Source organism: Cibotium barometz, chromosome 25 (assembly GCF_041138505.1).
Source record: "Cibotium barometz isolate CiBa-2024 chromosome 25, ASM4113850v1, whole genome shotgun sequence".
NCBI classification, from domain to species: domain Eukaryota; kingdom Viridiplantae; phylum Streptophyta; class Polypodiopsida; order Cyatheales; family Cibotiaceae; genus Cibotium; species Cibotium barometz.
The window spans coordinates 52,570,336-52,642,424 of NC_141070.1; the positions used below are offsets into that span (position 1 = coordinate 52,570,336).

Genomic DNA, 72,089 nt, shown 5'->3' on the forward strand with positions numbered 1-72,089 from the left:
GGCACCCCACGAGGCCTGCTGACTAAAAAAGACTCTATCAATTCTGGAGGAAGAGGAAAGATATTGCAGACTGAAATAAGTGTGCCCCAGTTTGTCTCTCCAATCACCTAGATACCAACTATCCTTGAGATCCAACCCCCTTCTAAGCTCTTCCCATTTCCCTTTTTCCTTCCCTATAAGTACAGTGATACCACTAGATCTATAAACCATCTTTTCAACCATGTTGAAATCCCCAAGAACAATACAAGGAACTTGTGCATTTAAATTGGCAATCCAATTCCACATATTGCTCCTAACTACGCAACGTAGGCCTGAGCCAGGGGAGGAGACCGACTACTTCTACCCATACAGGACAAGCATTCTGTAAGATTTTATTAACTAACGGATAAAGGGAAAGACATGCACCAGACGTTGCCCAAAGAACAGAGGCCCTTTAGCAAATAATTCAGAGACTGATTGGCCCTTAATAAAAAGAACATTGAAGAAGCCTTTTCCCAAGTAAAAAATCTTAGAAACAGCACAATCATGCAGAATACTCTCACGAAGCCATCTTCCTAATTCACCGTTTGACGGAGGCTTACTCGGACAAAAGATGAATATGCTGCACATCGAAAACAGACCTATCTAGCTTCTAACGAAATCTTGGTTGAGCTAAAAACATACCTTATTTTTCACGTGTGCACAGAGTCTCTCATTCAGCCAGTCTAGCACACATTTCCTCTTGGAACACTCCGCCTCAATGTCATCCCCTCGATGCTTCATCTCCTCCTCAGCCTCCGGATCCCAGTCCCCCCATCCATTCGCTCCTTCTTCCTCACCTTGATGCCAGCCACTACTTGGCTCCACCATGCAAGGCCCGAGTAGTCGACCACCCGTCGACGTACAAGGGTCATGCAATCACTCGTGTGGATTTAGTGTGCCACTAACCCACTAAGGCCCAGTTCACATAAGGCGGCGGAAGGAATTTAAAAAGTGTAGAAGCCAACAAAAAGTTGCCATATGGACATTAGTGTTCACATAGAGCGGCGGAAGAGAAGGTTGAGAGGTGCCACATCGTGGAAGAAAAAAGGGAGTTTTGTTCCAACCCCCCCCCCCCCCCCTTGGAACAAACTTCTTCCACCCTCCAACTTGGCAAAAAGTGCCATGTTGGCACCAATCAACTCTTGGCTCTACTTTCCATGTTTTTGTTTTATTCTTTCTTCTGCCGCCCGAAAGGTTCACACTGGGCGACGGAAGAAAATTAGTGCAGTCTTCCTTCCGCCCTCTGTGTGAACACTCGGGTGGCGGAAGTGTGCATTTTTTAACTTTTCCACCTGGAATTGCTCATTTTTGAGTGTGTTTTCCGCCGCTTCACTGTGAACTGGGCCTAAGCTCTTGCATGCACCACACGTCACACCTGACTCGCTCCTTTAAGCTTATGCTCTTCTGGCTCAAAGGACATGTATTTTTTAACACTAGGGATCACGAAGAACTCAATTTATAAAATTAGTAGTTTTCCAGGGAAGAACTCAATTTATAAAATTAGTAGTTTTCCAGGGAAAAACCAGACAGATATATATATATACAAAAGTGGCGGGTGATCTCTCCTCCTATGGCAGAGAGCGCACAGCCAACCGTCTCTGAGCAAGACGGCACTCCCTCGCTCTCCGCTCACACGCATGGCCCTGCGCCCGTCTCCTCTGAGTCCTCCCTCCCCAAGGTAAATTCAGATTATCGCAACAACAGTGAAATGAAAAAAAACCTCCATACAACACAACAAAAGAAAATATGCGTCGTTAATTTCGGCTCATGTTCAGGGCATGCAACAAGTGGAGCTGGAGCTCAGACTTCTGGAGGCTCTAGAGATGTATCACCCAGCCAAACTGCAAGGTCCGCCTTCTCTTCTCTCACTTTTCTCTGGTATTTTTTTTTTCAAACAAAAGGATACGCTAAGTGTAGATGCATCCAAAGCCAGCAACAGATGCATCTGTAAGAGTTTTCATGTGCAATTGCCCCGCGTTTTCTCTTCACAGAAGGTCTCTTCTAGCTCGCTTCCCACTACACACATAGGAGATCTTCATGAGTCAGTCCTATGCCCATGCAATGAACCCCTTCGCTCAGTACTTCGCCCCAAAGTCACCTTCTTGGTTTAGCAGAAAGACCTCTTTGCAGGAGCTCATCGCCACTTTGCAGCTCCCAGAATGTGGGAGAGGCAGCGGGTTCTGCTAGCATGACAGGATCGTCTGGTCCTGTTGATATCGGCCTTTCAGCTTCTGCTATGGGTAAGCTTTCTGTCATTCTTAAAGCAGCCAAAGTGAATCAAAATGCAGTATGGATGACTGCCCAAACTGTTATAGGTTTTTTGTTCATGGACTCAGATGTGACACACCTCACCCATAGTGGTGCCACGTGGCAGGCACACAGGTAAGCCATTCCTGGAGGGCAGCCAGGCAGCAGTCGGCAGGCAGACCATGGGAAGGTCGGCAGGACAGGTGTGCATCAGGTCAGGCAGGCGTCCAGCAGCCCACACGTGTGTGCCACGTCTTTTTTGTGTGGGCTGTAAACTGATGTCTTCTTTCATTCTGTACATAATACAGAACATCTTGTGTGTGCTGTTTGTTTGATTCCACTGCTCTCTTCTTTGTCTCTACTATCAAATCCTAGAAAGGCATGAGTGTTCTAAAGTTGTATTAGAGCCTTGTGATGACTGTTTGGATTGGATAGAGCTCCTAGTTGCCAGGAGTGCACAAGTTGGGTTTGGGAAATTGTTTTATTTGGGCATCTCTTATTTGTCACTGGTTCTCGCTCGATTTAGAGGCACTTATGGAAGTGCTTTCCCGTATGGAGGAGCAAATTGTTACTAGTGTGAACGCAACTATGGAGGCCATGTCTACTCGTCTCGACAGGATAGAGGTGGCATCTTGAGTGCCTATTGTTCCGGATTTGGCATCTACAGAGGCTCGTGCTTCTTAGCAAGGCCATGATGATTCGAAGGACGAAGTGGCGAAACTTCTCGGAGGATTCACTCCTTTGGATGCAGGTAGAGATGTTATGTACCTAACGCTAATAATTGGGATTGGTGGCCTAATCTAGCAGGGTTAAGGGAGCATTGGGATTAGCGAAAGGAGGGTGATAATATGGGTGGCTAAGGTGGATTATTAGTAAAACCATAGTTACTAGCTATTTATGACTAGTTGGTTATTTATAGTAGTAGTAATCACTACCGTGGCATGTGCTCCACGAACTTGAGAATCAGATGCATGTAACTTTCCTGCATAAGGCAATGTCTCTCCATGAGACAACTCAGAAGGCGAAGCTCTTCTAGTGGCAGACTTGTCAACCCTACCATGGGATACATGTCTTGAATGCATGTGACCATCATGCCCTTCATGAGCACTAGCATACATATACCTGTCAGGCTTTGTGCCTTGTGGAGAAGATGCATGACGAGAGGTGATTGTCACCTCTTCCTTTTGCATAAATGACCTCAACCTTTGAGATGCGGGATCTCCATGCTTCAAGCGAGGTGGATTTCTGAATTTCAGCTCTCCGTCTTTCCCCTCTTTGATGTCACCTTTGCGGAGGAGGTAGGAAAGTGCCAACTCCCTTGGCTTCTTGCCTACTTCTCGTGCCATGGACTCAAAAGTCACATCTACCATTGCATCGGCTTTCCTTGCTTCAATGGCACTTTGCACATGGGGATCTTCATGCAAAAATTTCAGCTCTTGCTCTTGTGCTTGCAAAAGCTTTTTCATATGCTCCATTTCAGTCCTCATTGCATCAGGTTCTTCTTCTTGCATGACTGTCTTTCCTCGAGACAGTTGTCCCTTTGAATCACTATCATTTACCCTTTCAAGGGGCTTGTGCCTTCCTCGTAGAGCATTGGAACCACGCAAGGCACTTGATGGGCCCCTCGAATTAGGCACTTCCAAAGGGTTGCCTTGGCTGTCCATTGTGTTAAGTGTGCTGGAAGTGGGGTGTCCAATACACAGGTTCGTTTCCCCACTAAGAAGAGGGAAACAACCGTGCTCTGATACCAATGAAACCGATTCCGTCAAGTGGGAAAAGACTCCGTTGGACACCCACACGCGTAATAGCACAACTTAATATCACAATTTGAAATGGACAACTTAATAACAACTGAAAATTGAAATGAAATGAAATGTTGATAGATGGACACCAGCACTGGGGCCTCAATATATGATATATTATTGGGAGTACTTAACAAATACAATGCTCCATGGGTTCAAAAAACCAGATGATGTCCATGTACAAATGAATACAGTACCAAACAAGAGACTCGAAGTAGATGTTCGAAGGAGAGTGACCACTTGAGTGGTCCAGTCTCTATGGTCTTGTGCCTCCACTGGACTCCGCGGAGAGCGCCCAACTGGTGTTCCAGGACCACGCACAAACAGGCGCTCCCGTACTAACGCTTGGCTCTCCCGATCTCGGCACCTTTGGACCGTGGTTCTCCAAAAGCTTGGACTACTCGGCACCGAACGGGTGTTAGCCGTAGAGAGAATCCTTTATCAGATTCACAATTTACTTAAATCTGAATTCACTTACTTGTAGCTCGCAAATGGAAGACAGATACCCGAGATGTCTGTGTGCAGCTACTAGTGGTGGACACCAAGACACAGCAGCCTGTCGAGGAGGATGAGGAGTAGCTGCCTGTGGAGAAGGTGTAGCCATCTGAAGAAGGGAGATGTCGCCTATGGAAGGGAGGCGCAACCGCCTGCAAAGGAGCACAGCCGCCTGCTGTGAAGGAGGAGGAGGAGGCGTAGCCGCCAATCTGAAGAGGAGCCGCCTGGCTGCAGAGCACAGCCTGCTCGAGTGGACACACAGCCTGTTGGAGACGGACAGCCGCCTGTATGGAGAAGGGATACTTGGCTGCAGCCGCCTCTAGGGTGGCTCAGCAGCGCCTTTGGAGAAGTAACGCTTGGCTGCAGGACAGACGGAGCAGCCGTCTGCAGGGTAGCTTACTAGAGAACAGGCCAGCCACGTCTCTTTTTTGTAGAGATTGGAGAAGAGTAAACAAACACAGCTGGCCGGCTCCCCACGTTTGCATGGGGGCGGCCAGCTTCAAAGTGTGGTGTGGGTAGGTGACCATGCATCTGTTAGACATCATCCCCTACTTGCTGGCTTCCTATTTGGTGTCCTATTTTAGCCTCTAGGACTGACCATGTTAGTCAGAGGGGCTGGTCACCTCTCACTCATATTTTACCCATATTTATTCCCCATTTTATGGTCTTGGGATTTTCCCCTCTTGCTCGGGACATGTATTCCTTTTGATGATGATATTGAGAGCAGGTTCTCACCTGTGTTTCCTCTGCATCTTTCTCTGTCTCTCTCCCTCCTGTGTTTCCACTTTCCCTTCTTCCGCTGCGCATTCTATCATGGTATCAGAGCGCCGGGGATTTTCAGCAGTGGATGCTCCCTCCTATACCTCTTCATATCTGCGTTTTTTCCGCCCCTGGACAGACCTGCGTTTTTGCGTTTTCAGCAAGGGCAGCAGCACGTAGGTTGCTGCGTTTTTCTGCAGGTGGCTGTCTACAACAGTTTTCAGTAGTTCTCGGCATTCATACCCTCCCTTGTAGTGCTGGTCGCCTGTTTTGTACAGGCTAGCAGGAGCATGTTTGCTGTTTTTTTCTTCTACGTGTTTCTGATGCTGATTTGCTGATCTGAGGCTTGGGTGTACCTATTTCTTCAGTGTTTCCATATTCAGCCCCTTATACCTCTGTTTTTTCAGATTTGCAGCCATGGTTGCTGCGTTTTTTCTGAACCGATCTTGCTGGTAGCTCTACCGACACTTGGATACATTTCACATGCGTTCACTTGTTTGGTTTTATTTTCATAAATTGTTTGATGTAATGATCTTGATCCATGTTAATCAAATATCTTTTGACATTCAAAAACCATCCTCAAGAAGATGCAAAATGGGTACCGAGAAGTTTTTCCGAGCTTATCCTGAGATCCTTAGTTCTTTTCAAACCCAGCAAACCTGCAATTGACGGCAATTGCAAACTCAAGCAAGAGGGATGTAATGAGAATATATTTTAAGTCCTCTTTAAGAATATTATTTTTTCCTCTTGAGTAATTTGGGGACGCCTAGGTTACTCTTGCGTCATGCCGGCTAGGTTAATATCGTGGGTGACACCACTATAAATATTAATACGTGCGGTATATGACGTATGCTTGGGGCCGTCTATGATTATTTTAGTTGGGTTTGTACGGCAAGGTGATTCCTGGGGTACTTACGCCTGGTAGTCATGAGTTGGTTATGGTTTGTGCCTGTTCTATAATTGTGGGATTAATTTAATTATTAATTGGGCTATATTTTCAGGTGATAAAGATTACGAGGATTGATAAATAATGTCGAGGAGAATGTTTCTTATGTGCATCATATTTATTTTTACAAGTGTAGCTTGTAACCTTAGTAGTTGATTTTTCCATTTTGATACATTGGGAAAAATACATTTATAATGTTGAATTTATTAAAGCCTAAAGGCTTTACCCTAGCCCCAATTTTAGGGACACTCTATTTTTGTTGTGGAAGAGTGTCGTGCTCTCTAAAAGCACACTTTGTATATTTTTGGGGGCTATGGCTCATTTTTGCTTGGAAGCTAATAAAAATACTCTTGTGTGGGGGAAGGCTACGCACAAGGGGGGGGAAAGATTGCACCCAGCATGGTGTTGATGGTAATGTTTTTCTTTCTCTTGCTTATGTTTTGTTATGTGCTTTAATTTTCAATTTAATTCAAGTAGTTGTTTTATTGAATTAAATTGAAAATTAAAGTATATAACAAAACATAAACAAAACATAAGCAAGAGAAAGAAAAATATCACCATCAACACCATGCTGGGTGCAATCTTCCCCTCCCTTGTGCGTGGCCTGTCCCCACACAAGAGTATTTTTATTAGCTTCCAAGTAAAAATGAGCCATAGCCCCCAAAAATATACAAAGTGTGCTTTTAGAGAGCACGACACTCTTCCACAACAAAAATAGAGTGTCCCTAAAATTGGGGCTAGGGTAAAGCCTTTAGGCTTTAATAAATTCAACATTATAAATGTATTTTTTTCAATGTATCAAAATGGAAAAATCAACTACTAAGGTTACAAGCTACGCTTGTAAAAATAAATATGATGCACATAAGAAATATTCTCCTCGACATTATTTATCAATCCTCGCAATCTTCATCACCTGAAAATATAAGCCCAATTAATAATTAAATTAATCCCACAATTATTAAACATGCACAAACCATAACCAACTCATGACTACCAGGTGTAAGTACCCCAGGAATCACCCTGCCGTACAAACCCAACTGAAATAATCATAGACGGCCCCAAGCATACGTCATATACCGCACGTATTAATATTTATAGTGGTGTCACTCACGATATTAACCTAGCCGGCATGACGCAAGAGTAACCTAGGCGTCCCCAAATTACTCAAGAGGGGAAAATAATATTCTTAAAGAGGACTTAAAATATATTCTCATTACATCCCTTTTACTTGAGTTTGCAATTGTCCTCAATTGCAGGTTTGCTGGGTTTGAAAAGAACGAAGGATCTCAGGATAAGCTCGGAAAAATTTCTCGGTATCCATTTTGCATCTTCTTGAGGATGGTTTTTGAATGTCAAAAGATATTTGATTAACATGGATCAAGATCATTACATCAAACAATTTGTGAAAATAAAACCAAACAAGTGAACGCATGTGAAATGTGTCTAAGTGTCCCATTCCACAGAGGTACCTTCCATATACAAAAGCTCGCTGGTGAAAGATAGAAGACATAGATACGTCTGGTGTAGCCATGTGAAACCAATCTAATGTCCCATACCATAGATTAATTCCACACGACACTACCTTAAGAATAGAAGTTTGAGATAATTCCCTCTGAAACTTTCATTCTGACATAACTTTTCTCTATCCTCAAAATTAGACTATAAGTCTTATTCCAAAAATGAATTAGGTCGAAATGGAAATTCTTATCAACTTAAGATTATACATTACTGTCAATAACTTGATGAATTCTGGGGATTTGTTCTTGATCTTAATCTTGTAATTGTCTAACTAAATTCAAAAATTATAATCTTTGAATAGGTTTATAATTCTTGAATTTGTGAATCTTACTTGTAAACATTGAAATCTAAAGGGGATCTTGATCTTAAGCTTAGTCTTAAACTTGAAATTAGAACTTGAAGAAAGATAGACATCTTGCGTCCTAGTTGATAGCAAGAACTTGATATACTAGTAATGAATCTTGGCTTAGATTAAAAATACTTGAAAGGACGAAAATTGAGAGATTAGTCTTTAATTAATTATAATTGCAATTCTTGAATAAATCTTATTCTTAAGGGGTTTAAATCTTGTAGTTGAATATATCTTTGACTTAGAGTAATTCTTGGTCTAGAAAGAATCTTGTACTTGGATAGATCTTAAACTAGAACACTTGAAAATTTAAACAAAACTTTACTTGAATTGGTATAAACTTCGTAATTGTGATTGGTATACAACTTAAGCTTGGTTTCTAGTCACTTGAGAGCTATTTCTTTACTTTTCTCATCATCACTAAATTCGACTTGAATCAAAGACTGGAGAAACTTGCTTGGTTCTTGAATCTTCAAATTGGTCTTAATCTTCTATGAAATGTCTAGCAATCATTTTTACTTGAATTTGGGCAGCTAGATCTTGAAGATAACTTTTGCAATTCTTGTCTCGATCTTTCTAGTTAGGTCACGGTATCTAAAATTCTTTTCAAGAGCTAAAGTTTTCTAACTAGGTCTAGAAGGAAAGAATATTCAGAAAATAGATACGAAAGCAAACAAGAAATTGTATACAATAAGTATTTTTTTTTATACATACCTCCACCTTTGGTTAATGTGTCGAGTGCGTTAACCTCTTCGGTGTCAAGCGTGTCCTTTGGTGCAATTTGGTTCTTCTTTTTAGTTGGGCAAGATTTAGCATAATGTCCCATCATCTTACACCTGAAACACTTGACAACAGACAGCTTGGATACGATGTTATTGGTCGGGCTATGCATGTCAGATGCTTCCATAGTTTTAACTTTCTTCTTAATATATTTGTTCATTCTAGACAGATGTCGTTCAATCTTTCTTTGAAATTTGTCCCGATGCTCTCGTTCTTGATTCAAAAGAATATAGAGAGAATCAAGCTGTTCTTGAATAGTACGACGGTGCTGCGGATATTTACTCATTTCTTGATAATTAAAAGGAATAGGAAAAATTAAAACAAGAGAAAAGATAAGGTTTCTTATCTTATATGGAATGTCGAGCTAGATGTGAGTCCTGCCAAGTTAGCTCAATACACAAATGCATAATTTTTCAAGAAATAATCCATGTACTCTTAAAAATTAGAAAACTAGCCGTAGGTTAAAGCAACATTTTAATGATATCTTCACTAACAAGCTGTTTATATTATTCGTACTTCATGAGGATTTAGAAAACAACATTATTCATAAGAATTTGACTAAAGTCTCAAAATTTCTCTTGAGGTAAATTCTAAAAATCTGTAGAAGAAATCCAAACTAACTATATGTACATGGGATCCTTTTCCATAAAATATGATGGGAATAGTAAAAAAAAAATATTTTCTTTTGTAAAACATTTTATTGATCTCATTTAAGCTTATTTAAAAGCTTTTAAGAAAACAACATTATTCATAAGAATTTGACTAAAGTCTCAAAATTTCTCTTGAGGTAAATTCTAAAAATCTGTAGAAGAAATCCAAACTAACTATATGTACATGGGATCCTTTTCCATAAAATATGATGGGAATAGTCAAAAAAAATATTTTCTTTTGTAAAACATTTTATTGATCTCATTTAAGCTTATTTAAAAGCTTTTAAAGCTTAGTCAAAAGCTTTATATATATATATATATATATATATATATATATATCCCACGAGTATTCTGACAGCGCAGCGCGTAAGAGTAAAAAGGGAGATTAAAAAAAAAAAATTTAGCGCCTCCTGGATTTAGCGCAACCGGCCAAGATTTGAGGGAGAACTTTTTTTTTTTGGTGGATTGAAAGCAAAAGCTCACAAAGCTTTTAGCTAATATAAGCTTTGTAATAACAAAGCTTTTAAGCAGTAAATCAAGGTCTGAAAATTCCTCCTCCCTCTGAATTCGCAGCGCTCGGCGTCGTCGGCCGGATGGAGAGAGGTTGGAAGGAGAGAAAAGCGCGCTGCCGCCCGGGAAGCCTTTGCCCATGAAGGAGGGAGAGAGAGAAAAAGATTAATTGGAAATTTTATATATATATATATATATGGCTTTTACTTATTTCTCACACAGACTGCGCTTTTACTAATTGAGAGAAATTAAGAAAAATTCATCACTTCCCACCCTTGATTATAGAATTCAGACAGTCTTATTGGTTTAGCAATCATGCTATGACCCTCCATGCTCCTCTGCTTGCTCTTTCAATCCGTACGGACAGATTAAGAAGAGGATTAGTGAAGAGGAAGGTGGTTTTATGGTTTTGGAAAACCCACTAATGGTTTTCCACCTAGTTTTACCCTTTGGACAATAGATTGATGGAGATTGATTACCCAATGGTTAAAAACAAGCTTTATTTCATCCATACATAAACAAAAATTCCTAAACGTGTTCTTCTTTAATTTAAATTCAAGAAAACTACCAAAATCACCTCTGTTTTTGTCTTTCACCTCTTTTGACCGCCTTCAAGAAAATTAAATTACACCAAAGCTTTGATACCACTGACACAGGATCCTTTAATCTTCTTGAAGGGAATAATAAAAAACTCATAAATTATATCAAATATTAAAACAACTACTTGAATTAAATTGAAAATTAAAGCATATAACAAAACATAAACAAAACATAAGGCAAGAGAAAGAAAAACATGACCATCAACTCAATGCTAGGTGCAATCTTCCCCCCCCCCTTGTGCGTGGCCTTCCCCCACACAAGAGTTGACTACCAGGCGTAAGTATCCCAGGAATCACCCTGCCGTACAAACCCAACTGAAATAATCATAGACGGCCCCAAGCATACGTCATATACCGCACGTATTAATATTTATAGTGGTGTCACCCACGATATTAACCTAGCCGGCATGATGCAAGAGTAACCTAGGCGTCCCCAAATTACTCAAGAGGGGAAAATAATATTCTTAAAGAAACCTTAAAATATATTCTCATTACACTACCTTCAACTGGGCTTCATCTATTGGACCTGAAGGTACCTTCTCTTCAGCGTTTTTCCTCATAGGAGGTGTGGACACTGGCTAGCCTGAATTTTCAGGTTTGTAGCCCTTGTTTGGCTGCATTCTCTTCTCCAGTGTGGACACAGATCACTTGCAGAGGGGGTTTCTTGATTGGATTGTGGCTTTGGAGGCAGTTTGGTACTTGAGGAGGATTCTGAATTTCTGATTTCAGTTAGCGTTTTGTTGATTTTAAAGCATCTTGTTATGAGAATATATTTTCAGTTCTCTTTAAGAATATTATTTTTTTCCTCTTGAGTAATTTGGGGACGCCTAGGTTACTCTTGCGTCATGCCGGCTAGGTTAATATCGTGGGTGACACCACTATAAATATTAATACGTGCGGTATATGACGTATGCTTGGGGCCGTCTATGATTATTTCAGTTAGGTTTGTATTGGCAGGGGGATCCCTGGAAGTACTTACACCTGGTAGTCATGAGTTGGTTATGGTTTGTGCTTGTTTAATATTTGTGGGATTAATTTAATTATTAATTGGGCTTATATTTTCAGGTCAAGAAGATTACGAGGATTGATGATTAATGTTGAGGAGAATGTTTCTTATGTGCATCACATTTATTTTTACAAGCATAGCTTATAACCTTAGTGTTGAATTTATTAAAGCCCAAAGGCTTTACCCTAGTCCCAATTTTTAGGACACTCTATTTTTATTGTGGAAGAGTGTCGTGCTCTCTAAAAGCACACTTTGTATATTTTTGGGGCTATGGTCTATTTTTGGTGGAAAGAAAGCTAATAAAGAAATACTCTTGTGTGGGGAAAGGCCACGCACAAGGGGAGGGAAGGTTGCACCCAGTATGGTGTTGATGGTGATGTTTTTCTTTCTCTTATCTTATGTTTTGTTTAATGCTTTAATGTTCAATTTAATTCAAGTAATTGTTTTAATATTTGATATATTTTATGAGTTTTTGATTATTCCCTTCAAGAAAATTAAAGGGTTCCGTTCCAGTGGTATCAGAATTTTGGTGTAATTTAATTTTCTTGAAGGCGGTCAAAAGAGATGAAAGAGACAAAAACAGAGGTGATTTTGGTAAATTTTTTGAATTTAAATGAAAGAAGAACACGTTTAGGGATTTTTATTTATGTATAGATGAAATTAAGCTTGTTTTTAACCATTGGGTAATCAATCTCCATCAATCTATTACCCAAAGGGTAAAACTAGGTGGAAAACCATTAGTGGGTTTCTCAAAACCATAAAACCACCTTCCTCTTCACTAATCCTCTTCTTAATCTGTCCGTACGGATTGAAAGAGCAAGCAGAGGAGCATGGAGAGCCATAATCAGAATTGCTAAACCTTCCCTTTTGTCAGTTTCTATAATCAAGGGTGGGAGGTGATGGATTTTTACTAATTTCTCTCAATTAGTAAAAGCGCATCTCTCTGTGAGAAAAATGAGTAAAAAGTCATATATATATATATATATATATATATATATATATATATATATATATATATATATATATATATAAAATTCCCAATCTCTCTCCCTCCTTCAAATCCGGGCGGCAGCGCGCTTTGCGCTTTTATCTCCATCCGGCTGTGCGAAACCAAGAGGCGTAGAAATTTTTTTTAATTTTTCTTTCTCGATCCGGCCGGCGGCGAACGGTGCGAATTCAGGTTGGGGGGAAGAACTTTCAGCTTTGCGATTATGGAGGCTTAAAAGCTTTGATTATTACAAAGCTTATATTAGCTATAAGCTTAAAATGTTTATTTTTATTTTTATTAGATGCTGTGCGAAATTCAGTAGGCGCTAAATTCTCCCTTTAAAATTCTTTTTTTACTCTAGCGCACTGCGTTGTTGGACTATTCGTGGGAGAAAAAGAAATTATAAAACTAAAGCTTTGACAAAGCTTTATAGAGATAAAGCTTTATAAAAATAAAAATAAAAATAATAAAAAAATTAATTTTAAAAAAAGCTTCATATTATTACTATTATTATTTCTCATTTCCCTTCTCTCTTTATGCGGTGAGCGTACCCTAGTAGAAGGAAAACTATTTTACTATATATATATATATATATATATATATAATCAAAAGTTTTACAAAAGAAAATATTTTTTTTTACTATTCTCATCATATTTTATGGAAAAGAATCTCATGTGCATATAGTTAGTTTGGATTTCTTCTACAGATTTTCAGAATTTGCCTCAAGAGAAATTTTGAGACTTTAGTCAAATTCTTATGAATAATGTTGTTTTCTAAATCCTCATGAAGTACGAATAATATAAACAGCTTGTTAGTGAAGATATCATTAAAATGTTGCTTTAACCTACTGCTAGTTTTCTAATTTTAAAGAGTACATGGATTATTTCTTGAAAAATTATGCATTTGTGTATTGAGCTAACTTGGCAAGACTTACATCTAGCTCGACGTTCCATATGAGATAAGAAACCCGATCTTTTCTCTTGTTTTAAATTTTTTCTATTCTTTTAATTGTCAAGAAATGGGTGAATATCCGCACTATCGTACTATTCAGGAACAGCTTGACACCGAAGAGGTTAACGCACTCGACACATTAACCAAAGGTGGAGGTATGTGTAAAAAAATTATTTATTGTATACAATTTATTGTTTGCTTTTGTATCTGTTTTCTCAATATTATTTCCTTCTAGACCTAGTTAGAAAACTTTAGCTCTTGAAAAGAATTTTAGATACAGTGACCTAACTACAAAGATCGAGACAAGATTATCAAAAGTTATCTTCAAGATCTAGTTGCCCAAATTCAAGTAAAAATGATTGCTAGACATTTCATAGAAGATTAAGACGAATTTGAAGATTCAAGAACCAAGTAAGTTTCTCCAGTCTTTGATTCAAGTTATCAATTGCTTCACCATCGAATTTAGTGATGATGAGAAAAGTAAATAAATAGTTCTCAAGTGATTAGAAACCAAGCTTAAGTTGTATACCTATCACAATTACGAAGTTTATACCAATTCAAGTAAAGTTTTGTTTAAATTTTCAAGTGTTCTAGTTTAAGATCTATCCAAGCACAAGATTCTTTCTAGACCAAGAATTGCTTTAAGTCAAAGATATATTCAACCACAAGATTTAAACCCCTTAAGAACAAGATTTATTCAAGAATTGCAATTATGATTTAATTAAAGACTAATCTCTCAATTTTCGTCCATTCAAGTATTTTAATCTAAGAAAAGATTCATTACTAGTATATTAAGTTCTTGCTATCAACTAGGATGCAAAATGTCTATCATTATTCAAGTTCTGATTTCAAGTTTAAGATTAAGCTTAAGATCAAGATCTCCTTTAGATTTCATTGTTTACAAGTAAGATTTACAAATTCAAGAATTATAAACCTATTCAAAGACTATAATTTTTGAATTTAGTTAAACAATTACAAGATTAAGATTAAGATCAAAAACAAATCTCGAGAATTCATTAAGATCAAGAACAAATCCCCAAAATTCATTAAGATATTGACAGTAATATAAGTGATTATTTTTCAATCTTAAGTTGATAAGAATTTCCATTTCGACCTAATCCATTTTTGGAATAAGACTTATAGTCTAATTTTGAGGATAGAGAAAAGTTATGTCAGAATGAAAGTTTCAGAGGGAATTAGCTACTCCGTCTCAAACTTCTGTTCTTACGGTAGTGTCGTGTGGAATTAATCTATGGTATGGGACATTAGATTGGTTTTACATGGCTACACCAGACGTATCTATGTCTTCTATCTTTCACCAGCGAGTGTTTGTATGTGGAAGGTACCTCTGTGGTATGGGACATAGATCCCTTTTACATGCGTTCACTTGTTTGGTTTTATTTTCAGAAATTGTTTAATCTGATGATCTTGTCCTCCACTTGTGCCATGAAGCCATCCACTCATTGATTGCACAACTGAGGACAGTTGATTCCCAATAGGGGGGACTGTTATGATTCATGTTAATCAAATACCTTTTGACATTCAAAAACTATCCTCAAGAAGATGCAAAATGGATGCCGAGAAATTTTTCCGAGCTTATTCTGAGATCCTTCGTTCTTTTCAAACCCAGCAAACCTGCAATTGAGGACAATTGCAAACTCAAGCAAGAGGGATGTTATGAGAATATATTTTCAGTTCTCTTTAAGAATATTATTTTTTCCCTCTTGAGTAATTTGGGGACGCCTAGGTTACTCTTGCGTCATGCCGGCTAGATTAATATCGTGGGTGACACCACTATAAATATTAATACGTGCGGTATATGATGTATGCTTAGGGCCGTCTATGATTATTTCAGTTAGGTTTGTATTGGCAGGGTGATCCCTGGAAGTACTTACACCTGGTAGTCATGAGTTGGTTATGGTTTGTGCCTGTTTAATATTTGTGGGATTAATTTAATTATTAATTGGGCTTATATTTTCAGGTCAAGAAGATTACGAGGATTGATGATTAATGTTGAGGAGAATGTTTCTTATGTGCATCACATTTATTTTTACAAGCATAGCTTATAACCTTAGTGTTGAATTTATTAAAGCCCAAAGGCTTTACCCTAGCCTCAATTTTTAGGACACTCTATTTTTATTGTGGAAGAGTGTCGTGCTCTCTAAAAGCACACTTTGTATATTTTTGGGGCTATGGTCTATTTTTGGTGGAAAGAAAGCTAATAAAGAAATACTCTTTTGTGGGGAAAGGCCACGCACAAGGGAGGGGAAGATTGCACCCAGCATGGTGTTTGATGGTGATGTTTTTCTTTCTCTTATCTTATATTTTGTTTAATGCTTTAATGTTCAATTTAATTCAAGTAATTGTTTTAATATTTGATATATTTTATGAGTTTTTGATTATTCCCTTCAAGAAAATTAAAGGGTCCCGTTCCACATCTATACCTGTGTTTTGTTCTTGGCCTACACAGTTTCCCGGTTTCTACATGCTTCTTGCCTTCTGTTGGCGGTGGAGTGCTATTTTTGCTGGATAGTAGTGTTTTGGCTGCGTTTTGCTTCCCACAAGAGTTTTCTACACTCAGAGGGGGCCCTTCTCTAGCTACTTCACTTGAGGATCAGTTTCGGGAGCTGTGTTGTATTTGTGGAGACATTCTTCTTTGACAGGAGTTTACAGTTATTTGGAGGAGAGCAGTGATCTTTTCAGAGAGAGTTTATTTTGTTCGAGCTTGTGTTCTTTGCAGTATTTGCAGAACAAGGAGGGTGTTTTGCCCTTTTTTTTTGCAGTGTGATCCTTTCACATGGATCTTTTATCTGTTGCTGATTCTTGGGATCTGGTTCTACTTCTGGAACAGTCTTCTGCTATCTATGATGCTTTTGAGGACTTTGTTGCCACTGCAGTTTATATTCCTGCTTCCCTTCCTCATTGTGAGGAGTCTACCTTTGCCTCTCTTTGTAATGCTTCTGAGGATGCCCCTCCCCCTACCAGTTCTGATGGCTTGTTGTTTTGGAGGATGGTTTTTTGGACCCAGTGGGATGCTTTGGATTTGTGGTTGCTAACCATGCCTGGGGCACAGTGGTACTTCTAGAGTTTTTTGGATTTGGATTAGAATCAGGTTGGGCTTGTACCAGTCCGACGATATCATTTTTCAGAGGGGGATGTGGAGTCCTTTCACCTTGCGATGCCCACCTCAGTGGCGTGTACTTATGTACAGCATTGGGCAACTCATGTTATGGAGTTTGAGCAGATGGACCCCATATTTTCCACAGAGTCTTTACATCTTGCGATGCCGACCTTTTCAGAGGATGCTTTTATACAGCATTTGGCTACTCTTGGTACAGAGTTGGAGCAGATTGACTCTATTTCTTTTGAGGGTTCCAGTGAGGAGAAATTTGCTTCTCCCAGGATTGATTATATACAGGATCTGATCTTGGTTAGTTATGAGGTTTTTCATACCTTCTTTAGGCTGGATACACGACATTCGACTGCGGGGAGTGTTCTTACACTTGGGTTTGGAACCATTATTTGGAGCAGCACGTCGTAGCCTATATGGTTGTTTTCTTCCAGAGGAACGGTGTACCTGGCAGCTTGTTCTGTTGCTTTTGTAGCTGAGTTGCTGAGGAGATTGCTTGTGGAGCTTTCTTGGTACCTGTTTCTGGAGTCTTTCATCTTTGATCGAGGACGGCGTGTTTGGCTTCTTGGAGTTTGCTCAGCATCCGGTGCTGAGAGGGGGTGTTAGACATCATCCCCTACTTGCTGGCTTCCTATTTGGTGTCCTATTTTAGTCTCTAGGGCTGACCATGTTAGTCAGAGGGGCTGGTCACCCCTCACTCATATTTTACCCATATTTATTCCCCATTTTATGGTCTTGGGATTTTCCCCAGTCGTGGAGGTATTTATCCCTAGTCGGTTGCCTTCATGTAGAGGTATATATAGCCGGCATGCCTCCCTCATATTTTTACTGCTTGCATTGCTTGCCTAGCTTGTCTAGCTGCAGTCCCTCACTTACGAGGTTCTCCTCTCTTGCTCGGGACATGTATTCCTTTTGATGATGATATTGAGAGGAGGTTCTCACCTGTGTTTCCTCTGCATCTTTCTCTCTCTCTCTCTATCTCCCTCCTGTGTTTCCACTTTCCCTTCTTCCGCTGCACATTCTATCAGCACCCACCCTACACACACACTTAAGGGGCTAAGTGTGGCTCCCCACCTTGGCCCATATGTGGGTGCCTACTTTTAAGTGAATGAACTTACCTTATAAAATGAAAGGTTAAAAATAAAACTATTAAACCAACAAGTACAGTACACTTACCACTTGTTCACACGCAACAAAACTCGTCAGAAGACAGAGCAAACGTCACGACTCACTGGCAGGCGTCCCTGCTCAGTAAGTGGCACGTCAAACAGGCAAACACAAAAATACAAGTCATGCGAAAACAGTTTCAAACATGCAAAACATGAGTGCATGTGCAAATAGTATCATGGACATATCTCCCGTTCATGGAACAAGTACAAAACATCTGTCGGGCACAAAAATGGCACGACATAAAACATAAATCCTGGTCTTCCTATGGAGTGACAGTCCCATAGGTAAAACACAGTTCGAGGCACGAGCCTCCCTATGGAGTGACAGTCCCATAGGTAAGACACGACAGAAATACTGGCTCTTCCATGGCGTGACAATCCCATGGATAGAATACAGTCTAGGTCATACACGGGTGGCACCAGTCTGGCTCCCGTCCATACGACACCATCGTGCTAACACACGGGTGGCACCACTCTGGCTTCCGTCCATGTTAAGCAAAATTACTGGCCTCTTCACATGAGACACCGGCCTGGCCTCAAGTGAACGAGACATAAAACTGGAGATGGACTAAATGGTTGGCCAATTGGTGACAACTGCCACCTGCCTGGCTTTTCGAGAGGTTCCCATGGAAAGAATATCCTCATCTACATGAATTTCTTTGTCCCGAATACTACGAGACATCAGAGCATAAGTTACCTGTACAGTTTCCTCTGACCGACGAACACAAGAACCACCAACATCAGTACTGGAAAGTTCCTGTCAACTGCTGCCATTGAGTGGCAAGCTATCCTCCATCTGGTCTCGGAAAGCCTGCACCTGCAGCATATCCACACTTAAGTGGCCATTATTAGACTGCTACTCATCACAAACCTGAGGACCTGGGAGAGAGTGTGCTGAAAGCTTGTAAACTCCATTCTCTACTCCGCCTTCCCAAACCACTTGGCCTGTTGCTTTGTCCCGGAGAGCAACAAAATGCTCATCAAACTCCACCCGTACGCCAGTCTTGCAAACCTGATGCACTGACAACAGATGAAAACCAAGTGACGGAACATACAACACCTGGGAAGAATGCTTCCTCCCTCAGCCATCGGGAACTATCTCCAACCTGCCCTCATTGTGAACTGGGATAGTGGATGTATTCCGAGTAAGAATGTGACCAGAATACTTGCAAAGATCGTGTAAATCTGAACGGGAAGGAGTCATGTGCGTGGAAGCACCACTCTCTAGAATCCACTCCCGAGTATCCGTAGCGGCGAGTCCTCCAACCTCCTCCCTGTCTGAAGAAAATGAAACATCGGTGTCCATCACCTCCAAGTGCACAAAAGCCGGAGTCTTCATGATTGTTGCTGAGGAATCTTCACCCTTCTCGGTCTTGCGCTTGGGACACTACCTCCAATAGTGGCCTTTCTCGCCACAATCATTACAGGTCCTCTCTGCCTTTAGTTTCTCGCGGTTAGCATCGGACTTCTTCTCAGAAGACTTCTCCGATGAAGCCTTCCCTTTGCCCGAGTTACGGCCTTTCGATCGTTGGCCAGTTAAGGCCTCTGAATCTCCGCCCCGTGGAGGGTTCGCGAATCGTTCCTGCTGGTCCAAGACCATGGGCACAAGCTCCTCCCACGTGATGGTGTTGAGCTTGCCACTGGTAATCAAAGACGAGTAAAATGCTGCGTACTGAGAGGGCAAGTGCGACAGCAACGTTATGGCCATGTCCTCTGACGAGATCTCCTTCCCAGCCTGAAGAACTTCCTGCTGAAGAGCGTACAGCTTGTTAATATGCTCCCGCTCGTCGACGACTTTGCAGGGCTCATAATCCGCATCTGTACTTCCAAGGAAATCCTCTTCATGGGCGATACTGAAACCGATCCCGTCAAGTGGGAATAGACTCCGTTGGACACACCCACGCGTAATAGCACAACTTAAATATCACAAAATAAATGGACAACTCAATAACAACTGAAACTGAAATGAAATGAAATGATGATCAATGGACACCAGCACCCGGAACGGGCCGACCCCCCCCTCAATATATGATATATTATTGGGAGTATTTAAGTGATACAATGCTCCATGGGTTCAATGAACCAGATGATGTCCATGTACAATTGAAATGAATATAGTTACCAAAAAAGAGACTTGAAGTAGACGTTCGAAGGAGAGCGATCCACTTGAAGTCTAGTCTCTACGGTCCCGTGCCTTCAGTGGAATCCGCAGAGAGCGCCCCACTGGTGTTCCAGGACCACTCACAAACAGGCGCTCCTGTACTAACGTTTGGCTCTCCCAATCTCAGCACCCATGGACTGTGCTTCTCCAGAAGCTTAGACTACCCGGCACCGAACGGGTGTTAGTAGCAGAGAGTATCCCTTGTAAGATTTACACCAAAGACCTTTGCTTGAATCTCAATCCACTCACCTTGCTTGAATCTCAATCCACTCACCTTGTAAAACAATGAATATGGCTTTCAGTAGTACTAGGCACCCACGATGAAAAGAGAGAAATCTTTATTACTGCTGTTGCTGCCAGCTTGAGAGATGGGGGAATGAATTGTCAGCAGCAGCTGCCCGACAGTACGGGGAGCTGGAGTCGCCTGTGCGCAAGCTAGATAGAAGTCCTGTGTGTGCAGCTGCCTGCAAGGTGAGAGATGGGAACTTGTACGCAGTCACACAGCCGCCTGTGGGCAAGCGACAGAGGAGACCTGCGCAGCCACCTGCGTGTAGCTGCCTGTGCGCAGTCGTCTCTAGCAGGATGAAGAGATGGCTAGGCGCAGTCGCCTATGTGCAGCCGCTTGCAAAGCAAGGAGAGAGATGGGAGAAGAACCTGTGCGCAGTCACCTGCAAGGCAAGAGGATGGTGGCCTGTGCGCAGCCGCCTGCAGAGCAAAATGAAGAGAGACCTGTGCGCAAGAGCAAGCAGAGTCGCCTGTGGGCAGCGTCGAATCTTAGAAGGTGGTCATGCACAGCCGCTTATATACAAGAGGAGTATCACGCCTGATTTGCATGGAGGGGCACACGACGAACAGCTGGCCGGCCCACCTGAATCGCATGGAGGCGTCTAGTTCCAAAGTCCCAAGGGTAGTTGGCCATGCACCCACCCCCACACACATGATTAAGTGAGGGGTTCCCTCCCCACCATGGCCCATACGTGGGTGCCCATAATGGGTGCCATTATGGGCACCCACCCTACCAAGGGCACTATGAGATATTGGGGAAAGGGCACTATGAGATATTGGGGAGGGTGCCCACTCATTAATGAGTGTGAACCTGCAACCTTATAAAAACAAAGGTTAAAAAGAATGCTATAAAATAAACAAATGCAATACACTTACCACCTGTTCACACGCAACAAAACTCGTCAGAAGACAGAGCAAACTTCACGACTCACTGGCAGGCGTCCCCGCTCAATAAGTGGCACGTCAAACAGGCAAACACAAGAATACAAGTCACGCGAAGATGGTTCCAGGCATGCAAACATGAATGCATGTGCAAACAGTATCATGGACATATCTCCCGTTCATGGAACAAGTACTAAACATTTCTGTCGGGCACAATGATGGCACGACAGAAAACATAAATCCTGGTTTTCCTATGGAGTGACACTCCCATAGGTAAGACACAGATCCAGGCACCAGCCTCCCTATGGAGTGACAGTCCCATAGGCAAGACACGGCACAAATACTGGCTCTTCCATGGTGTGACAATCCCATGGATAGAACACAGTCCAGGTCATACACGGGTGGTACCAGTCTGGCTCCCGTCCATGTTATGCAAAATACTGGCCCCTTCACATGAGACACCGGCCTGGCCTCAAGTGAACGAGACACAAATCTGGAGATGGACCAAATGGTCAGCCAATTGGTGACAGATACCCTGTTGTAAAGAGAAGCCAAATGCTTCCATATACCTCTGGCCAGCGTCATATGCTTTACATGATTGATTACCTGCGGTGTGCAGTTGAGGAAGATAAATGAACGGACTCTGGTGTTGACACGATCCCACAACTGTGCCTGTGCCTCCCGGTCCTTTCGGATCGACGGTAACTCCCCTTCCTCTACTTCCGGCCGTGGAACCCCAACAACGATGAAATCAGTAAGGTCGTAAGACTCCAGAACAGATTCCATCATAACCTTCCATATGTTGTAGTTGTTCCCGTCCAACTGACGGTCCACTGGAAACGTGGGGAGTGTAGGGATCTTCACATGCCTCTCCCCCATCTCTAATAGATCTGCCATTGCGGGGATGTACTTTGAAAAAGGGTGGGTGGGTGGGAACAAAGAAGAACTTACACCTGCTCTGCAATTGGCTGTCCAGCAAATCAGCCCACCGTCCTCTTGCTTCTCCTCTTTCCAAACAGTCCCGTACAGTCCACCAATCAGCAACACAACAGTCCCCCTCTTGCTCACACAAATCCCAAGAACAATCAAGAGCCTAGGGCTCTGATAGCATGTCAGAATACGCAGCGGAGATGATGACCAAATCTGGGAACACAAGAGCAAACGCAATGCAGAAAAACAGCACAAGAGAGAGAGAGATAGAGGCGTGTAACTTTGCTCTATATACACAAAGAAGATCCCGAATATGATACAAGATGACAAGGGGACTATGGGGCCATTTTATATGGCCCCAACACTGCAGTCGGCTTGCTCATAGGCAGCCGATAGGCCTAGATCTCCATGACCAGCCCATAGACATCTAGTCGGCCTGGAATAACCTAGTGAACTGACTGACTACTGGTCGGCCAGGTCCTGGACAAGGTCCACCAGATTTGCTTCAGCCAATAGCTCCTCTGCTCACTCATGCACGCTGACAGCACCCCTTTCATTCCCTTGCCAAAAACAACAATATCTGCTCCAAAATCAAGTTCTAATCTGACTTTATCTTGTTGCTTCTTCAAGATTAGCCTTGGGATTAGCCAGTGCATGTCTTGCACATGACATCCCTCTCTGCTAAACTTGATGACAGGATTCCAACTTCTGTTCTTGGATGACTGTCATCATCCCATTGTCTATTCACGGAGTCCCCCTGTCATCCTTCCCTTCTTGGCAACCTTTTTAGTGAAAACCCCATGTGGCCTCCAAATCCACTCCAACTCTGATGAAGATCTGAACATCTATTCCATCCTGTCCCCTTTCCATTCCTACCCTGTCCCTGAACACTGTCGTGTCTTCTTTCCTGATGGGTATTGAGTCTGGCACTCACTCCACCCCTTGGAGGATCGTCCTCCCTTGGAACCGTTGCCCATAGTTGTTTCTCGTACTGGTATGAACCCATTCGTACCGTACAGTTCGTACGGTACAATATTGTATGGTATCATACGGCACGAGTTTTTTTTCCCCCTCCCAAATTTTAAAAAATAAAAAATAAAAAATCCGGGGACCCTTCAGTGGGTAATTTGGGATCCAATAAGGTGTACAGATCTCTCTCTCTCTCTCTCTCATCTCTTAAAGTGTGAAGTGATAAAGTGGATTGCTAAAGACTCGCGAAATTTAGGATAAAGAAGGCGGTGTGAGACTGTGTGTGATAGGATTCTACATCTATGCATAATTCCGGTGCATGCTACATTGGATCTGTTCCAATGCCTACCAAGACCCTAATCATGTCCACAATGTGTGTTTATTTGCTATCCATCTGTTAGAAGTCATCTCCTGTCTTTCTGTAGACACCAGGGCCTTTGTTGTGGGTGTGCCCGCCCTTGTAGGTGTTGTTTTCATTTTTCCTCACTCCTCGTATTTTTCCCCCATTTTTTTCATTTTTTCTGTGGCTTGGGAGGCACTTCTATGGTGGCAGGAGATCTTGGTAGGTGGCCAACTGTACTTGCAGTACCCGACCTTAGCTCTGGTGCTGGCCGACTGTGGTACAGGTCGTGGACACCCTGACATTGCTGGCCGACTGGTCATAACTAGGGAATGGCAGTCCTGTGAGTTGGGTGCTGTCACCAGCCTGGACATTTCTCAGTATGAAAGGGGTCTGGTGGACTCCAAGATGTCTAAATATTTGGAAAGTACAAGCTTTGGGAATGGGGGATTATCCTAGAACACAAAGGACCACACTTCTAAAATTTAGGAGAGTTGCTATTTTTGGCTTGACTCCGATGGAAATTCTGTTCGCGTCATTACATCTGGAATTGAGCAGATACCAAGAGTTGGCAAAGTGCCTATGACAGAATGTCTACCAGTTGGGATATTTTTAGAGATAAAGTTTATGGAAGGACCCATCTCTTAGATTGGGACATGTGGCAAGAAAGTGGACCAAAGTGAGACAAGTGGCTTGACACTTGTTAGAAAGTGGATCAAAGTGAGACAAGTGGCCTCACACTTGTCACTTCATATTGTGTGGCTCTCCACTTGTCATTGTAGCCTTCTCTTGCCATTTTAGCTCATGGGAGGCCCAAATCTATAAATTGGAGCCCTCTCTCTTCATTAATGGAGGCTCTCTTTCTGCACACTAGCCTCTACCACCGTTACAGGCTGCCCTAATGATGGCTACTCTCTTTCTCTCTCTCTTGAAGGCTGCCCATGAAGAATACGGGCTGTTGGGGACTGTTTTGGAGGCTTCCATCGCGAAGAAATACTGAAGGCAAGGGTATTTAATCATTTATTATGATTTCTAGCCATTGTACTTGTTGTACTTGTTGTACCTGCCACCGTATCGGCTGTACCAGCCACTGTACCTATTGTACCAACATTTGTACTTGATGTACTAGCCACCGTACCGGCTGTACCAGCCATTGTACTTGCTGTACTAGCCACTGTATCGACTGTACCAGCCATTGTACCTGTTGTACCGGCTGAATGGAGAGTTGTACTTGTTGTACCAGCTCTATTGCATGAAGACCCGTGGTTTTTGGGGAAGAATTAGTATCCACACGGAGGTATATGGATTATGTTGTTGGCTCGGCATTTCTACAGTCTATGTTCCAGCTCAGTTGCCTTGTGTTGGGCTGTGTTATGGCATTTGTATATGGATAATCCGGCATCTCCCGTGGGGAGAGTAAGGCCCTCAAAGCTTATACATGATATTATTCTCCTTGGGTAATAAAATACTCCAAGGGGGGGGGGGGGGTCGGCCCATTCCGGCCTCTATGCGGTGTCACACGTGCAAGTTCCATTTTCAGCATTTGTGGATGTTTTGTCTAGCTTTTATGTTTCATGCAAAGTGATGATGATGGATATATGTTAAGGCTATGGGGCCATATTTAAATGTTTTAATATGCATTGATGGTATCAACAAGTGTGTCAAAGGCCCTAGTCCCCCGGGCACCGCCGCGAGTTTCATTGGTATCAGAGCATAGGCTTCCTTGGAAGCGGAGGCTTCCTAAGGAAGAGAAAAGATCTCAAGTGGGGACCACACTTACCATCATTGCTGTTAAGCATGGCCAGCCGCTTCATAGCTTATGAAGCAAGAGCATGAGCAGTAGACAACTTGTTGATCTAAGGATTTATAAATTCACAAAATTTTATCTTGGAAGTGTGGAGTTGGCTTTATGTGCACACGCTTAGCACTCTTTCCATATGGATATTGTGGATTATATTATCAAGCTTACAGGCAAGCTATACGGAGATATATCTCGGGATATCTTAAGGATATGGTGACGAGATATTTCTTTTGGCTTCATGACTAACCTGGCAAAGAAAAGCTAAGTATACTTTGAGTTTGCAAAGTTAGTGCTTTTGCTATGAAGTGTTTTTGATGTTCACTAACCCTTGTATAGCTATGCAAGGAGAAAGGTGTTGCTGTTTACCTTGAGATGGTTTCAGGGAAACATTGTTTATGGCCCCCTTTAATGGGGTGAATTCTTTTCATGGCTCCCTTTATTGGGATGGATTATATCTATGGAGATTTCTGTCTTGGACGAGATTTATATAGATATTGGGCTTCACAAGCAATTTCTATGGACGAATCTGTCCGAGTTTATAGAGAAGAAATCTTTGGATATCTCATGGATATGATGCTTTTATGGATAAAGTCCACCTCTACTCAAAGGTGTGTGGTTAGCACGGAGTATGTGGCAAGAGTTATGGTATACAAGGATTATGGTATACAGGTCTATGGATTCCTGGACTTCTTTTCTAGGGGTTTGGATCGATCCTCAGGATTATGGATTATGTTTATGACTCCCTTTTACTGGGATGGATTATTCTTTTTGGCTCCCTTTATTTGGGATGCATTGGACTTATGAAACTCATGGTTCACATACCCTGTGTAGTGTTCTCTTGTCCTATGTGCTCTCTTGAAGATTGTTTCTACCATGTGTGGGTGGAACAATAGAGAGCAAATGGAAGGGAACATGCGCACTTTAGAGGGTAGTGTCGAGCACAACATGCCGTGTGTAGTGTTCTCTTGTCCTACGTGCTCTCTTGAAGATTGTTTCTACCATATCTGGGCGGAACAATAGAGAGCAGATGGAAGGGAACATGGGCACTTAGAGGGTAGTGTGAGTTGGTGGCCGAAATGCCTACAAACTATTGGTGGCCGAAATGCCTATAAACTATGTGTAGTAGAAATGCTTATGGAACACCAGGTTATCTATGCCTGCGAGTGATTGTTTTATCTTGTTACTTGAGTCCACCCCTCATCCAAGGTGTGTGGTCAGAGTACCAACACGGAGTGCAAGTGGTAAAGTGGACATGATACCTGGTTGGCACAGGACTTATGTCTATGCCAAGGGTCATGTGGACCGATGCCTTATTGGCAGGAGACTTATTTTGTCTTGCCCATTTACTTGAGACATGGATTATGATATCTGGACTTATGGGATTGTTTTGTCTTGCCCATTTATTTGAGACATGGATTTATTTATCTTTTTTTTTTCTTTCGAGAAAAGATCCTTTCATTAGTTATGTAAAAAACGCCCGTAGGGCTACAAAAGAGATCTCTCCTGCTCCTAACAGAGAGAAGAGCAGTGAATACATCATGGCAGCCCGGGAGACTCTCCCTAGGTGCTGCAAAATACAAGCATCAGTCTAGAGAACTGAGCGGCTAAATCATACAATGGGGGGGGGGAAGAGCCAAACAGGTGGCCTGTAGTGCCAACGGGGGGATCCCGTGTGTAGGGTGTAGAACGGGCCGCAGCGCCAAGTGGTATGAAAGGCCTGGCGCCGTAAGATCGCCTCATCCGAGTCTCCCCGGATGCGGTCGTACTGTCCTCGCAGGGTGTGGATCAACTCCTGCCAAATCCCCCGAACAGTCTCTGCTGGTGGCTCTAATCTCCCCTCAAAGGCCGTAAAGCACCGGGCCCTCCAGGTGAACCAGATGGTGAGGCTGCTGAGGAGCTCCCATCGTAAATCCCTCTCCTGTGTCCAGCTGGCGGACGAGAAATCCGGTGCCGGAACCAGGCGAGGCTGGCCCCTAATAAATCTGATGGCCTGACTGCCCTGCTCCATCTCATAGCCCATAGCAGGCCCTGACGAAGTCGACCAAGCAGCGGCACCCCACGTAAACATACCCTCTGGAGAGAGGGGGGCCAGAATACGCAGCATCCGCAGCCAAATCTGCTGTGCCTGAGGGCAGTCCCAAAGGCAATGTCTCTGTGTCTCCGTAGGGTGGCCGCATCGGACGCAGGCCGCTGGAAGACCGCTGTAAACAAGCCAAGTGCCAACTGCTGAGCCCCTGTGGGCGACCAGCCACTGAAAAGCCGAGATCCTGCGGGCCTGTCGACTAGCCCAGAGCCGAGCCCAGAAATCCTCCAGGAACTCCTGTGATAGTCCCTGCAATCGCCAATGCCCCGCTGCCGCTGGAGAAACCGTCCTCCTCGCTGTCAAAATATGCCGTCCCAGCCGAACAGTATACTGGAAAAATGTGATCTCTGTGGCCTCAAGGGATGCATAAGGATCATGCCACTCGTACTCTCCGGGGTCCCACTGTAGCCGGGCCAAGGGGCGCGCTGCATATGCCCATATGCGCCAATCTGGGAGCACGTCAGCAGGGTCGGGGTCAATATGCCACTTCCGAGAAGCGGCAGCCACTACCCGAATCCTCTGAAAGGTGCACTCTGCAACCAAAGGCGACTCCACCTCCACTCTCTGGAGTCTGCCCTCATCCTGAATCTCATAATAGAGGCATCTGCCATCCTCAGTGCTAGCTCTGACAGCAATCAGGATCTCCAACTGTGTAAAGGCTCCCATCCACCGTGGGGCCACTGGCTCGAGAGGTGTGAACCACTCCTCTGTAAGTGCCTCCTGAATATCATCCCTCATAATCAACCCCCCTCTGAAGTGACTCAGCCTCTCCAACTGGGTCTCCTCTGGTAGACTGCAGAAAGCCTGCCAGTCTCCAAAACTACGAGCTGGGCCTGCCGCTAAAGGTCCCCAGGCTAGACGAGGCCGAGAACCCAGCATATGACCCTGCTTTGTACGAACCGCTGGGCTCCAGATGAGCGGCTGCCTGGCCCGCTCCTCAACACAAGAAGGAGGCCGCTGAGAGAGCCCCGGTCTCAGCAGCTCCCAAGCTCTCAGGATACTCAGAGCAAATCTGTCCTCCCATCCTCTACTGAGGCCTGTCCTCCTCATCTCTATGAAGATCCAGCGAATCTCTGGTGCCCAAGTACCCCCTGCAGGAGGCGCCCGGGCCTGCAGTCGCTGCAAGAGGAGCTCTTTCCAAGGCTCAGCGCCTGGAAGCAACCCCTGAACAATAAGCTTCCCCAATAAGGCTCTACTCTGATCAACTGGATCTATAATGCCCAAACCGCCCTGAGCCAGCGGAAGTGTAATAACTGCCCATGCAACCTTTGCCCGAGCTGGCTGACCGTCCCGCCGAGACCACAGAAAGTTCCTGATCAGCCTCTGTACCTGGCTGATGCAAGAGCTCGAGAAAATCCAGCAAGACGTAATGTACCACATAGTCGCTAACAGCACCTGATTTGCCACCACCACCCTCCCAGCCAAGGATAGTCGAGCTGTACTCCAATACAATAGCTTCTTCCGAATGCTCAGAAGAAGCGGGGCAATCTGCTGCTCAGGTGACAAATCGAGGCCAATCTGGCATCCCAAATACCGCACTGCTGTGCCGGGAGGAATCCATCTAAAACCGGGGTCCGGACTCCATGCCGGAGTGGGAGCACTACTGATCCAAAAGGCCATTGTCTTGCGCCAATTGATCAATGCTCCCGAAGCTGCACTAAAAACCTGGAGCGACTGCTCTGCCCGAATAAGATTGGCCTCTTGGCCATGCAAAAATAAGCCCGTGTCGTCTGCAAACTCAGCATCAAGCAAATCCTCCCCCCGGACTGGGAGCTGAAGTCCTCTCAAACCAACCTCCTCTGTCGTCAAATACATACTCATAGCCTCCGCAAAGAAGAGAAAAAGGAAAGGGGCGAGAGGACACCTCTGACGGACTGATCTGGTCAGCTCAAAACTCGGCCCCCGACCTCTTGCAATCAGGACCTGGCTGCGAGCTGTGGAATACAAAGCTGCCACCCCTTTGATCCATCCTGGCTCAAAGCCCAGGCGTAGCATAGTGCCCTCTAAGAATCCCCAATCAACTCTATCGTATGCCTTCTCAAAATCGAGAAGCATCACGACCAAGTCCTCGCCAAGAAACCTAGCTCGGGCCGTCGCCTCCCAGAAAGTAAAGATGTTGTCAAGGATACTGCGCTCCTTGACAAATCCTGTCTGAGTAGCATGAATCAACTCCCCCAGGAAGGGCTGGATCCTCAAACTCAAGGCCTTTGCCAAGACCTTGTAGACAGTATTGAGGATCGTAATAGGCCTCCAATGCCGAATATCATCTGATACTCCCTCTCCCTTGGGGATAAGATAGATCAAGCCCTCTGAAAAGCTTTGCGGCATCACCCCAGTGTCCAAAACATGCTGAAAGCCCCTGCGGAGGCCTGGCCCCAAAAGGTCCCAATAGCGCATAAAAAAGGCCGGCGTCAGTCCGTCCTCCCCTGGGCAACTATGTCGCGGCAGGACCCTCAAGGCCTCGGCAAGCTCAATCTCTGACAGAGGCGCACCTAGAACTGTGCGCATATGGTCTGTGACCCTCCTCTGCACATGGGCCCACACAGTCTGTCTGCATACATCTCGATCCTCAGTGGCTGGCTCCGTTGAAAGCAAGTCACTATAAAAAGCAGTGGCAATGGCTCTGATCTCCCCGAGCTCAGTAGCTATCGATCCATCCGGTCTACCAAGCTGGCGAACCCCTGCTCGCGCATGACGGGGTCCAGTGATCTCAAAAAACTCCCCAGTCACTCTATCACCAAGCTGCGTCCACTGAGAGGCCTGACGACGATAGTAAAACTCATGTCTCTGCTCCTCTGCCTCTCTAACCTCCTGGCGTGCCTGGCTCAGCTGGGACGCCACCCACTCACATGCAGGCTGCTGCTCCTGAAGGCGCTGTAGCGAAGCAAGGCTGCGTCTCAGCCGTTGCTCCCGCTCGCGAATCTCTCCCAGTCGTGTTAAAGCTGCAGCGTGTAGAAAAGAGCTAAGATCAATGAGTCCCTGGGCACACTGGCCCGCTGCATCCTGGTCAGAGCACTGACTATCATGCCAGATCCTCTCAATGTCCTCAGCTAGACTGGGGTCTGCAAGTACCCTCTCTGGGATCCTCAACTGCAAGCTGGGCTCCCGTGTCCCCTCCTCCAAAGTCAATCTAACTGGCGCATGATCTGAAAATGAAGTGCCAACAAGAATGCCGACGGAGCCCCCTCGCTCCCCCAACCAATCGCCCACATAAAAACGATCAATCCGAGATAGATTAGTCCCTCCCTGCCGGCGATCCGACCGAGAGAAACTAAGACTGTCCTGAGACCAGGAGAAAGCCCCATGCTGCCATGCATCAGTGATCCTCAGTGACATGCAAAACCGGTCCTAAGCTGCAAGCTCCGTGTCGTGCACTGTAACATGACTGCCTCCCACCCTATCTGCCGGGTCCTCAAGCATGTTGAAGTCTCCCCCAACACACCAATGTGCGGCCTCTGGCAATGCATCTGTAACCTGAGTCCAAAACTCTGCTCTGGCACTAGCATGATTGGGCGCATAGATGTTGAGCACACCCAATAGCTCATCATGCATCCTCAGAATGACATACTGTGCTCTACCAGGCACAATGATCCCTCGATCCACAATGGCCTGCCGCCATACATCTGCAATAACCATGCATACTCCTCCTTGTCCACCCAAAGGACCAAACCCTGCAGACCAAAAAGTGTCCCATCTACCAGGCATCACCGAACCATATCTCCGGATCCTGCTCTCACCCAAGTGGTGCCCCTCCATCATCAAAATGTCAATGCTGCCACCAACCAGGCATCTCTGAAGCTCCTGCCTCAAGCAACCTCGATAGCGTATAAAGTGTGCTCCGCCAAGGCCCTGTACATTCCATGAGATGATCCTCATGGATGCCCTGCTGAGGTGGATGCTGTCTCAGCCGTACGGCGGGCCTTCGCAAGCGGTTTGGGTGGAGAATAGTCCCCATCCGAACGGCTGCGAATCTGCCCACCCGGTGTACTGCAAGAATCCCGGATCAGGCGCCAGTGGCTGTGGCCCATGGCGACTGCCTCCTGCTCTGACAGAGAAACCTCGTGTATACTCACATATCCAGGGTCGCGCGCCAAGTCTGCCACTATGCGCACGACCAGATGCCGAATCCCTGAGGTATCCACACTCCCGGGATCCAAGAAAAAATGAGCCAACTCCCAAAGTCGGCCTATCACATCAGTCACCTCCAGATGGCTCATGTGGTGAGAAAACTCAACTGCTTGAGTCTTCAAAGTGCTGAGAGCGAGCTCTAGAGTCCACTCCCGATCACAAGGTCCACATAGAGGGAACGAGAAGGCCACCGCTGAGTCTAGTGCCTCCTCCCCGCGGGCCAGAGGTATCACTACATGAACTCGAATGGGTGCTGGCTCATGGGGGCCCTCTGCTCCAAAAAGCCGTGTAAAGGTATAATCAAAGGCCTCCGAGCGTTGTCTAATGCCAAGGCGACTCAGCCGACTGCGGATAGATGAAATCCGTGAGGCCCTAATCGGCATAGGTCTCCTCTGTGATGCTCGAGTGAGGTCAGTGCTCAGCGCTCGCCGGACTGCAGGTGAGCGCCAGGGAACTGCCAGGGTCTCCCGGGAAGGTGAGGCAGGCGGAGGGGGAGGAGGGGGAGGCGAGGGAGGTGGAGAGGGAGCCGCTGCCGAAACCGGAGCGGAGGCGGGAGGAGGCAAAGGTGGAGACGAGGCGGGGGGAGGGGACGGGGGTGGGGGGGGTGAAGAAGGGGGAGCTGGCATCTCCTGGTCCTCAGTCGCTGCAGGGGTCTCCTCCTGAAGGGGAGCAAAGCTGTTCCTCACGGGAACCCAGTGAGGCTGAGACTGTGGCTGCTGCTGCAGCGGTCTCTGTGTGTGCTGCTGTGGCTGTCTCCCTCGGCGGCGCCCCTGTCCAGGCTGCCACTCCGAGGTCTCTGTGGCCTGAGCAGGTGTCCCTGAGGCAGCCTGCCGAGCCGAATCTGTGGGCGGGCCATCAGTAGCCTGCTGCTGTGGTGAGGGTCGAGGTCTCCTGCGAGGGCAGGCCTTGGCCAGATGACCGACCTGCCTGCAAATGAAGCACTGGTTCGGGAGCCCCGAGAACTCCACTCTCTGATCTATCCACCCCCCCCCTATCCTAGGTAGCTGAATGACCTTAGGAAGGGAGGAGATGTCAGGCACCAACACTCTGACCGAAGGTAGCCCCGCTGCTCTGGCCACCACTGAAGCTGCTGAGGGGCCCGTCTCTAGTACCGAGCCCACCAATGCTCCGAGCCTGGGGAGGAGCGGAAGATACTCCCGGCGGAGACCAGGGAAACAAACTGTAATATGGAAGAGGCGCTCTCCCTGCTCCGCCGCTGCTGGGTCAAATCCATGCTGCCAAGGTCTGAAGAAAGCCCGAGCACCCCTGATGTCCAGAGGACTCATGGCAAGGACCTTGGCAACGCTCTGGGCGGCCTCGAACTCGATCTGATAATGGCCCCGGCCCAGGAGCTGTACATCCAGGATCTTGCCCACATCTGCCATTAGAATCACTATCTCTCCATACAGAGGCCAAGAGGTTCATTGTTCATCTCACCATGCATGTGGATTCATGTTGGGATTGTGAGAGGGTAATTCAATGAACACTCCACCATATACGTGGATTCGTATTGTGATTGTGGAGTGAGTGTTTCATTGTTTCCACACCATGCTTGTTGATAAGAGTTGGGATTGTATGGGAGAACATGAGAACTGTTGGGATTGGGAGAAAGGATTGCTAGAACCATGGAGAACCAGCTTTTCTGTCACCATGGTTTGTCCTCTTGAATGGCACCAGTTTGTGTGCGTAGCACATATTTCTGTGCAAGGCACTAGTTTCTTGTGCATGGCACTTATTTAAGTGTCTTAGCACTTGGTTGGTGATTTTCATTGGCATATGATTATCTCATTGATATTGGTGATTGAGACACAATTGGCTCTTGTGCCTGTGTTTAGCATATCTTCCACGGAATTCTCGCCCATTTATTTTGGGACATGATTTTAATATTTGCTATTATAGAGACTTATTTAGTCTCACCCATTTCTTTGGGACATGGATTCTTCAGTTATATTGGATTTTTGAGACTCTCGTCTCGCCCACTCGATGGGACATGATTATATCTTGAATATATGGCTTGAAGCTTAAAGTTGCGGACAACTTCTAAGAAGCTGGAGAGGATGTCACCAGCCTGGACATTTCCCAGTTTGAAAGAGGTCTGGTGGACTCTAGGATGTCTAAATATTTGGAAAGTACAAGCTTTGGGAATGGGTGATTATTCTAGAATACAAAGGACCACACTTCTAAAATTTAGGAGAGTTGCTATTTTTGGCCTGACTCCGATGGAAATTCTGCTCGCGTCCTTACATCTGGAATTGAGCAGATACCAAGAGTTGGCAAAGTGCCTATGACAGAATGTCTACCAGTTGGGATATTTTTAGAGAGAAAGTTTATGGAAGGACCCATCTCTTAGATTGGGACATGTGGCAAGAAAGTTTATGGAAGGACCCATCTCTTAGATTGGGACATGTGGCAAGAAAGTGGACCAAAGTGAGACAAGTGGCCTGACACTTGTTAGAAAGTGGATCAAAGTGAGACAAGTGGCCTCACACTTGTTACTTCAGCTATTGTGTGGCTCTCCACTTGTCATTGTAGTCTTCTCTTGCCATTTTAGCTCATGGGAGGCCCAAATCTATAAATTGGAGCCCTCTCTCTTCATTAATGGAGGCTCTCTTTCTGCACACTAGCCTCTACCACCGTTACAGGCTGCCCTAATGATGGCTACTCTCTTTCTCTCTCTCTTGAAGGTTGCCCATGAAGAATACCGGATGTTGGGGACTGTTTTGGAGGCTTCCATCGCGAATAAATTGTAACATGCAGAAGCTTTGGGAGTCTTCTTTCAGCCCTAAACACTCTTGAAAACCATCTGATGCAAAACGCAGATATAGAGAGAGTAGAGAGAGAGATGTGCTGGAAATTCAGTATATTGCTATAGTACAAAAAGGTACTTGTCTGCAGCCCTAGGCTGCCTTCTTGAAAAGGTGGAATACACCAAAACTGTCCTACATAGATGACCCACTCCATAAGGGAGTGAATGCCTAGAACAATGAGCAAGTGGGCCTATTTATAGCCCTTGGAATCCATGGGGAATTGGCCGCGATTGCTGGTCGGCCAGTAATAAATGCATAAAATGCTATTTAACTCAGCCCCCCCGATTGGATATACTCCTGGATCATGATGCGCCTGCTGCTGCCCTTGTCCTCTGGTTCAGCCGAGCTGTTCTGTGAGCAGCCGACAGCATCCTCTTTATGTTTTCCATGCCTTGCTCCAACCTACACTGCTGAAAGTGCTCTGTGCTCCATCATCCTGACTCTACCTGGTTCATACTCTTTATCTGGCTGCCTCTTCTGGATCTAGCCCTGAGAATGTCCATGGCATCTATGATGCACATGACATCCCCCTCTGCTAACCTTGATGACGGGATTCCAACCTGCTCTTGGATGACTATCATCATCCCAATCTTTTCCCAAAGTCCCTCTGTCATCATCCATCCCTGGCAACCCTTTTTCTCTGAAAACTCGGCCTGTTCTCCAAACCACTCTGTCTCTGATCAAGATCTATGCATTGGGTTTCCTCTAGTCCACAATCCATTCCTCTAACCAAGCAAACTGATTCTAGAATTTTCCAGATCAGTTTGGTCAATTTTTGACCATTCTTAGTTCAGTTTAGCTTACTTTCTGGATCTAGTTGAAGCAGGAGAGATGAAAATATCGCATTATTTGTGAGTTTAAAACTCAACCACACATGTGAAATAAGTGCCTCCTTCATGAGGGGAATTCCCCACACTGAGGTGTCAAAAATGCATCATTTCTTCTAAATATCTCTTCTTTTTTAACTAATAACCTTCTCCTTAGTCAACTCTTCATCTTATGTGAGAATTTACTCATTTTTGGGGGATTTTCTTTTATTCTTCCATTTATCTCCTCCCTACATTTGGATTAATCTAATTGGTCCATAGGAACATTAATTCAAAAATTTCAAAAAATCATTCTTGAGAGATGACCCTCACATCACCCTTGGAGGATCAACCTCCCTTGGGACCGTTGCCAGAGAACCTATCTGGCTCACGGAACTGCAATCCCCTTTGGCACTGTGGAACACCACCAACAAACCTCGTGGGAATTCTTCCCGCTTCTGTGTTTCTTGCCTTGGGCTTCGAATCCGTCTACTTTCCTGTACCTTGGACCTGTACACCATCATATGGGACTGAATCAGTGTTTAGCTTTGCTGAGCTTGATGCTCTGATACCAATGTAACATGCAGAAGCTCTGGGAGTCTTCTTTCAGCCCTAAACACTCTTGAAAACCATTTGATGCAAAACGCAGATATAGAGAGAGAGAGTAGAGAGAGAGAGATGTGCTGGAAATTCAGTATATTGCTGTAGTACAAAAAGGTACTTGTCTGCAGCCCTAGGCTGCCTTCTTGAAAAGGTGGAATACACCAAAACAGTCCTACATAGATGACCCACTCCATAAGGGAGTGAATGCCTAGAACAATGAGCAAGTGGGCCTATTTATAGCCCTTGGAATCCATGGGGAACTGGCCGACTGCTGGTCGGCCAGTAATAAATGCATAAAATGCTATTTAACTCAGCCCCCCCGACTGGATATACTCCTGGATCATGATGCGCCTGCTGCTGCCCTTGTCCTCTGGTTCAGCCGAGCTGTTCTGTGAGCAGTCGACAGCATCCTCTTCATGTTTTCCATGCCTTGCTCCAACCTACACTGCTGAAAGTGCTCTGTGCTCCATCATCCTGACTCTACCTGGTTCATACTCTTTATCTGGCTGCCTCTTCTGGATCTAGCCCTAAGAATGTCCATGGCATCTATGATGCACATGACAGAAATACTGAAGGCAAGGGTATTTAATCATTTATTATGATTTCTAGCCATTGTACTTGTTGTACCAGTCTTTGTACCTGCTGTACCAGTCCTTGTACTTGTTGTACCTACTGTACCACCCATTGTACCGACTGTACCAGCTTCTGTATTTGCTGTACCAGCCATTGTACGTGTTGCACCAGCATTTGTACTTGCTGTACCTGTTGTACCAGCCATCGTACCAGCTGTACCAGCCATTGTACCTACTGTACCGGCTGAATGGAGAGTTGTACTTGTTGTACCAATTCTATTGCATGAAGACCCGTGGTTTTTGGGGAAGAATCAGTACCCACATGGAGGTATATGGATTATGTTGTTGGCTCGGCATTTCTACAGCTTGTGTTCCGGCTCGGTTACTTCCTTGTTTTCCTCACTCTCCGTATTTTTTTCCCTATTTTTCTGGAGCTGTGTATGGGCTGTCGATTGCCCTAGATGCTGGCCGACTTTGTCTTCTTTGCCCGACATGTGTCCTGTAGTCTTGGCCGACTGCATGCTCCTGGCCGACCAAGTATTTGCTAGTCCAGGTGGCAGTGGTGAGCAGCCAGGCTGCTATCGGCCTGTTTATGGGCTGGCCGACCAGCAGCTAGGGGCCATTTAGAATGGCCCCTTGTCCCCACACTCCAGTATGTATATTTCCGGGATTTTATTGGTGTATATAGCAGAGTTACACTGCTTCTCCCTTTCTATCATCTGTGTATTGCTCTCTACAGCAGTTGTCTTCATTTCTGTTGTGTATTTTGACACCCGGCACACCAAGAAAGGCTTTCAGGCAATGGTTCCAGGGGAGGATGATCCTTCAAGGGGTGTAGTGAGAGTGCCAGACTCAATACTTAGGAAAGAAGACCAGAGATAGTGTTCAGGGACAAGGCAGGAATGGAAAGGGGAACAGATGTACAGATCTTCATTAGAGCTGGAGTGGATTTGGAGACCGTGTGGGGTTTTCAGTGAAAAGGTATCCAAGAAGGGAAGGATGACAGGGGGACTCCGTGAATAGACAATGGGATGATGACAGTCATCCAAGAACAGAAGTTGGAATACTATCATCAAGTTTAGTAGAGGGAGATGTCATGTGCAAGACATGCATTGGCTAATCCCAGGGCTAATCTTGAAGAGGCAACAAGATAAAGACAGATTAGAACCTGATTTTGGAGCAGATGTTGCTGTTTTTGGCAAGGGAATGATTGGTGGTGGACAAGGGGTGCTGTCGGCCTGTGCCTGAGTGACCAGAGGAGCCGTCGGCTGAAGCAAATCTGATGGACCTTGTCCAGGACCTGGCCGACCAGTTAGTCGGCCAGTTCACTAGGTTATTCCAAGGTCTATAAAAGGCAAAAGTGCTCATTGTTTTGATCATTCAACCCTTTATGAGTTGGGTCATAGATTTTAGGACTAGAATAGGTTTCTTGAAGGCAGCCTATGGCTGTAAAGATTGTACTACCTTTTTGTACATTAGAATATATTGAATACTCAGCTATCTCTCTCTCTCTCTTCTCTCTCTTCTGCATGCGTTTTGCATCTGCATGTTCCAAGATGGTGTTTAGGGCTAGAAGAAGACTCCGAGAGCTTCCGCATGTGACATGTAGAGACAGGGGATGATTATTGGAAATGGCCCCAAAACTACAAGCACTCCATAAGCACATTAAGCAACAAGACAACTCAAGACGACACAAGATGTAGTCCACAAAGAACTAGGCACATAGCCCTTTTATTCAAGTGCTAATACAAGAGTTAAACAATGGTTACATTGAGCTAAGTGTGGCCTCCCAATTTATAGGGAGAGGAGGAAGAAGGCGCCTACTTCCATGACATCGCCCATGATGTATAGTGCCCCTTGAGAGCATCTAAGGCCACCTCCAAGACCTCTTCAAATAGGGTGCCCACATGACCCATGCCGTGTGACACCCATGCCACCTAGACACCTATTTTTGACTAGCTTATCTAGTCCCTTTTACTCCTTGTAAAAGCACCCACCACAAAGGTTAAAGATAATCCTAAAGCTAAACCATTTATTCCAATACTCCCTCTTGGTTTAGCTTCACTACGCAGGGTAAGCTCTCACCAAGTTCAAGTTCTTTGAAAACACACAAAAATATAAAAATGCCCACTGGCTAAAAATATTTACAATGTTTATTTAGCCCTTTGCTAAAAAGCATAGTCTGAATCAATAATGACCGTGTTGGCCTCTTCCTTGCCCTTGTCCTTAATCTCCTTTCTGAAAGCAGTCTTTGATCATATGACCTTTCTTACAATAGAAGCAAGGTTTGGGTCCCTTCTTCTTCTTTTTCTTCTCTTCCTTGGACATCATGGCAGATTCTGTAACTGGTACATCCACACTTGAGGACTCAATGCCATCAGTTGAAACTCCAAGTCGAGCTTCTTCCATGACCAAATGAGATGCTGCACTAACAAGGGTTAAATTTGGTTGGTTGGCAATAACACCAACCACATTATCAAACTTTGGGTGCATTAAAGAAAGCAACACAAAGATAGCCTCTTCCTCGGTAATGATTACCCCTATCCCTGAAAGTTGATTCATAAGACTTCTTATATTGCTTAGATGGGATGCAACATTATCCTTGTCTCCCATGTCAAGTCTATACAGTCTCTTTTTTAACCACAATCTTGAAGCAGCATTAGTTTGACCGAAGATACCTTTAAGCCTAGTCCATGCTTCATTAGCTGAAGCAGCACTTGCTACCTGTGGTATTTGAGTGTCATCTAATCCTTTGACAAGAAAAGCTAGAGCTTTCATGTCAAGTGCTTCCCAGAGCTTTTGTGCCTCTGCATCCCTGATTGGTTTCTTGTAATCACCCTTTGTTATGGTCCAATAGTCCTTCTCTATCATGGCCATTTGCATTTTTATGGACCATGTGTGATACTTTGTACCATCAAATTTATCACTCTTTTCAAAGAAGTCCTTCCCCATCACTAAGATTTTGAAGAGCAAGATTAAGCAAAATCAAACAACTTTGGCTATTTAGAAACAACTGAAAGATTAATACAAGTCAAATGATAAAACCAATGTTTTAGAATCCGTCACCACAGCCATAGAGCTCCATATTAGAAGCTAAGAAATCTCCAAGTCCTTGGGCTAGGGCAGTCTCGTAATACCAGGGCTTTCCTTCTGTTGCTTCCTTGTCTGATTCTCCCTTCCCAGTTGATTGCTCCCTTTTTGAATTTTGATTTTTAGGTTGTCTAACCCAAAGTGTATCAAATTGCCTTGTCCTTTTTCTGGCAGTTTGTTTTACTCTAGAAGTCTACTCCCTTTTTCTGGATGTGACCTCCTCTGTGCTTTGAGCTGCAAAGTACTCCTTCTCGACCTGTGCTTGAGTATTTTGAAACTCAACGGACGAGTCTGAAGAAACTTCTACCGCCCCTTGTACTCTTGATTCCTTGGTATCTGAAGAAATTTCTATTACGTTCATTTCATCATATCCAGTAAGAACCTTTTATCAAGTGATTTTCTCCTCTCACAATCATTAAGTGTACACAAAACTTCCCCCAAATAGGACCCTCACAAAAATGTGCTTTGGTTTACCCACCCACCAAAAATTAGCTCTTTTGAATGTTGCATAAATGATTTGATTTGATTTAGGAAACCTCCAAATGGAATTTTTCCCTTTTTGTCCTTTCCCTTTTTTAGAGAATATTCCAACTCACCTTCCACCTTTTACCACGGAAAAAACAAACGGCGCTTGATTACAGTCCCCACACTCGGTGACTTGCAGATGGCTCCTTCGACGTTGCTTGCTTCAGTTATGCCCACTGCTTTCCTTTGTAGTCGGTTTGATACAGCCAGTTTGATGTAGCACAGTCACCGTGCTCACCCACCGCTTTAGTTATGCCCACCGCTTTCAGTCTCCGAGCTTGTGCATCTCCAGCACACCGGGTTTGCAGATTCGTAGCTGCTCGGATGGGGATTACTCTCCATCCAAGCCGCTTGTGACGGCCCGCCGTATGGCTGAGACAGCCTCCACCTCAGCAGGTCATCCATGAGGATCATCGCGTGGAATGTATAGGGCCTTGGCGGCGCACACTATGTACGTTATCGTGGTTGCTTGAGGCAGGAGCTTCAGAGATGCCTGGTTGGGGGCAGTATTGATATTCTGATGATGCAAGAGCACCATTTGAGTGAGAGCAGGATTCGGAGATATGGTTCGGTGATGCCTGGTAGATGGGACACATTTTGGTCTGCAGGTTTTGGCCCCTTGGGTGGGCAGGGAGGAGTATGTATGGTCATTTTGCGGATGTATGGCGGCAGGCCATTGTGGATCGCGGGGTCATTGTGCCTGGTAGAGCGCAGTATGTTATTCTGAGGATGCACGATGAGCACTTTGGTGTGCTCAATGTTTATGCGCCCAATCATGCTAGTGCCAGAGCAGAGTTCTGGACCCTTGTTATAGATGCATTGCCCGAGGCCGCACATTGGTGTGTCGGGGGAGACTTCAACATGCTTGAGGACCCGGCCGATAGGGTGGGAGGCAGTCATGTTACAGTACACGGCACGGAGCTTGCAGCTTGGGAGCGATTTTGTATGACACTGCGGATCACTGATGCATGGCAGCATGAGGCTTTCTCTTGTTCTCAGGACAGTCCTAGTTTCTCTCGGTCAAATTGCCGGCAGGGAGGGACTAATCTATCACGGATTGATCTCTTCTATGTGGGTGACAGGTTCGGGGAGCGTGGTGGCTCCGTTGGCATTCTTGTTGGCACCTCTTTTTCAGACCATGCGCCAGTTATTTTGACAGTTGGACACGGGAGACCAGCTTGCAGTTGAGGATCCCAGAGAGGATACTTACAGACCCCAGTCTTTTTGAGGACATTCAGAGGATATGGCATGATAGCCAAAGCTCTGACCTGGATGCAGCAGGCCAGTGTGCCTAGGGACTCATCGAGCTCAGCTCTTTTTTGCACGCTACAGCCTTGACACGGCTGGGAGAGACACGAGAGCGGGAGCGTCGCTTGAGACGTAGCCTTGCTTCGCTCCAGCGTCTTCAGGAGCAGCTACCTACATGTGAGTGGGTGGCGTCCCAGCTGAGCCAGGCACGCTAGGAGGTTAGAGAGGTAGAGGAGCAGAGACACGAGTTCTACCATCATCGCCAGGCCTCTCAGTGGACGCAGCTTGGTGATAGAGTGACTGGGGAGTTTTTTGAGATCACCGGACCCCGCCATGCTCGAGCAGGAGTACGTTAGCTCAGGAGGCCGGACGGATCGTTAGCCACTGAGCCCGGGGAGATTAGAGCTATTGCCACTGAGTTCTATAGAGACCTGCTTTCAGCGGAGCCAGCCACGGAGGCACGTGATGCTTGCAGACAGACTGTGTGGGCCCATGTGCAGAGGAGGGTCACAGATCGTATGCGCACAGTTTTGGGTGAGCTCCTTTCAGAGGATGAGCTTGTTGAGGCTTTGAGGGCCCTTCCATAGTTGCCCTGGGGAGGATGGATTGACGCGTGCCTTTTTTATGTGCTATTGGGACCTTTTGGGGCCAAGCCTCCGCAGGGGTTTTTAGCATGTTTTGGACATTGGGGTGATGCCACAGAGTTTCTCAGAGGACTTGATCTTTCTTATCCCCAAGGGGGAGGGAGTGTCAGATGACATTCGGCATTGGAGGCCTATTACGATCCTCAATACTGTCTACAAGGTCCTAGCAAAGGCCTTGAGTTTGAAGGAGCTATGGAAAGCTCAACTGTAGAGTTAGGGTTTCATGTGGGAGACAATACACAGAGAAGAAGGGAGAGAGAGAGAGAGAGTTGTGGGGATAAGTCAACTCATCAAGTGTGAGTGTGTGATTTCCCTATCACACATGTATATTTGCTCAAGTACACATAGTGCACTTAGTACATTAAAAGTACTAAGTGTACTATGCACTATAAACTTATGGGCTTGTACACACTACAAGGGTGGGCATAATGCCTTTACCCCAACAACCTCCCACTTAAAGGCAAAGTGCCCTTAAATGAAGGAATAGAAAAATCAACATGTACATGATAATATACAAGGCCATATCAAGGCTGAAACTGGCCTCATCCAATGCCCATCAAGTGTCTGCAATTAGCAAATTGCTCTGGAGGCAAACTCTTTGTCAACAGATCAGCCGGGTTGTCATCCGTATGAATCTTAACAAGCTGAATTTGCTTGTTCTCTATCACCTCTCTGATGAAGTGATACTTCACATCCACATGCTTCGTCTTTGCATGAAAGACAGGGTTCTTTGCCAACTGGATGGCACTCTGACTGTCACAATGCAACAATGGAATATCCCTTGTATAACCCAAATCAACCACTAACCGAGATAGCCATAATGCCTCCTTGCAAGCCTCTGTGGTTGCAATTCTGTGGCTGCAATATACTCGGCCTCTGTAGTAGATAAGGCAGTGCACTTCTGCATCCTGGATATCCATGACACAGCACCTCCTATGAATGTAAACACATAACCGGTAGTAGACTTCCGGTTATCTGGATGACCGGCATAATCCGAATCCGTGTAACCATGCACTAATGCATCCTGTTTGCCAAAACAAATGCACATATCCTGTGTGCCCTTCAGGTATCTCATGACACCTTTCACTGCTTCCCAATGCTTCTTGCCAGGTTTGGCCATGTATCTAGAAACCACTCCCACTGCAAATGCAATGTCCGGCCTGGTAGCAACCATGGCATACATGAGACTGCCACAAGCTGAAGCATACGGAATCTTGGCCATATCCGCCCTGTCACTATCCGACTGTGGGCTGTCCATAGCACTGAGTTTCACATATGGAGGCAAAGGAGTACTAGTCTTCTTCTCCCCATCCATATTGAACCTCTGCAAAACTTTGCCAATATATTCCTTCTGAGACAAATACAACACATGCTGATTTCTGTCCCGAAGTATCCGCATACCCAAAATGTGATTTGCATCACCCAAATCCTTCATACCAAAGGTCTGATGCAGCCTCTTCTTCAAGGCATCCATCTCTTTACGAGATTTCCCGGCAATCAACATATCATCAACATACAAGATGAGGATCAATAGACTGCCATCCAAAGCTTTCTTGGTGTATAAGCAGTGATCTATGTCACTCCTCTTGAAATCCTGGGATTTCATGAATGTATCAAATTTATGATACCATTCCCTTGGTGCCTGTTTGAGCCCATAAAGACTCTTTTTCAGCTTGCATACAAGCTTCTCCTTTCCATTTACCGCATAACTCTCTGGCTGTTGCATATATATCTCCTCATGGAGATCACCGTGAAGAAAAGCAGTCTTCACATTCATCTAAATCAAATCCAGATCATGAGCAACCAAAGCTAATACAGCTCTAAGTGTGGTCATTTTGACCACTGGAGAGAAGATCTCATCAAAGTCCACACCATATTCCTGCTTGAAGCCCTTAGCCACTAACCTGGCTTTGTATCTTGGCTTTGCATCAGGTGCAACTTTGAGCCTGTAAACCCACTTGCATGGCAAAACCTTCTTGCCTGTAGGCAAATGCACCAACTTCCATGTTCCATTTTTGTGCAGAGAATCCATCTCTGACTTCATAGCACGCTCCCAAAGAGCCTTGACTGCCCTCTGTAAAGCCTCCTTATAACATGAGGGCTCCCCACAGTCAGTAAGCATCAAGTAGTCAACCCCTGGAACAAACCTGTCAAGGATTCTGGAGGGTCTTGTGGACCTCCGTACCCAATGACCATCATTTGCAGGTTGCTGTCCAGCTTGCATATCACCTATTGGTGGCTCCTGTTCCATGCCATAAGGTTGAAAAATCATGTTCGGTATCTCCTCTAACTGTGGGATATCCATAGGGATATCTTCTGCCATCTCTGGCTGTCCATTTGGACCATTTTCAGCACCATTTAAGGGTTGGTTTTTTGCTGTAATGGCTGATTTATAGCCCTTGGTTGTTGTCCATGATGTCCATCATCATCAAAGATGACTCTGCCAGGCTCGAGGAAAAAAACATTGGTCTCTATGATCCAAGTGCAAGTCTTTTCCTTGATCTGACTATGGGAACTTACGGGGCATGTTTCATAAAAAATGACATCATTGTTGCGTATAATCTTTCTATTCACTGGATCCCAAAGTCTATACCCCATTTCACCTCTGTCACCATATCCTAGGAATATGCATTTGTGAGACTTAGGATCAAGTTTGGTGCGCATTTCCCTGTGTATGTGCACGTACGCAACGTAACCAAACACTCTCAAGTGCTTGTAGGACGGAGGCTTCCCTGTCCATACTTCCTCTGGCACTTTCCCACCAAGCCTCGTGTTAGGTGACCTGTTTATAAGATGAACGGCTGTCATAACAGCTTCAGCCCAAAAACCATGAGGTAACGCAGCATGTGACAACATAGAACGGACCTTCTCCTGAATGGTCCTGTTCATCCTCTGTGCTGTCCCGTTTTGTGGAGGATCATAAGGAGTAGAGAGCTCCCTCTTGATGCCTTTAGCATCACAAAAGTCCTGAAACTGTTTGGATATATATTCTCCACCATTGTCGGAACGCAAAGCCTTCAGTGTTTTGCCAGTTTGATTCTCAACATGAGCAACAAACTTCTCAAACACTGAGAATGTATCACTCTTCAAACGAAGAGGATAAACCCACACCTTGCGTGTGGCATCATCAATAAAAGACACAAAATATTTTGCCCCTCCCAAAGAAAGCTGAGGCATCTCACATACATCTGTATGCACAAGCTCTAACTGAGCATCTTTCTGTCCAAGAGCTTTCTTGTGGGGGCACTGGAGTTGCCTGCCATATATACAATGCTCACAAAACTGAAAACTTGAGAACTTTAGAGAAGGCAAGTAACCAAAACGAGAATTGCTCCATTCCTTTGACACTCATGTGTCCCAATCGGCTATGCCACATAGAGATTTTCGGCAGCTCGGTTGCATTTACATTAGCATGGTGACAAACACCTGCATGCATGAAGTAAAGAGTGTCCACCTTAGAGCCTCTGGCAACAACCAATGAGCCCTTACTAATCTTCCACTTTCCACGACCAAATGTGGTAACATAATCAGCATCATCAAGCTGTCCAGTAGAAAGCAGGTTCTTCTTGATCTCAGGCACATGCCTGACATCATGGAGCATAAGCTGTGAGCCATCTGAAAACACAAGCCTCACATCACCTCTGCCAAGAATCTTGCATGCATGGTTGTCACCCAAATAAACTACTCCTTCATTGCCAGCAGTATACCTGACAAACAAGAACCTGTGACATGAAAGGAGGCACCTGAATCAATGATCCATGAGTGCATACCATGACCATCTCCTGCAAGAAGTGAATGGGCATCAAGTGAAGACGTGAATAGGACTTCATCCTCACTGTCACCTGCATGTGACACATTGACTTCTTCAATCTTGACTCCACTTTTGCCCTTTGACTTTGCATCTTTGGCTTCATCTTTGTCTTTGTCTTTTCCTTTGCCCTTTTCCTTTTGATCATTCTTCCATTTGTAGCATTGCTTTTTGATATGTCCCTTCTTGCCACAATAATGGCATTCCAAGTCCTTTTTGGAGCGGGACTTGCTCCTTCCCCGTTCTTGGCTTTTACCGCTTTGCTGGGATCTCCCACGTGCATTCATTGCATTTGACTTTCCAACAGAGTTGTTTTTCTTGTTCATCTCCTCTTGAAGGAGAGCACCCTCCACATCTGCATATGACAGCATAGCATTTGAATTGCTAGTGGCTGTCCTGAATGTGTCCCGACTCTCTGGCAAAGTGCATAAGAGAAAGGTGGCTTTGAACTCATCGTCCATTGCCAACTTTTGATTGATGACCTGGCTGACAACACCATTAAACTCATTTAGATGGGCTGTCATAGACGCCCCTTCCTTCATTTGAAGACCTATGAGTTTCTTCAACGAATACACTTTGCTTGAGGCACTTTGCTGGGCATACAAGTCCTGCAATCTTTGCCACATTCCCCAAGCTGTCTTCTCTTCACGTATGCTGAAAAGTAAAGTGTCTGACACAGACAACATGATAGTGGATCTTGCTAGCTCATCCATATCTTCCCATTCTTTAGCAGTAAGAGAAGCGGGCATTACACCCCTTTCTTTGATGGGCTTGTGTTGCTTCTTCTGGAGCAACACATTATAGCACTGGGTTTGCCAAATGTCATAATTATGTGAGCCTTCAAGCTTCTTGATGTGAAGCAATGAAGAGCTCTCACCTGTGGTTGCCATACCAATATGCAACCTTTGTCAATACCTGACTCCTTGCAAGATGTGCAAACACTGCACCAAAGCACACAAAGTGCTCAGAGTTGTTCTCCCAAAGTTTCTCCCACTGCGGAAGCACGAATGCAACTCTACTCCCACTGTATGTGATAAAATCACCAAAATCTGGTTGCTGCAGATTTAGGACAGCACCTTAGATGTGCTCTGTTCCCCTTCCAAAGTACTGTACAAAAGTACTAAGTGCTCACCAATGATGTACCAAATCTGTACCGGCAAGTACAGCAGCTGAAAATGAGCCTTTTCCTCACTCAAGTCAATGTACAGCCATGCCAAAACTTGTACAAAGTTGTACCAAATCTGTACCAGCAAGTACAGTAGCAATAAATGCTCTCCTGGCTGTCCAAATTAGGCAAAATCAGACCTTGACAGTCCCCACCACTGCATACAACAGTCCCGGACAGAATTGAGCAAGAGCCTCTTGACTGCAAGTGGATTTCTGAGGGTTCAAGGCATAAAAGTCTTCCCTGCTGCTTTGCCAAGCTCAACAAGCATAAAATCTTGAAAAGCCCCTTGATTCAAGATCAATTTCTGATCATACATGGTACATTAACGCACATGAAGGCATCCAGAGTCTTCACAATGCTTCCCCCTGGCCACATATACATCCAATACATAAAAGCCCCTTGATTTAATGGCACATTGAGTGCTTGACAGGCATCAACACATTGCCCAAAGCATCAAATGCCAGTGCCTGCATGCAAATCAATTCAATTGGCACAAAAGCCCTTTGATTTGCACTCCAATTTCCTGCAATTTTGCCCCAAATGTGAGATTGCTCACATCATACAGCATGTATGAATGCCCAATGGCACAATTACATCAAAAGCCCCAAATTTTGACATCCAATTTCTTGCAAATTGACCCGGAATGTGACCATGTCACCCAATTTTGCCAATTTTGCTGAAATCTGAGCAATTTGGCACCTGTACCTGCTCAATTGATGAAAATGGACATTTAAATTCCAAAATTGAAGCAAATACCTCTGAATTTCTGATTTTTGTTGTAGGAAAAGGGGTTGCGTCGTATTTGATGACTCGTATGAGATGCTGCTTCTGCTGTGCAGGTACGGATGCTGCTTCACGGCCTGCCAAGACACCTGTACTGCCCAGCGATGACACACATGGAGTCCTCAGAGAGGGCAGCCCAAGACATGGGCACAGAGAGAGTCGGAGCTGTGTGAGATCAGGAACAGCGGGCTGTAGAAGAAGCCTGAGCAGCGACGAACGTGGGCGCAATATCGCGAGTCAAGATGTTCCCGGACGGACGCTAGCGGGCGGAGCCCTGTTTGTTGACGCTGCCTGCGCCTAGCACAAATCGGCCGTCAAGCTCGCTGACGTTGCCGATAGCCTTGTCAACGCAGTTCACCATTTCCGTCTCGTTCCGAAGTTCAAAACGTGGAGGGTCAAGCCCTCGACGGCCGTCATCAACCAGTACAAGTTCCAGGCGTGGCCGGAGTTCCGGCGGGAGTTCCAGCAGGAGTTCCGGCGGCGTGTCTCTACCTATGTCGCCGACGGGACGGAGGCTCGGAACCTAGCATCACATGACCGTGCGCCTGGTCTTGATAACCGAGAGGCCAAACCGGGTGCTTGGGAAACCAGCTTCAGTGAGCTCTCCGACACTGCCCTTCGCGATTACTCTCGGCTGCAACTGGCTGATCCTCGCTGACCAGTTCTGCACACAGGCGACCAGTTGTGCACTGGCTCCGTACAGCACAAGATTTTCCTCTCTGCACGCTTCACAGCTCTGCCGGCTGTACATAGCACTCTTCTAGGCTCTGATACCAGTTGAAGGAGCTATGGAAAGCTCAGCTGTAGAGTTAGGGTTTCATGTGGGAGACATACACAGAGAAGAAGGGAGAGAGAGAGAGAGAGTTGTGGGGATAAGTCAACTCATCAAGTGTGAGTGTGTGACTCCCCTATCACACATGTATATTTGCTCAAGTACACATAGTGCACTTAGTACATTAAAAGTACTAAGTGTACTATGTACTATAAACTTATGGGCTTGTACACACTACAAGGGTGGGCATAATGCCTTTACCCCAACAGAGTTTGAGGATCCAGCCCTTCCTTGGGGATTTGATTCATGTTACCCAGACAGGATTCGTCAAGGAGCGTAGTATCATTGACAACATTTTCACCTTTTGGGAGGCGACGGCCCGAGCTAGATTTCTCGGTGAGGACTTGGTCGTTATGCTTCTCGATTTTGAGAAGGCATACGATAGAGTCGATCGGGGTTTTCTAGAGAGCACTATGCTTCGCCTGGGTTTTGAGCCAGACTGGATTCAAGGAGTGGCGGCTCTATATTCCACACCCCCCCTCCTATTGTATGATATAGCCTCTCAGTTACTTGTACTTTTATTTGTACTTTTCTGCACCTAGGGAGAGTCTCCCTAGCTGCCTTGATTGGATCTCTGCTCTGCCTTCTTATGAGTAGGAGAGGGTTTTTTGTAGCCGAGTGGGCCTTTTTTTATAACTAATGAAAGGATCTTTTCTCGGAAAAAAAAAAACATGTGCCCTATAAGCACGAGGCATGGCTGGCCCCTCAACATACATTGGTGCATTCCCACGTATAGCGTCTCCCTCACGAGCACACTTGAGGCATGGTCAGCTCGCTGCTGAATGGTGCCCAAGCACGGGTGCAGGTCGATGGGGAGTTGACACCTCCATTTGAACTTAGTTGTTCAATTAGGCTTTGTGGCAGATGCTTTAGATTGGCTAGTTCAAGAATAGGTAGATCTTGGCAATTTCAGCAAACACAAGTGCTGGGATTGAAGGAGTGGTCGATGGAAAAGTTGTTTTGGTCCCCGTATTTCCAAGGTGAAGATTTACAGTCTGGCCAGCATAGAGTCTTATCTAAGCAAACTGCGGGTTCACTTGTACTGATGGAAGTTCAGGCGCAAAGCATCCATCAGGATTGCTAGAACATTGTGGTAGTGCCAGTTGACATGAGAGTGTAGTAGTCAGAATGGCTCTTTTTCGGTCCAAGGTGGTTTCCATGTATGCCAAGACACCTTCCTGTTGTCAAAGATGTTTCCACGTTAAATCCAAGAAAATGGGAAAAATAATAATCATTTAAGCTCTAGAGAATCCTTGGAATGCAAGTCTTTCCATTCTTTCTACATATATTCCTTATAAGTTCTTGTTGATTTTGAAAAGTAAGTTTTCCAGAGCATTTAATGCAAACTCTAAAGCCATATTTAGAGGAGCATCACATCTGCTTCATTCGATTCCCAATTATGTTGTAATTCATACATGCCATTATATTGGTCAAAGTCCTTACTAGTTTATTGGTAAACTAGGGTAAACCTTGGTGATTGATACCTGGATTTCAGTTGATGGCATTGCTTGATCAGCTTCGGTCTCTGTGCCCATCACCTCCGGAGAGTGATAGAAACTTAGTTCGGTGGTTTTATAAAGCATGTTCTTTTGGACTAACCTTATACAAACCTGCACCTACTCTTGGGCACTGATGACATGAGTAGGGATGTCATAGCTTATTGTCCACGCTATGCATGATAGAGTTCATGAACCTACACTTCATGTTCGGACAGACATTGGAGTTAATGGTTGCACTTTTGAGTCGAAGTCTTTTTTAAAGTTTAGCTTAATGTTTGGTTCTGGCTCTTAGTGCTTTAGGTCTAGAGTTTACGGTTCTCTGTTTTGCTATTTTGTGGTGTTGTTTAGTATCTCAGCTCAAAAGGTTTAAGTTCTTATTAATAAGAAGTGTGTATACTTTTGTGTGTGTTATTTTATTATTTATTTTTTAAAGTTTCTTTCATTCATGTAATTGTTTTGTTTTGTTTTCTTGTTTCTTGTTTTTTGTTTTTTGCTTTTGTTTTTAGTTTTAAGTTTTGTTTTGTTTTGTTTTTTTTTTGTTTTTTGTTTTGTTTTTTTTTGGTTAATGTCTTAATTAAAAGTCTTCGTTTGATATTATCTTTTGATTTCCTCTCCTTAGTAGCTAGGTTTGTTAGTTTATTTATTTTTGATCTTTCAAATGCTTTGTTTTTGTCTTTGTCCTTCTTCACTATTATTTCTTTCTCAAATCTCTCAATTCATAAGTTCAGATTTTTCTGACCTTACGAAGGTTTGGCTTTCTGCAAATGGCATTACAACTTTCTATGGCACGTGGGTGGATGTGAGAACACATGTGCGTGCTTTCTCTTTACGCTCATAAAGATGTTTTTTTTTTCCTGAGAAAAGATCCTTTCATTAGTTATATAAAAACGCCCGTAGGGCTACAAAAGATCCTCTCTGCTCATAAGAAAACAGAGCAGAGAACAAAGCAAGGCAGCCAGGGAGACTCTCCCTAGGTGCTGAAAAATACAAGAATCAGTACAAAGAACTGAGAGGCTATATCATACAATAGGAGGGGGGAAAAGCCAAACAGGTGGCTTGTAGTGCCAACGGGGGGACCCCACGTGTAGGGTATAGAAGGGGCCGCTGTGCCAAGTGGTGTGAAAGGCCTGGCGCCGCAAGATCGCCTCATCCCGAGTCGCCCCGGATGCGGTCGTACTGTCCTCGCAGGGTGTGGATGAGCTCCTGCCAGATCCCTCGAACAGTCTCGGCTGGTGGCTCCAGTCTCCCCTCAAAGGCCCTGAAACACCGGGCCCTCTAGGTGAACCATATGGTGAGGCTGCTGAGGAGCTCCCATCGTAGATCCCTCTCCTGTGTCCAGCCGGCGGACGAGAAGTCCGGTGAAGGAACAAGGCGAGGCTGTCCCCTAATGAATCTGATGGCCTGGCTGTCCTGCTCCGTCTCATAGCCCATAGCAAGCCCTGACGAAGTCGACCAAGCAGCGGCACCCCACGTATACATCCCCTCTGGAGAGAGGGGGGCCAGAATGCGCAGCATCCGTAGCCAAATCTGCTGCGCTTGAGGGCAATCCCATAGGCAATGTCTCTGTGTCTCCATAGGGTGGCCGCATCGGACGCAGGCCGCCGAAAGACCGCTGTAGACAAGCCAGGTGCCAACTGCAGAACCCCTGTGGGCGACCAGCCACTGGAAAGTCGAGATCCTGCGTGCCTGTCGACTAGCCCAGAGCCTGGTCCAAAAGTCCTCCAAGAACTCCAGTGAGAGTCCCTGAAGCCGCCAGTGCCCCGATGCAGCTGGAGAGACCATCCTCCTCGCCGTCAAAATATGTCGCCCCAACCGAACAGTATACTGGAAAAAGGTGATCTCTGTGGCCTCAAGGGATGCATAAGGATCATGCCACTCGTACTCGCTAGGGTCCCACTGCAAGGGGCGCGCTGCATATGCCCATATACGCCAATCAGAGTCCACATTTGCAGGGTCTGGGTCAATATGCCACTTCCGAGAAGCGGCGGCCACCACCCGTATCCTCTGAAAGATGCACTCTGCAACCAAAGGTGACTCCACCTCCACTCTCTGAAGTCTACCCTCATCCTAGATCTCATAGTAGAGGCATCTGCCATCCTCAGTGCAAGCTCTGACAGCAATCAGGATCTCCAACTGAGTAAAGGCTCCCATCCACCGTGGGGCCACGGGCTCGAGAGGCGTGAACCACTCCTCTGTGAGTGCCTCCTGAATGTCATCCCTCATAATCAACCCCCCTTTGAAGTGACCCAGCCTCTCCACCTGGATCTCCTCTGGGAGACTGCAGAAGGCCTGCCAGTCTCCAAAACTGCGTGCTGGGCCTGCCGCCAATGGTCCCCAGGCTAGACGAGGCCAAGAACCCAGCATATGACCCTGCTCTCTGCGAACCGCTGGGCTCTAGATGAGCGGCTGTCTGGCCCGCTCCTCATCACAAGAAGGAGGTCTCTGAGAGAGCCCCGGTCTCAGCAACTCCCAAGCTCTCAGGATGCTCAAGGCAAATCTGTCCTCCCATCCTCTACTAAGGCCTGTCCTCCTCATCTCTATGAAGATCCATCGTATCTCTGGTGCCCAAGCGCCCCCTGCTGGGGGAGCTCGAGCCTGCAGTCGTTGCAAAAGAAGCTCTTTCCAAGGCTCTGCGCGCGCCTGGAAGCAGCCCCCAACAATAAGCATCCCCAATAAGGCTCTACTCTGATCAACTGGATCTATAATGCCCAAGCCTCCCTGGGCCAACGGAAGTGTAATAACTGCCCAAGCAACCTTTGCCCTGGCTGGCTGACCATCCCGCCGAGACCAAAGAAAGTTCCTGATCAGCCTCTGTACCTAGCTGATACAAGAGCTCGAGAAGATCCAGCAAGACGTAATGTACCACATGGTCGCTAAAAGCACCTGATTTGCCACCACCACCCTCCCAGCCAAGGATAGCCGAGCTGTACTCCAATACAAAAGCTTCTTCCGAATGCTCAGAAGAAGCGGGGTAATCTGCTGCTCAGGTGACAAATCTAGTCCAATCTAGCATCCCAAATATCACAGTGTTGTGCCAGGAGAAATCCATCTAAAACCCGGGTCTGGGCTCCATGCCGGAGTGGGAGCGCTACTGATCCAAAAGGCCACTGTCTTGCGCCAATTGATCAATGCTCCCGAAGCTGCACTAAAAACCTGGAGCGACTGCTCTGCCCGCTGAAGATTGGCCTCCTGGCCATGCAAAAATAAACCCGTGTCATCAGCAAACTCAGCATCGAGCAAGTCCTCCCCCTTGACTGGGAGCTGGAGTCCTCTCAAACCAACCTCCTCTGCCGTCAGATACATGCTCATAGCCTCCGCAAAGAAGAGAAAAAGAAACGGGGCGAGAGGACATCCCTGACGGACTGATCTGGTCAACTCAAAACTCGGCCCCCTTCCTCCTGCAATCAGCACCTGGCTAGGAGCTGTGGAATATAGAGCCGCCACCCCTCGAATCCGACCTCGCTCAAAGCCCAGGCGAAGCATAGTGCTCTCTAAGAAACCCCAATTGACTCTATCGTATGCCTTCTCAAAATCGAGAAGCATCACGACCAAGTCCTCACCAAGAAATCTAGCTCGGGCCGTCGCCTCCCAGAAGGTGAAAATGTTGTCAAGGATACTACGCTCCTTGACGAATCCTGTCTGGGTAGCATGAATCAACTCCCCCAGGAAGGGCTGGATCCTCAAACTCAAGGCCTTTGCCAAGACCTTGTAGACAGTATTGAGGATCGTAATAGGTCTCCAATGCCGAATATCATCTGATACTCCCTCCCCCTTGGGGATAAGAAAGATCAAGCCCTCTGTAAAGCTCTGTGGCATCACCCCAGTGTCCAAAACATACTAAAAGCCTCTGCGGAGGCCTGGCCCCAAAAGGTCCCAATAGCGCATAAAAAAGGCAGGCGTCAATCCGTCCTCCCCTGGGCAACTATGGCGCGGAAGGACCCTCAAGGCCTCAGCAAGCTCAACCTCTGAGAGAGGCTCACCCAGAACTGTACGCATACGATCGATGACCCTCCTCTGCACATGGGCCCACACAGTCTGTCTGCAAGCATCCCGAGCCTCAGTGGCTGGCTCCGCTGAAAGCAGGTCTCTATAGAACCCAGTGGCTATGGCTCTGATCTCCTCGGGCTCAGTAGCTACCGATCCGTCCGGCCTCCCAAGCTGGCGGACTCTTGCTCGAGCATGGCGGGGCCCAGTAATTTCAAAAAACTCCCCAGTCACTCTATCACCAAGCTGCGTCCACTGAGAGGCATGGCGACGATAGTAAAACTCATGTCTCCTTTCCTCTGCCTCTCTAACCTCCTGGCGTGCCTGGCTCAGCTGGGACGCCACCCACTCACATGTAGGCTGCTGCTCCTGAAGGCGCTGAAGCGAAGCAAGGCTACGTCTCAGCTGACGCTCCCTCTCGCGGGCCTCTCCCAGCCGTGTCAAGGCTGCAGCGTGCAAAAAAGAGCTGAGCTCGATGAGTCCCTGGGCACATTGGCCTGCTGCATCCTGGTCAGAGCTTTGACTATCATGCCATATCCTCTCAATGTCCTCAGCGAGACTAGGATCTGTAAGTACCCTCTCTGGGATCCTCAACTGCAAGCTGGTCTCCCGTGTCCTCTCCTCTAGAGTCAAAATAACTGGCGCATGGTCTGAAAAAGAGGTGCCAGCGAGAATGCCAACGGAGTCCCCTCGCTCCCCTAACCTGTCGCCCACATAAAAGCGATCAATCCGTGATAGATTAGTCCCTCCCTGTCGGCGATCCGACCGAGAGAAACTAAGACTGTCCTGAGAGCGGGAGAAGGCCTCATGCTGCCATGCATCAGTGATCCTCAGTGTCATGCAAAATCGCTCCCAAGCTGCAAGCTCCGTACCGTGCACTGTAACATGACTGCCTCCCACCCTATCGGCCGGGTCCTCAAGCATGTTGAAGTCTCCCCCCGACACACCAATGTGCGGCCTCTGGCAATGCATCCGTAACCTGGGTCCAGAACTCTGCTCTGGCACTAGCATGGTTGGGCGCATAGACATTGAGAACGCCAAAGAGCTCATCATGCGTCCTCAGAATGACATACTGTGCTCTACCAGGCACAATGATCCCGCGATCCACAATGGCCTGCTGCCATACATCCTCAATGACCATACATACTCCTCCCTGCCCACCCAAAGGGCCAAATCCTGCAGACCAAAAGGTGTCCCATCTACCAGGCATCACCGAACCATATCTCCGGATCCTGCTCTCACCCAAATGGTGCTCCTGCATCAACAGAATATCAATACTACCCCCAACCAAGCATCTCTGAAGCTCCTGCCTCAAGCAACCACGATAACGTATATAATGTGCGCCGCCAAGGCCCTGTACATTCCATGAGATGATCCTCATGGATGACCTGCTGAGGTGGATGCTGTCTCAGCCGTACGGCGGGCCTTCGCAAGCGGCTTGGATGGAGAATAGTCCCCATCTGAGCGGCTACGAATCTGCCCACCCGGTGTACTGCAAGAATCTCGGATCAGGCGCCAGTGGGCTGTGTCCCATGGCGATTGCCTCCCGCTCAGACAGAGCACCCTCGTGTATGCATACATATCCAGGGTCGCGTGCTAAGTCTGCCACAATGCGAACGACCAAATGTCGAATCCCTGAGGCATACATATCCAGGGTCGCGTGCTAAGTCTGCCACAATGCGAACGACCAAATGTCGAATCCCTGAGGCATCCACACTCCCGGGATCAACTCCCATAGTCGGCCTATCACATCTGTCACCTCCAGATCACTCACATGGTGAGAAAACTCAACTGCCTGAATCTTCAAAGTGCTAAGAGCGAGCTCCAGGGTCCACTCCCGGTCGCAAGGGCCACAGAGAGGGAATGAGAAGGCCACTGCTGAATCAAGTGCCTCCTCCCCGCGGGCCAGAGGTATCACTATATGAACTTGGATGGGTGCTGGCTCATGGGGGCCCTCTGCTCCAAAAAGCCGTGTGAAGGAGTAATCAAAAGCCTCCGAGCGCTGTCTAGTGTCGAGACGACTCAGCCGACTGTGGATAGAGGATATCCGTGAAGCCCGAATTGGCATGGTAAGTCTCCTCTGCGGTGCTCGAGCAAGGTCGGTGCTCAGAGCCCTCCGGACTGCAGGTGAACGCTAGGGGACTGCCAGGGCCTCCCGAGGAGCCGAGGCGAGCGGGGGGGGGAGGAGGGGGGGGAGAAGGGGGTGGGGAAGGAGCCGCTGCCGAAACTGGAACGGGGACGGGAGGAGGCGAAGGAGGAAGCGAGGCGGGAGGAGGGGACGAGGGAGGGGGGGGTGGGGCGAAGGAGGGGGTGCTGGCATCTCCTGGTCCTCAGTCGGCACTGGGGTCTCCTCCTGGAGGGGAGCAAAGCTGTTCCTCACGGGAACCCAGTGATGCCGAGTCTGTGGCTGCTGCTGCATCGGTCTCTGGGCGTGCTACTGGGGCTGTCTCCCTCGACGGCGCCCCTGTCCAGTCTGCCACTCCGAGGTCTCTGTGGGCTGAGCAGGTGTCCCGGAGGCTGCCTGCCGAGCCGCATCTGTGGGCGGGCCATCAGGGGCCTGCTGCTGCGGTGCAGGTCGGGGTCTCCTGCGAGGGCAGGCCTTGGCCAGGTGGCCGACCTGTCTGCAAATAAAGCAGTGGTTTGGGAGTCCCGAAAACTCCTCTCTCTGATCAATCCATCCCTCCCCTATCCTAGGTAGCTGAAGTGGGGCCAGTCTCGAGCACCGAGCCCACCAATGCTCCTAGCCTCGAAAGGAGCGGAAGGTACTCGCGGCGGAGTCCAGGGAAGCAAACAGTAACATGGAAAAGGCGCTCTCCCCGCTCGGCCGCTGCGGGGTCAAAGCCATGCTGCCAAGGTCTGAAAATGCCCGAGCGCCACTGATGTCAAGGGGACTCATGGCAAGGACCTGGGCCACGCTCTGGGCAGTCTCGAACTCGATCTGGTAGTGTCCACGGCCCAGAAGCTGAACGTCCAGGATCTTGCCCATGTCTGCAAGAAGGCGGGCCTGAAGAAGATCCTGGATCTCCCCTTTGCTGGGGCGAGTGCCGACTATACGGCAGATGGTGGAATGTGCCTGGAGGCGTTCCACCTTTGCGGCGAGGCTCACTTCCTCTTCTGGCGAAAGAGAAAGCCTGATGGGGGCATCCTCAGGGGCGGTCGAGGGGGCTGCAGAAGAGTCCCTCTGAGGTGGGGCGGGAGGAGCCTCCATCAGAGTCTGAAGCTGTGGCGAAGGCGGAGCGAATGCGATACCTGCAAGAACCGAGCTGCACACGAAGGGCGGAGAGGAAAGGCGGAAGGATAAAAAAAGAAAGAAAGAACCCCCAGGGGGCAGAAAAACCAGCAAGAGGGGGGGGGGGGGACGGGGCGCTGAAGAGGTGAGGGGGGCGCAATGGCGAGCTGAAGGGGGGCGGGCGCTTCAGCGCGAGAGAGGGCGAGAAGGCGAGATGAGGGGGGGGGGGCGAGCAGGCAGCGCGAGCAGGGGTGAAGGCGGGAGCTTCAGCGACCGGAATCAGAGCAGAGCTCACATGTAAGCTATTTCTTTTGCCCTCTCCTCGTATACGCTCACCAAGATGTTGGTTTGTGTGAGGATAGCGTTAAATTTTGCAAAGCTCAGTTGGGGCAGATTGGAGTAATGTGATTCAGTATTATGAGTAGTTAAACTAAAAGTAGTTAAATGAGCAAATGCCTAGCTGCTTCACACTTGCCTTACATCCAGAGCTGATTTGGTATGTGCAGGCATGCACAGGCATTTCGTATTGTATGGTCTCATGGAGTATCTGGAGAAAAGGTGGTTTTTCTCTCATCCTAAACTCCCACTCTTGCTCTTTCCAGAATTTCTGGATATATGGGAAATGTTTTTGTTCGCATCTCTTGATCTTTCTGCAGGCTACACCAGCACTTCACAGCGGATGAAATCTTGCAGCAATTGGACCGATTTTACAACATTGAAATGCTTGTATGTTTCTGTTCTTTGTTTTATGCTTTGTGAGTGCATCAAGGAGGAATGTTGATTGAGTGATGAATGGACATGTTATTGTAGAAACCAGACGAAGAGGAGGAAATCCAGAGCCAGGAAGAAGAATTCACCTTGCCTCCAAGTTTCTTCAACCAAAAAGATGATGCAAAGGAAAGTTGAGTAAAACCCAATTTCATCTTTGAAATCACTTCTCTGACATGGTGCAGCAGGTGCTTGTTCATATGGGGCAAGATTCGTATGCCGAAATCAGATCATAGTGTGCTTTGTGCTTCTGTATCTTCAGCAGTTGTATATAATCACATAATTTGTTAGCCAAAGCTGTAATGATAGAAATTTGTACATTTTTAGAAAAGAAAATGACAGTTATGGTATTTCAACAATGGTGGCCAGTGGACAAAATAAAGTTTATGATCGAACCCCATGGGTGTGTAGCCTGGTGGTGAGAGTTTTCATCTTGCAGGGAGAGAACCTGTGTTTGAATTGAACCCCATGGGTGTGTAGCCTGGTGGTGAGAGTTTTTACCTTGCAGGGAGAGAACCTGTGTTTGAATCCCCCCCCCAGCCTACACCTGTGCCGTGTGCCCATTGTTGATCATGTCAATTTGCTTTCATAGCAGTCATTGTTTGATTGTGATATTGGTTTAACCTGGGTACTACACACATTCCCCCCCGCCCCCTTCACCAAAAAAAAAAAAAAACCAACAATGTCTTCCAATCCAAAGACAGTCATAGATTATTGTTGCATGTAGTAGCTATCCTTTAATGTGGCTAATGCCTTGGTGTTTTGGAACATAGAAGTGCTATTACCATATGCCATGTTCACACACTATTCCAAAAATTTTGGAGGGTGGTTGAAGGACAGGTACAATTTCACGCCTAGAGTCTATGTGAAAGAAAGGCATGGTTTGCTATTTTCCGGGTGCACTCAAAGGTTTCAAACCTGAAGCACCAACAAATCATAAAAATAACATTGTTGACTAAATGGTCTTTTCTTAAAACAAGGGCCTGGCCAGTAGTGTTGAAATTTGAAGCCTTCAGAGGGCATCAAAGCCCTTCAAACCTTAAAGAGAAGGCCTCTTAGAAAAAAAGGCCACAGGAGCCCCAGTAATTTGAAAATTTCTCTAAATTTTAACAACAAAGATATGTTTTTAAAGGTCAAGCTAGTTTATGGCCTTAAAATTGAAGGTTAGGGTAGGCCTACAAATTTCAGCCCTATTAGCAACACTAGGTACTAGAAGGATTAAAAGTAGAGTAGAATCTATACTAGGGTTGACACTCTATAGGACGGTAACACTAGGTAAGACTTGGAAGGATTAAAATTAGAGGAGAATCTATATTGGGGTTGTGGGCTCCGGCTTGTCAACTCGTGACATTAACTTGAAGGGTCATTATTGAAACACAAAAATCGTTAGGATAGGAACCTTAAATACTCAAAGGAGAGAGAAAGAGAGAAGATAACACATGCAAAAATGATTAATAAAAACTTTGATCCTTTGAACATTTTTCTATGCTCTTTAAGAGCATCCTCTTTTAAAAAATGGTCATGGCTAAGAAAATGTTTTGATTGTCGTGATAACAATGAGCCATAATACCTTGTTATTTGAGACACCTTTTATATTATTAATTAGCATAGCTCTTGTCTTGTCATCACTTTCCATTTGAGGTGCATGACATGTATGCGCGCGCGTGCACACGCACACGCACGCACACGCACACGCATCAATCGTTCAAACAAAAAAAAATTCCATAGAATTTAAATTCAAGTGAGTAAATGAATTAAAAAAAGTAGAAAAAAAACTATGAATTAGTCTAAAAAGAGGTGGAGAGGGAGAGAATATACATAAAATTATATAAATGTTTATTGAAGGTCTAAATGACCCATGAGACCAAAGACACAATATTGTTGGGGTGGAGACAAAGATAGAACACATACATAGATGCAGTAAGCAAGTAGAGATATAGACACAACACTCAAAATAGATTAATGAGTGAGTGAAGGGCATGTAAACTGACATGATTAGATCACACATACACTTGCTCATAATTATATATTGACACAACACTCAAAATAGATAAATAAAAAAGAGTAAAGGATAGGTGAAGTGACATGATAAGATCACTTATACACACTCATGATTATATTCTTATTCATAAAAGTGAGTGTGACATGAGAAGGTTACTCAAAAGAGTGTGTAATCATGCTTGTAGAAAAAAACTTTTGAAGGAGGGAAAAAGTGACCTGGTTCATAATTAGCATGTGTCCACACATCACTACCATATAAATGGCTACAAATCTTCCTTATAGTGACGATGTGAACATGTACAAGAATCAATAGTGGTTGATCAATCCCCAAATGACAATAAGCTCAAAGCTTTGCAAGAAAAGCTTCTAACTTGTCTTGTGAGAGCTTTCGTGAGCATATTTGCCTCCAATGAACCTCTCCTTGACATAATGATAATCCACCTTTGTGCTTTGTGCGAGTATGATAACATTGGGTTCATCACAATTAATGCACTCTAGGTGTTAGTGAAGATGGAGGTGGGGGATTGCTGTCCCAACACTAAGGTCTGCCAAGTGGAGATAGGCAAAATAGAGTGATTTTTTTCCCATTGATATATATGTGTGTGTGTGTGTTTTATATCAACGTCTATCCTTACTTTGTTTTTGTAATAGGTTAAGTTAGCTCATGTTATGCAAGGCTCTCATTTATGAGGAGAATCCATTATTGCGCGACTTGATATACAACTATGGTTTAGACACTAGATGATGGATTGATTAATATTTAAAATGCCATAGTATATGTGTGTGTGTGTGCGTGTGTGGAAACATCAAGTAAGCATAGTATAGTAATATATGTGTATATATAATATAGGGTCTCTCGCAAAGAGAGAGTGTTCTCACATAACACCTTCACCTACATAACTTAATTTTATGACTTCAAAGGTGTATATTTTAAAGCTAAATTATAAGTAAAATTCATTAAAATTCTCACACAGTGTTCTCGCAGAACACATAACCAACTAGAAATCCTTAAAATTATGACATCAAAGTTGTATATTTTAAAGCTAAATTATAAGTTAAACTCATTAAATTAGCAACATGTTTAAAATTAAAAATAAAGTTTCATTAGTAAGATGAGAATCTTTTTTTAAACAAGAATAATATGCATAAAGTCTCTTAGCAAAGGGAGCTAAGAGCAAGCCTTTCTTACAAAAGAATAAATGAGAAATAAATCCTCAATTCAAGTTATGGGCCTAGCACATAATAAAGACTCTCCAACAATGTTGCATGTATGGTACAAAGATAGTAAAAAATGAAGGATATAGCCTTCTTAGTGGTTCTCTCTCAAGAAGGAGAAAACTTTTGTGGTGGTTCTCTCACAAAAGGTGGAATGGGGAAGAAGTTAATGGAAGAGAGGGAAACTTACAAATCAAACCTAGCAAGCATGGATCCATCAAACAAGCAAGATTCAATAGAATGCATGTAAGAAAGAGAAGAGGAGAGAAGAGCTTACAAAAGCATTCTATTGCAAGGAAATGAATGTGTATTACTTGTGTAATTCTTATTACTTAATGTGGATTTCTCATTATATCAAAATTGACCTATATACAAGGCCGGCCAAAAGTTGAAAAATGGTTTGGCCACTATTTATGGTCTTAAGTATGTACACAAAGTCCTTAGAATTTCCCTACTTGATATTAAGCTCATGATAAGGCCACTTTATATGTTGTAGCACCGTCTTACAAAGGATAGGTGCTACCCTTTTGAGTGGGTAAGATGGCAAAGCAAGCACCTTACAATAGGTCATGTTAACCTACACAGTGGTTAATGTGTCCCCTTCCTAAACATGACCACGTCCTTGCATCACCTAGGTCGGTGGTGAAGCTACTACTGGGTTTGGGTGTGGACGATCTAGAATACACCACAAAGTTGGCATTTGTGAAGTTCCGTGTGAGGTTAAGTGGTAGATTTAGGATCCACCACAACCGACATGTCATATTGGTGATAAGCTTTGGGTAGCCCTGGCAATAAGCTTTGGCTAGCCTAGTTGCTTGTCGATGTAGCATGAAAGTTATATGTGATGTAGAAGGTATTTATGCAATGTGGTATGAAAGGTATATGTGATATAGAAGGTCTTTATGAAAGGGCTTCTTCTGTTGTGGAAGTATGTTGGGCATTTCAAAATTAGGTAGAGTCCATGCTTTTTGATTGGCAGGATGAGTGCCAGGACCACCAATGAATACTTTGCATAGGTAGACTGTAGTCAAAATCCTCCTGGTACAATAGGAGATCATTCCTAGATCTCATAGCTTTTTGATCCTTAGAGATTGGGCTTCTTCGTAGGTACCTATAAGGTTGATTGGTTATCTAGGAGATGGATCATACCATAGGCTGGGCTTAAGGTCCCTCATCCAGAGATGTACCTATAAGGTTGATTGGTTATCTCGGAGATGGGTCATACCATAGGCTGGGCTTAAGGTCCCTAGTAGCGGGTGGTCGTTATGCTGAGGTTAGTTGCGTGGCGTGAGGTGCAAGATGTGAAAAACATTTGATGCCCATAGTGAAATATGTAAGTGACGTGCATGGGCAATTGGCAAAAGGTGTGCCCCATGTGTGCACTACTCCTGTAGTCTTAAAGTTTTCAAACTGCTTTCTTTGGCTCTCTTTACTGCTTTTTCCTTCACATTTACTCACCATCCATTTTCTCGGGGAGTCAAGATCATGACATGTTCATGTATGGCAATAGAATTTGCACAAATCTATAATGGAGCTGGGTGGTCTCTTGCTCGGTTGTGATTCGGCATTATCAAGAGCATAGGGGATATATGGATAAATGAGTGGTATGGTCTCTTGCTCGATTGATTTGGCATTATCAAAAGCACAAGGGATATATGGTATTTGGATCAATGAGTGGTATAGCCCATTAATGGTTCCTATTTCTCACTATTTGAGGATGCTCCATACGATCGGCATGGTAACGTCGGCCATGCATATGCCCACTATTGTCCCCCATCCAAAAACATTCCTAGGATGGTGATGAGGCTTAGTGTGCGGGTGCTTCAGATAGTGGTGCCTATTCCTACCACATGTCTCTACTAAATGCAAAGTCCATGTATATATTAGAAGTGTCATTTATGGGCCTGGGGCTAAAGCATCGGGGGGTGCACTACTAAGAAACCCTATGTATCACGTGCGTTCAAGGGGTATTAATAAAACCCCTTATACCTGTGAATTTTTCATGAATAAAATGACTCTTTTTTCTTTATGGACTTACGGATTTTTTTTCAAAATTGATTAAAAAATACACCTTCTGTAAATGAATTTGCCTTAAAATTTTGAATTAAAAACACCCCTTCATTTGAACTCACGTGCTATACTTACATATTTTTAGGTGAACCCCCCGAGGCTAAAGGTGTGCTTGTGTAGAAGCTCCTTTGGTGAAAACTCTAATATGCTACTTTCTTCGACTCTTATTTTTTTTCTTTCTTAAACTCTTACCATGCATTCTGTTTTTGTGGCACTTTCTTGGACGAGGGTTTTGTATTAACTTCGAGCCAATTAACTTTCTTAAACTCTTACCATGCATTCTGTTTTTGTGGCACTTTCTTGGACAAGGGTTTTGTATTAACTTCGAGCCAATGAACCATTCAAAAGTAGTAGATGAGGCCCGACTTGGGGGTGTGAGACCTACCAACCCACATTAGTTCTTCCAAAGATATTGCTGGTCTCATAGAGGGACATGATAAAGAGCTTACAAGAAAGCCAATGACTAGAGTTCCACATGATATCAATGTGTTTCTAGAGCCTCTATCTTTGATATTGACCATCTTGTGGCTGTGGAAGTAATTGACCATCTCGTAATGATCTATTTGCTAGAGGAAGTTGGGACCTTCATTGATAATGCTCTTTGCTTGTGCATTGGTTCTTGGGAACCTCCTTAAGGATGAGAACGATGAGCTAGAAGAATCGGCATGTGGCCACTATAGCTCGGTTGGTGGACCTTGGTGTAGTAGAGGTCATTAAAATTCTTCATTTGGAGTCGCATCTCTGTGGTTGTGGTGTGGTTCTATCAATGTATGGTAAGTTATAGATATGCCCTTTTCCTTTCATGCACAAGAACTTACGCTAGCACCACCTTATTTTGATTGACATGAACTTGAGGTCGATATTATGCTAAATCAAGAAATGATCCAGAGGTCAATGCCTCACAACCTTTGAGGGAGGATAGTAATGCTACTAGATACAATAGAAGTAGAGAAGGAGGAGGACAAGGACAAGGATGAGCAACAATAGGAGAAGGAGCAATAAGATAATAGGCACACAACAATAGAAGTAGAGAAGGAGGAGTAGAAGCAATAAGATGACATTCATGCAACAATAGAAGTAGATAAGGAGGAGGAGGAGAAACAATAGGGGAAGGAGCAATAAGATGACAAGCACGTAAAGAGGAGGAAGGAGAAGTAAACAAAAATACTAGCAAATTAAATTGATAAGTAACAACAATACTAGAGAAGGAAGAATAGTGGGATAACAAAGAAAATAATTAAAAAATTTAAGATGGCCTGCCATAAAAAGAAATGAAAAGAAAGAAAGTATTAATATTAGTTTGTGAAGAGAAAAGAGAGAAAGAGAAAGGAAAAGAAAGTAACTAAATAACTAAAGAGAGAAATGAAAAGAAAGTAATTAAATAACTAAATGAAATGACGAAATGAAAAGAGAGAGAGAGAGAGAAAGAGAGAGAGAGAGAGAGAGAGAGAGAGAGAGAGAGAGAGAGAGAGAGAGAGAGATGGGACATAAATAATTGATAACCCTCAATAATCCCCATTCCTTGCAATGATAAAATACCCTCGGGAGTTCCCCTAGAGAATAATTGACCCATAACAAGGCATCATGGTTTTTCCTTAGAGGAAAATATGAAACCAAACACTAAGGCCTTTGCCGATTTGGTAGGCAAAAAACAATTATAGAGAAGGAAGAGTACAAGGATGAGGATAATATGCAACATCATAGTATAAAAGAATTAGTAGGGGAAGAATCATAGTGATGCAAGAGGAGGAGGATAGCATGCAACATCATAGTATATAAGAATTAGGAGGGGGAGAATCATGGTGATGTAAGAGGATGAGGATAGCATGCAACATCATAGTACAAAAGAATTAGGAGGGGGAGAATCACAGTGATGCAAGAGGAGGATAGCATGCAATATCATAGTACATAAGAATTAGGATATAAGAATTAGGATGGGGAGAATCATAGTGATTCAAGAGGAGGAGTAGATGAAGGGGAAATAAAAGAGGGGAAAAGAGTAGGTGAAGTTAGCAATAGTTACAAGGAGATATAATTGTAACATTAAAAAAAGAGTAGAGAAGAGGATGAGGATGTGTATCAATAGTAAAAGTAGAAGTGGAGTACAATAGTAGAGAAGAGGATGAGGATGTGTATCAATAGTAAAAGAAGAAGTGGAGTATAAGAATGAGTGAAAAGCAATAGTTGAGCAAGAGTAGTACAAGAATGAGTAGAAGAAATAGTTAAGGAGGAAGAGTAGTACAAGAATGAGTAGAAGCGGTAGTTAAGGAGGAAGAGTAGTACGAGAATGATGATGTGGAGAAACATTAATAGATAAGGAGTAGGATGAGAAGTAACAAATAAGGAGGATCATCAACAACACCAAAAACAATAAGAGAAAAAAAGGAGAAGGAGAAATGGCATCAAAAAACTAATAAGAGAAAAAGAGGAGAAGGAGCAATGGCACCAAAAACCAATAAGAGCAAAGGATGAGGAGGAGCAATGGCACCAAAATCAACATCAATAGCCACATAGGAGGAGAAGGAGGAGGAAGAGAACAAGTTGACAATAGAAACATAGGAGGAGGAGGAGGAGGAAGAGGACAAGGTAACAATAGCAACATAGGAGGAAGAGGAAGAGGAAAAGGAAACAATAGCAACATAGGAGGAAGAGGATGAGGAAGAGGAAGAGGAAGAGGAAGAGGAAGAGGACAAGGTAGCAATAGCAACATAGGAGGAAGAGGAAAAGGACAAGGTAACAATAGCAACATAGGAGGAGGAGTAAGATGGGCAACACCAAGGGATGCATCCATTCGTGGTGCTGCCATTCACTGCTGTTGGCACAACAAAGGATACCCAGTAGGATTGGTGTGAGTGGCCTAAATGAGGCTCCCCAAGGCCCTTCTCCATCATCCAAGCTCTAGATGCTTCCAGTAAAGGAAATCCACAACAACAAGCCTCAACATCAGCTCCCCTAGACCAATCCTCATCAGCTACACAAGATCTAGATGCTTCCACTAAAGGAAATGCATAGCAAAAAGCCTCAACATCAGCTCCCCTAGACCAACCCTGCATAACAACAAGCCTCAACATCAACTCCCCCACTTGATGCCTCCATTTTGCCACCTACCACTCCTCCATAGATTACACTCCTTGCCTTGCCACCATGACCCATCTCATCTCCCAAACCACCCCCATTACTTACCTCTCTAGGGGATGTCCTAGATAAACACACCAAAGCCTCAACTTTATAAGCTAACCAGCCCTCTCTTATATCACATGCCAAATCCTTGTTTTTGGGTGTCTTAGAAGAAGGCGAGACCCCAGAACCCCCTATCAAAGAGTAGCAATAGATAGATGAACCCCCTTGACTACCCATTCAATTGGCATGACCTCTCAATAAAATTGACATTGATAGAGCCATTAGTATCCTGGCACAGAGGCAGCACCCAGACCCCCATCCTAGATATAAACGAGATCACTAACGCCTCGATGTTTGCCTCATCAAACTTTGTCTGGAACAAAAATTCAACCAAAGGTGGTCGAGAGCTCATCGCAACAACAAGAGGGACCGAGGGGGGTAGAAGAGACCACAAGCCAGAGCTTTCCCATCACATACACACTCATGGATGAACAACCTATGTGGTAGCAAACCTACCTTCTCTAGGCCAAGTATTGGATGGAGTATTGCTATGCTCCCACAGGTACCTCAAAGTCAACCCTATTTATTTCTCAATCAAATGAAGATGGGCTTGGGACCTATTCGATCAAGAACTAAGGAAGAACTCAAAGCTGTAATTTAATTTCCCCTTGGTACCTTCATCTCAATCACCCCTCCTTCTCCATGAAGAATCCAGATTCTTTGCACAATGCGCAAGTTTATGCAAGACTATGATGAGGTGCCTGACCCCGACATGGTCATTACCATTTGCTTTTTTAGCTCATCATTGTCCCTCTTGATGGAATTTCCAGAATGTCATTCATTTGATGAAGGCCTTTGAGCATGAAGGGCCTGACTCTTCGCTAAATACTTGGCACTATAGGAAGTATAGTGGATGCAAGGTTGGTGAATGCTCACATTTGAAGATATATTTGAAATAGCCTTCTAGATATCCTAAAAGGCCTCCAACCAAACCACCTAGTACACAAAGTTCTGCTTGACTTCTATTGAAACTTGAACGACTTCTATTGCTAGCCTCCCATTGAGCTTCACTGTAGATTTCTAGGATAGCACCATGATTAATAGGGAGGGTGTATGTTAGGCTAACATTACTTTGAATGGGCAGCCCAACACCTTTAAACCATATTTTTTATACCATGCAATGTGCTTCATATAAAATGATTATGTGAAAAATCTCAGAGCTTACGACTTGTGTTATGTAAAAAGATAGTTAAAACCGATCTTACGACTTGTGTAATGCAAGTAATCTATACTTAGACTAGGGAATTTACCTAGACTAGCTTATTGGGCTCTCAGACATTACTTGGGTGGTCGAGCATTATACATGAGTCTTGTATATAAGACAATTTGACTAATGAGAAAAGACATAATCCCATCCTCACAATTGAGTTTGAGTTGCGCAGAGTTACTTGCATACTTTCTCTTCTTCTTTGTTCCATGCATTCTTAGGGATTGTGTGGGTGAGTGGTGATGATGTTGATAATGTTCTCTTCTCCCTCTCCCCTTCTCTTCCCTTCTCCCTCAAGCTCTCACATTCACTATGGCATTGAAGTAGAGATTAACTTTTCCATAGCTCTCTCTCTCTCTTTTCTCCCCACCCAAGTATAAAGCTCCTTTGTAGTGACAACAAAGGAGGCAAAGTTTGAGGACCCGAGCTCTCCATAAGAGAGGGTTACTCTACCAAGAGTGGCTAAAGGTGCAAACCGGTAAGACCCTTGCATTCTTCCTATCTTGAAAGGCTCATGTTCTCGCATTGGTGAACATATGTTTAGCAAGTCAAGGAGGAAACTGACAAAGCACTCAAGGACAGATTCATTTAATATTCTAGAGAAGGCTATATGGATATCAGCAATAGTGATAGTCTTAAAAAAGAATATGAAGATTAGAGTTTGTGTAGATTACATGAAATTGAATGTTGTAACAATCTCGAACCCATTTCCTTTTTCCTAAGTTATTAATTTACTATTGAGTCGTAGGTCATGAAATGTATTTATTTTTTATTGGATTTAGTAAAGGTGGCTAATAATCAAGTTTGCAAGGCATCAAAAGATATAGAGAAGACAACATTCATCATAGATTGGTGATATTTGTCTCTAATGTAATGACATTAGGTCTAAAGAATGCACATGTAACATTTCAAAGAATGGTCTAGGAAATATTTTATGAATATTTGATAGAATTAATGAAAATATTTATGAAGAATTTCAGTTTGTTTTTAGTAAAAGCGAAACACAGCTCCACCAATTGAGTCTATGCGTAAAGAGATGCAAAGCAATCAAACTCAAACTAAATCTGGCAAAGTGTACCTTTTTAGTATCCTCCTCAAGAACACTACTAGGCCACAACATGTCTCGAAAGAAGGACTAGCAATAGTTTCGCACAAGGTAAAGGTAATCTGTACCATATTGGAGCCGCTTAAGAAGCTGATGGAACTGGAAAGGTTCTTGGGAAAGGTAAAATAGCATACAAGATTTCTAAGATATATGGCTCATGTAGCATATTCGATATACTGATTTTGACAAAGAAAGATACTATGTACAAATGGTCAAAGGATTGTGACATTGCATTTGGTTGGCTTAAGAAAATGCCAACTACAACACCTATATTGTGATCACCCAAACTAAAATAAACCATTTCATGCATTTATGGATGTGTTTGATGGTAAATAGGTAATATCCTAATGCAAAAATCAAAAGAAGGCTCATATCAGCCAATCTATCATGCAAGTAGAGAATGCTCTCTAAGGTGAGGAGCGAAACTACAACACAATCAAAAGAGGGAAGTCGTCAAACTAATATACTCAACTAAACAAATTTAAGCACTACTTGTTGGGGAATAAGTTTGTGCTTTATGTGGATCATTAAGCACTATTATATCTTTTTCAACAAGCCAAACCTTATGGGAAATTGGCTAGGTGGATGCTACTCCTACAAGAGTTTGATTTCACATTAGGGCACACCCCACAAAGTGAGCATGTAGTGGAAGACTGTAGACAGTGGAGAACCTACATAATATAGAGTGCGAGATCATCCAACAACATTTGGGTTTTGGTATGGTTTAACTGCTTGTGCATTTGTTGGAAAAAAGTACTCTATTGAGTCTATATGATGTTATATTTGACCTTCTTTGTAAAAGACATGACATAGTGATAGTTTGAACTTTTCTCAAAGAAAATGAATGAAAAGGAAACTAAAAAAACTTTTGCATGTGGATTTTGAATTATGCCTTTTCTTGAAACAAGTAGAGCATTAAAGACTTTATGACTTGACGTGTTATTTACTAAAACCTTTTACATTATTGCTAAAATCAATTAATTGATTAGTTGATCTCTCTCTCTCTGTCTCTCTCTCTCTCTCTCTCACACACACACACAAACACAAATGCACACATAGGCTCACGTGCACGCACACACACACATGCTCATACACATGCATGTGTATGTATGCACACACACGCATGCACACATGTATGCACACATGCACATGCACATAAACACACACACCCACATAGACACACACACACACACACACACACACACACACACACACACACACACACACACACAAGTGAAGTTTGGGAGGAAGATTAGACATGGATTGGGGTATTTCTTCCTAATAATGATGCAAATGTTTTTATACAAGATAATGACAATGATAAAATGTGATGGTGGGCCTATAAAGAACTCTTCTCTTGTTCAAGATATGGAACACCCATAAGTTCTATCCTAAAAAAGACTTAGTTGACCTAGGCAAAACAATTAAATATTCACATACTTGGAGTTGTTTGTGTCGGGCCCTAAATAGGAAATGTGATTGTTGGTTGCGATCACAAGGAGTGACATGCGCGATGCAAGATGGTGTATGTGAGCCATTCTTAGGGAGGCACCTCCTTTTTATTGTGGTTCTAGCTCTTTTAGAAGCCTCCAAGTAATTGGCCATGGATAAATAATGGCCTAGTTGCCAATATGCTAACAAAGCATTGGTTGCTCTTTTTTGATATTTTTTCGACTCGTGTTGACTCGCTCACTTTTCCCAAAAAAAAATCCTAGTCCACAATCAATTTTCACACTAGCTAGCCACACTACTAGTAATCGGGTGTATAGCGACTCTTGTAGCGACTCTTTTTTGTCATATAAGCGACGCTATTTAGAGTCGCTACTGGAGTCGCTGCGGTACGTCGTTTATACGACACTGTTAGCGAATATTGTAGCGACGCTTTGCATCGCATAAGCATTAATTTTTAAAAATTTTCCTTGACCGTCGCATAAGCGACGCAAAACGTCGCTTAAGCGATGACGATTGCGTCGCATAAGGGACGCGTCGCTTATGCGACGGCCGAGCAACGGGAAAAATGGCTAGCCGATAAATTTATACCGACGGGATTATATATATACATACTGTTCTTATTAGCACCTCTCTCTCTTTCTCTAGCTCTATCTAGTATTGCTCTCTCTCTTTGCCGCTTGCTTCCTTACAATTGTGATTGTACTCGGTGCTATCATTGTTTTTGCGGAGATTAGTCAGACCGGTGCGTAAACGAACATGAATTATGGTAAACAGCGCTATCTAGCTCTCTTTTATTGTTAATTTTTTAAATTGAAACTTCAAATTAAATGAAAATTAGACTCTATATACCTATCACTCACACTCTCTCTCCCCGACACACATATAGACATATTATATATATATATATATATATATATATATATATATATATATATATATATATATATATATATATCATACACACACGCACAGTGCACTCTCTCTCTCTTCGTTATTAGGAGCTCGTGAGGGGAGGGACCCCCTTGGAAATTTTGAAGGTAGCCTACCATGAGCTCCAGAGTCTGTTGCCCGTTCAAATAGCGTCTAGTTCTCATGAAGGTAGCCTACCATGAGCTCCAGAGTCTGTTGCCTGTTCAAATAGCATGTAGTTCTCATGAAGCCCTTCTAGACTCAAGCAGTACTATTTCCTGTTAGAGTTACAGTCCTGGGCACTGCCCATTGTACCACATATGCACACACTTTTTTCCTCTCACATTTTTCCTCTCCACACGAAGAGAGAAAGAGAGAGTATATGAATTTTAAAGATGCAACTGAATTGGAAGAGAGAAAGAGAGAGTATATGAATTTTAAAGATGCAACAGAGGGTTCTATGGCGGAGGTGGATGCTTGAAGAATGCATGTATTACATTTGTGAATACCTTGAGAAAACCGATTCTGAAGCTCCACGCGTATGGACAAATGAGTCGTCTTCTACCATCTCAGACGAGGTATTGTCCGGTAAGGGAGTCCCTTTTTGACTTAAGGTCCAAGATAAAAAAGGGTGAGGCATGTGCCTCAATGAGAAATATGGGGATTATTGCAAAGGCATGTGTCTCACTGAGAAATATGGAGATTCTTGCAAAGGCATGTGTCTCAATGATAAATATGGGGATTCTTGCAAAGGCACATGTCTCAATGATAAATATGGGAATTAGAACGTGCCATGCTACCTTTTACACAACTCTCTCACACACTCAACACTCACACTCTCTCACTCTCACACACACACTCTCTCTCGTATTATATATATATATATATGTGTGTGTGTATAGAATCTAAGATGTATACCCCTCTAAAACTTTATACACGTGTACGCTTCATTTTGAAGCTTTGATATTTTGGTTAGACTTCACACTGGGCGCATCATTTGACGCCTAGAATGGGCTAAATTTAAGCACTGCCAAGGCTCATTTAAAAAACTCGTCGCCAATTGAGGTTCTCCCTCATGAAGTTGC

General features: G+C 44.7%; 1 protein-coding gene across 2 annotated transcripts; it reads left to right on the forward strand.

Moving 5' to 3' along the window:
• Nucleotides 1-1,544: 1,544 nt before the first annotated feature.
• On the forward strand, nucleotides 1,545-58,218 carry LOC147624722 (uncharacterized). 2 transcript variants are annotated; one of them, XM_086820014.1, is made up of 6 exons: nucleotides 1,797-1,869; nucleotides 2,013-2,261; nucleotides 2,396-2,482; nucleotides 57,604-57,655; nucleotides 57,754-57,823; nucleotides 57,908-58,218. In XM_086820014.1, the coding sequence occupies exons 2-6, from the start codon at nucleotides 2,210-2,212 to the stop codon at nucleotides 58,001-58,003; spliced, it is 357 nt and encodes a 118-aa protein (XP_086676140.1). In that variant the 5' UTR covers nucleotides 1,797-1,869; nucleotides 2,013-2,209; the 3' UTR covers nucleotides 58,004-58,218. The 2 variants fall into 2 exon arrangements, with proteins under 2 accessions (XP_086676139.1, XP_086676140.1); XM_086820013.1 differs by lacking the exons at nucleotides 2,013-2,261; nucleotides 2,396-2,482 and adding an exon at nucleotides 1,545-1,699.
• The last annotated feature ends 13,871 nt before the right edge of the window (nucleotides 58,219-72,089 follow it).

What these genes read in the sequence shown, in the direction of transcription:
- LOC147624722 (XM_086820013.1), top strand. Translation starts at nt 1,592, where the DNA reads ATGGCAGAGAGCGCACAGCCAACCGTCTCTGAGCAAGACGGCACTCCC. An exon ending in ATGGAGTATCTGGAGAAAAG is followed by an intron (nt 57,656 to 57,753) that starts GTGGTTTTTCTC and finishes ATCTTTCTGCAG; the next exon opens with GCTACACCAGCACTTCACAG. An exon ending in TTTACAACATTGAAATGCTT is followed by an intron (nt 57,824 to 57,907) that starts GTATGTTTCTGT and finishes ATGTTATTGTAG; the next exon opens with AAACCAGACGAAGAGGAGGA.